The 72,089-nt window shown below is 42.6% G+C and overlaps 1 protein-coding gene and 1 long non-coding RNA gene across 2 annotated transcripts; one reads left to right on the top strand and one right to left on the bottom strand.

The window, feature by feature from the left end:
- Positions 1–20,732: 20,732 nt before the first annotated feature.
- LOC134006717 (zinc finger protein OZF-like) lies at positions 20,733–56,981 on the bottom strand. The gene is made up of 2 exons (XM_062445734.1): positions 56,676–56,981; positions 20,733–22,377 (listed from the first exon to the last, which is right to left on the bottom strand). The coding sequence occupies exons 1-2, from the start codon at positions 56,866–56,868 to the stop codon at positions 21,149–21,151; spliced, it is 1,422 nt and encodes a 473-aa protein (XP_062301718.1). The 5' UTR covers positions 56,869–56,981; the 3' UTR covers positions 20,733–21,148.
- LOC134011692 (uncharacterized) lies at positions 47,123–48,047 on the top strand. Its single transcript, XR_009928496.1, has 3 exons — positions 47,123–47,253; positions 47,628–47,747; positions 47,861–48,047. It is a non-coding gene; the product is annotated as an uncharacterized LOC134011692 (long non-coding RNA).
- Positions 56,982–72,089: the final 15,108 nt, after the last annotated feature.

Genomic DNA, 72,089 nt, shown 5'->3' with positions numbered 1-72,089 from the left:
TTGTCATTTGGCGTATCGACACCAGATGCGATGCCCCTTGATAGGATGTATATACGAGGATACAAGCCTGGGAAAGTTAATGTTAGGAAACGTGGAAGAAGAGGTGGTGTTTGGAGGCAGATTAGTCAACAACTATGGAATAATCGCATCCCATCCCCTGCCTTCTATGATACTATCTAATGTGCAGTCTTTAAGAAGTGAAATCGACAAGTTGCAAGCGAACGTCAATCATTTAGGGGAATTTGGAGAAGCCTGTATTATGGCGGTGACGGAAACTTGGCTCACACACATGGAGTCAGATTCTTCACTGGAAATTGATGGCTTTGGGACTCCTATTCGACTTGATTGTGACTGTGAGGTAACGGGGAAGACTAAAGGAGGGGGCGTTTGTTTGTATATAAACCGCAGATGGTGTAGAAACTTTACTTACTCTCTGTTTCGCTTAGGCCCGCCTACCTTCCGAGGGAATTACCCTCAATTGTTTGTTACGGTGGTCTATATACATCCTAAATATAAAGCAAACGCCGAAGCAACAGCTGAGTTAATATTCAAAGTGACACAAGAACTGCAATCTATATCTCCAGATTCCCTCAATTATATTATGGGAGACTTTAACCATTGTAAATGAAAGGGCACATGATCAGGTTTTTATCAGTATGTCTCATGCCCTACTCGTTATAGTAAAACTCTTGACTTGTGTTATGGCTCTATCAAGGGGACTTATAAATCTGTTGGTGGACCCACGCTTGGATCTTCAGATCACAATGTAGTACACCTTTTACCGACCTACAAGACTGTGCTTCAGCGTGAGCAGGTTGTGAAGCGAATGGATTTGAGGGGGGGAGGGGGGTTTGGACTGAGGAGAGTTCCCTTGCCCTTCAGGGCTGTTTCGAGTGTACTGACTGGTCAGTGTTCCTGGACACCTCTGATGACATAAATGAACTAATGAACTGAATGACATAAAGGATCCCTACCAAGGAAGTTAGAATATTCCCAATGGTGGAACAATATGATCCATGTTCTATGTCTCGGACTGCTTAAGAATAGGGGCAATAGCCTCTACTGATTTGTTGGGTTCATTCAAGAGGAGGAGAGGGAGGGAGGAGGAGAGAGAGAGTGGAGGAGAGGAGGAGAGGGAGGAGGAGTGCCATGTCCCAGTCAGAGAGGGACAGGGCAAGAGAGGAGGAGAGGGAGGAGGAGTGCCATGTCCCAGTCAGAGAGGGACAGGGCAAGAGAGGAGGAGAGGGAGGAGGAGTGCCATGTCCCAGTCAGAGAGGGACAGGGCAAGAGAGGAGGAGAGGGAGGAGGAGTGCCATGTCCCAGTCAGAGAGGGACAGGGCAAGAGAGGAGGAGAGTTCCCTTGTTGAGAGAGTTTAGCTGTTTGGTGTCTGCTGGTGAGAGCAGTATGGTGACAAGCAGGTCTTTGGTGGGCCACAGTTAGGCGTCACACCAGGGTGACCTACGTCACACCAGGGTTCCCTCTCTCCCACTGGGTGTCTGTGTGACGGTGTCTGGGTGTGGGTATGTGTGTGTGGGTCTGTGTCTGTCTTTCTGTTTCAATGTGTGTGGGTATGTGTGTGGGTGTGTGTCTAGGTGTCGGTATGTATGTGTGTGTGTCGGTGTGTGTGTATTTGTCTTGTCCTCTGTATGTTGTAAACAGAGGAGGATGGACACACTGCAGAGAGCCCTGGACACAGAGATACACAGATACAACTCAGTCTGGAGGAAGATGATGGAGGAGGAGAGGAAGAGGAGGGAGAGAGGGAAGAGGAAAAGAGAGTGAGGAAGAGAGGGAGGAGGAGAAACAGGGAAAGGAGGAGGAGGGAGAGTTTGACAAAGAGGAGTGAGAGGAAGAGAGGGAGGAGGAGGTGGAGGAGGAGCATCACATCAACTCAACACTGATCCTGTTCTAGTAGGGAGCAGTAGAGTAACTGATCCTGTTCTAGTAGGGAGCAGTAGAGTAACTGATCCTGTTCTAGTAGGGAGCAGTAGAGTAACTGATCCTGTTCTAGTAGGGAGCAGTAGAGTAACTGATCCTGTTCTAGTAGGGGGCAGTAGAGTAACTGATCCTGTTCTAGTAGGGAGCAGTAGAGTAACTGATCCTGTTCTAGTAGGGAGCAGTAGAGTAACTGATCCTGTTCTAGTAGGGAGCAGTAGAGTAACTGATCCTGTTCTAGTAGGGAGCAGTAGAGTAACTGATCCTGTTCTAGTAGGGAGCAGTAGAGTAACTGATCCTGTTCTAGTAGGGAGCAGTAGAGTCACTGATCCTGTTCTAGTAGGGAGCAGTAGAGTAACTGATCCTGTTCTAGTAGGGAGCAGTAGAGTAACTGATCCTGTTCTAGTAGGGAGCAGTAGAGTAACTGATCCTGTTCTAGTAGGGAGCAGTAGAGTAACTGATCCTGTTCTAGTAGGGAGCAGTAGAGTAACTGATCCTGTTCTAGTAGGGAGCAGTAGAGTAACTGATCCTGTTCTAGTAGGGGACAGTAGAGTAACTGATCCTGTTCTAGTAGGGAGCAGTAGAGTAACTGATCCTGTTCTAGTAGGGAGCAGTAGAGTAACTGATCCTGTTCTAGTAGGGAGCAGTAGAGTAACTGATCCTGTTCTAGTAGGGAGCAGTAGAGTAACTGATCCTGTTCTAGTAGGGAGCAGTAGAGTAACTGATCCTGTTCTAGTAGGGGACAGTAGAGTAACTGATCCTGTTCTAGTAGGGAGCAGTAGAGTAACTGATCCTGTTCTAGTAGGAAGCAGTAGAGTAACTGATCCTGTTCTAGTAGGGAGCAGTAGAGTAACTGATCCTGTTCTAGTAGGGGGCAGTAGAGTAACTGATCCTGTTCTAGTAGGGAGCAGTAGAGTAACTGATCCTGTTCTAGTAGGAAGCAGTACAGTAACTGATCCTGTTCTAGTAGGGAGCAGTAGAGTAACTGATCCTGTTCTAGTAGGGAGCAGTAGAGTAACTGATCCTGTTCTAGTAGGGGGCAGTAGAGTAACTGATCCTGTTCTAGTAGGGAGCAGTAGAGTAACTGATCCTGTTCTAGTAGGGAGCAGTAGAGTAACTGATCCTGTTCTAGTAGGGAGCAGTAGAGTAACTGATCCTGTTCTAGTAGGGAGCAGTAGAGTAACTGATCCTGTTCTAGTAGGGAGCAGTAGAGTCACTGATCCTGTTCTAGTAGGGAGCAGTAGAGTAACTGATCCTGTTCTAGTAGGGAGCAGTAGAGTAACTGATCCTGTTCTAGTAGGGAGCAGTAGAGTAACTGATCCTGTTCTAGTAGGGAGCAGTAGAGTAACTGATCCTGTTCTAGTAGGGAGCAGTAGAGTAACTGATCCTGTTCTAGTAGGGAGCAGTAGAGTAACTGATCCTGTTCTAGTAGGGAGCAGTAGAGTAACTGATCCTGTTCTAGTAGGGAGCAGTAGAGTAACTGATCCTGTTCTAGTAGGGAGCAGTAGAGTAACTGATCCTGTTCTAGTAGGGAGCAGTAGAGTAACTGATCCTGTTCTAGTAGGGAGCAGTAGAGTAACTGATCCTGTTCTAGTAGGGAGCAGTAGAGTAACTGATCCTGTTCTAGTAGGGAGCAGTAGAGTAACTGATCCTGTTCTAGTAGGGAGCAGTAGAGTAACTGATCCTGTTCTAGTAGGGAGCAGTAGAGTAACTGATCCTGTTCTAGTAGGGGACAGTAGAGTAACTGATCCTGTTCTAGTAGGGAGCAGTAGAGTAACTGATCCTGTTCTAGTAGGGAGCAGTAGAGTAACTGATCCTGTTCTAGTAGGGAGCAGTAGAGTAACTGATCCTGTTCTAGTAGGCAGCAGTAGAGTAACTGATCCTGTTCTAGTAGGGAGCAGTAGAGTAACTGATCCTGTTCTAGTAGGGAGCAGTAGAGTAACTGATCCTGTTCTAGTAGGGGACAGTAGAGTAACTGATCCTGTTCTAGTAGGGAGCAGTAGAGTCACTGATCCTGTTCTAGTAGGGAGCAGTAGAGTCACTGATCCTGTTCTAGTAGGGAGCAGTAGAGTCACTGATCCTGTTCTAGTAGGGAGCAGTAGAGTAACTGATCCTGTTCTAGTAGGGAGCAGTAGAGTAACTGATCCTGTTCTAGTAGAGTAACTGATCCTGTTCTAGTAGGGAGCAGTAGAGTCACTGATCCTGTTCTAGTAGGGAGCAGTAGAGTAACTGATCCTGTTCTAGTAGGGAGCAGTAGAGTAACTGATCCTGTTCTAGTAGGGAGCAGTAGAGTAACTGATCCTGTTCTAGTAGGGAGCAGTAGAGTAACTGATCCTGTTCTAGTAGAGTAACTGATCCTGTTCTAGTAGGGAGCAGTAGAGTAACTGATCCTGTTCTAGTAGAGTAACTGATCCTGTTCTAGTAGGGAGCAGTAGAGTCACTGATCCTGTTCTAGTAGGGAGCAGTAGAGTAACTGATCCTGTTCTAGTAGGGAGCAGTAGAGTAACTGATCCTGTTCTAGTAGGGAGCAGTAGAGTAACTGATCCTGTTCTAGTAGGGAGCAGTAGAGTAACTGATCCTGTTCTAGTAGGGAGCAGTAGAGTAACTGATCCTGTTCTAGTAGGGAGCAGTAGAGTAACTGATCCTGTTCTAGTAGGGAGCAGTAGAGTAACTGATCCTGTTCTAGTAGGGAGCAGTAGAGTAACTGATCCTGTTCTAGTAGGGAGCAGTAGAGTAACTGATCCTGTTCTAGTAGGGAGCAGTAGAGTAACTGATCCTGTTCTAGTAGGGAGCAGTAGAGTAACTGATCCTGTTCTAGTAGGGAGCAGTAGAGTCACTGATCCTGTTCTAGTAGGGAGCAGTAGAGTAACTGATCCTGTTCTAGTAGGGAGCAGTAGAGTAACTGATCCTGTTCTAGTAGGGAGCAGTAGAGTAACTGATCCTGTTCTAGTAGGGAGCAGTAGAGTAACTGATCCTGTTCTAGTAGGGGGCAGTAGAGTCACTGATCCTGTTCTAGTAGGGAGCAGTAGAGTAACTGATCCTGTTCTAGTAGGGAGCAGTAGAGTAAATGATCCTGTTCTAGTAGGGAGCAGTAGAGTAACTGATCCTGTTCTAGTAGGGAGCAGTAGAGTAACTGATCCTGTTCTAGTAGGGAGCAGTAGAGTAACTGATCCTGTTCTAGTAGGGAGCAGTAGAGTAACTGATCCTGTTCTAGTAGGGAGCAGTAGAGTAACTGATCCTGTTCTAGTAGGGAGCAGTAGAGTAACTGATCCTGTTCTAGTAGGGAGCAGTAGAGTAACTGATCCTGTTCTAGTAGGGGGCAGTAGAGTAACTGATCCTGTTCTAGTAGGGGGCAGTAGAGTAACTGATCCTGTTCTAGTAGGCAGCAGTAGAGTAACTGATCCTGTTCTAGTAGGGAGCAGTAGAGTAACTGATCCTGTTCTAGTAGGGAGCAGTAGAGTCACTGATCCTGTTCTAGTAGGCGGCAGTAGAGTAACTGATCCTGTTCTAGTAGGGGGCAGTAGAGTAACTGATCCTGTTCTAGTAGGCGGCAGTAGAGTAACTGATCCTGTTCTAGTAGGGGGCAGTAGAGTAACTGATCCGGTTCTAGTAGGCAGCAGTAGAGTAACTGATCCTGTTCTAGTAGGGAGCAGTAGAGTAACTGATCCTGTTCTAGTAGGGAGCAGTAGAGTAACTGATCCTGTTCTAGTAGGGAGCAGTAGAGTAACTGATCCTGTTCTAGTAGGGAGCAGTAGAGTAACTGATCCTGTTCTAGTAGGGAGCAGTAGAGTCACTGATCCTGTTCTAGTAGGGAGCAGTAGAGTAACTGATCCTGTTCTAGTAGGGAGCAGTAGAGTAACTGATCCTGTTCTAGTAGGGAGCAGTAGAGTAACTGATCCTGTTCTAGTAGGGAGCAGTAGAGTAACTGATCCTGTTCTAGTAGGGAGCAGTAGAGTAACTGATCCTGTTCTAGTAGGGAGCAGTAGAGTAACTGATCCTGTTCTAGTAGGGAGCAGTAGAGTAACTGATCCTGTTCTAGTATGGAGCAGTAGAGTAACTGATCCTGTTCTAGTAGGGAGCAGTAGAGTAACTGATCCTGTTCTAGTAGGGAGCAGTAGAGTAACTGATCCTGTTCTAGTAGGGAGCAGTAGAGTAACTGATCCTGTTCTAGTAGGGAGCAGTAGAGTAACTGATCCTGTTCTAGTAGGGAGCAGTAGAGTAACTGATCCTGTTCTAGTAGGGAGCAGTAGAGTAACTGATCCTGTTCTAGTAGGGAGCAGTAGAGTAACTGATCCTGTTCTAGTAGGGAGCAGTAGAGTAACTGATCCTGTTCTAGTAGGGAGCAGTAGAGTAACTGATCCTGTTCTAGTAGGGAGCAGTAGAGTAACTGATCCTGTTCTAGTAGGGAGCAGTAGAGTAACTGATCCTGTTCTAGTAGGGAGCAGTAGAGTCACTGATCCTGTTCTAGTAGGGAGCAGTAGAGTAACTGATCCTGTTCTAGTAGGGAGCAGTAGAGTAACTGACCCTGTTCTAGTAGGGAGCAGTAGAGTAACTGATCCTGTTCTAGTAGGGGACAGTAGAGTAACTGATCCTGTTCTAGTAGGGAGCAGTAGAGTCACTGATCCTGTTCTAGTAGGGAGCAGTAGAGTCACTGATCCTGTTCTAGTAGGGAGCAGTAGAGTAACTGATCCTGTTCTAGTAGGGAGCAGTAGAGTAACTGATCCTGTTCTAGTAGAGTAACTGATCCTGTTCTAGTAGGGAGCAGTAGAGTAACTGATCCTGTTCTAGTAGGGAGCAGTAGAGTAACTGATCCTGTTCTAGTAGGGAGCAGTAGAGTAACTGATCCTGTTCTAGTAGGGAGCAGTAGAGTAACTGATCCTGTTCTAGTAGGGAGCAGTAGAGTAACTGATCCTGTTCTAGTAGAGTAACTGATCCTGTTCTAGTAGGGAGCAGTAGAGTAACTGATCCTGTTCTAGTAGGGAGCAGTAGAGTAACTGATCCTGTTCTAGTAGAGTAACTGATCCTGTTCTAGTAGGGAGCAGTAGAGTAACTGATCCTGTTCTAGTAGAGTAACTGATCCTGTTCTAGTAGGGAGCAGTAGAGTCACTGATCCTGTTCTAGTAGGGAGCAGTAGAGTAACTGATCCTGTTCTAGTAGGGAGCAGTAGAGTAACTGATCCTGTTCTAGTAGGGAGCAGTAGAGTAACTGATCCTGTTCTAGTAGGGAGCAGTAGAGTAACTGATCCTGTTCTAGTAGGGAGCAGTAGAGTAACTGATCCTGTTCTAGTAGGGAGCAGTAGAGTAACTGATCCTGTTCTAGTAGGGAGCAGTAGAGTAACTGATCCTGTTCTAGTAGGGAGCAGTAGAGTAACTGATCCTGTTCTAGTAGGGAGCAGTAGAGTAACTGATCCTGTTCTAGTAGGGAGCAGTAGAGTAACTGATCCTGTTCTAGTAGGGAGCAGTAGAGTAACTGATCCTGTTCTAGTAGGGAGCAGTAGAGTCACTGATCCTGTTCTAGTAGGGAGCAGTAGAGTAACTGATCCTGTTCTAGTAGGGAGCAGTAGAGTAACTGATCCTGTTCTAGTAGGAAGCAGTAGAGTAACTGATCCTGTTCTAGTAGGGGGCAGTAGAGTCACTGATCCTGTTCTAGTAGGGAGCAGTAGAGTAACTGATCCTGTTCTAGTAGGGAGCAGTAGAGTAAATGATCCTGTTCTAGTAGGGAGCAGTAGAGTAACTGATCCTGTTCTAGTAGGGAGCAGTAGAGTAACTGATCCTGTTCTAGTAGGGAGCAGTAGAGTAACTGATCCTGTTCTAGTAGGGAGCAGTAGAGTAACTGATCCTGTTCTAGTAGGGAGCAGTAGAGTAACTGATCCTGTTCTAGTAGGGAGCAGTAGAGTAACTGATCCTGTTCTAGTAGGGGGCAGTAGAGTAACTGATCCTGTTCTAGTAGGGGGCAGTAGAGTAACTGATCCTGTTCTAGTAGGCAGCAGTAGAGTAACTGATCCTGTTCTAGTAGGGAGCAGTAGAGTAACTGATCCTGTTCTAGTAGGGAGCAGTAGAGTCACTGATCCTGTTCTAGTAGGCGGCAGTAGAGTAACTGATCCTGTTCTAGTAGGGGGCAGTAGAGTAACTGATCCGGTTCTAGTAGGCAGCAGTAGAGTAACTGATCCTGTTCTAGTAGGGAGCAGTAGAGTAACTGATCCTGTTCTAGTAGGGAGCAGTAGAGTAACTGATCCTGTTCTAGTAGGGAGCAGTAGAGTAACTGATCCTGTTCTAGTAGGGAGCAGTAGAGTAACTGATCCTGTTCTAGTAGGGAGCAGTAGAGTAACTGATCCTGTTCTAGTAGGGAGCAGTAGAGTAACTGATCCTGTTCTAGTAGGGAGCAGTAGAGTAACTGATCCTGTTCTAGTAGGGAGCAGTAGAGTAACTGATCCTGTTCTAGTAGGGAGCAGTAGAGTAACTGATCCTGTTCTAGTAGGGAGCAGTAGAGTAACTGATCCTGTTCTAGTAGGGAGCAGTAGAGTAACTGATCCTGTTCTAGTAGGGAGCAGTAGAGTAACTGATCCTGTTCTAGTAGGGAGCAGTAGAGTCACTGATCCTGTTCTAGTAGGGAGCAGTAGAGTAACTGATCCTGTTCTAGTAGGGAGCAGTAGAGTAACTGATCCTGTTCTAGTAGGGAGCAGTAGAGTAACTGATCCTGTTCTAGTAGGGAGCAGTAGAGTAACTGATCCTGTTCTAGTAGGGAGCAGTAGAGTAACTGATCCTGTTCTAGTAGGGAGCAGTAGAGTAACTGATCCTGTTCTAGTAGGGAGCAGTAGAGTAACTGACCCTGTTCTAGTAGGGAGCAGTAGAGTAACTGATCCTGTTCTAGTAGGGGACAGTAGAGTAACTGATCCTGTTCTAGTAGGCAGCAGTAGAGTAACTGATCCTGTTCTAGTAGGGAGCAGTAGAGTAACTGATCCTGTTCTAGTAGGGAGCAGTAGAGTAACTGATCCTGTTCTAGTAGGGAGCAGTAGAGTAACTGATCCTGTTCTAGTAGGGAGCAGTAGAGTAACTGATCCTGTTCTAGTAGGGAGCAGTAGAGTCACTGATCCTGTTCTAGTAGGCAGCAGTAGAGTAACTGATCCTGTTCTAGTAGGGAGCAGTAGAGTAACTGATCCTGTTCTAGTAGGGATCAGTAGAGTAACTGATCCTGTTCTAGTAGGGAGCAGTAGAGTAACTGATCCTGTTCTAGTAGGAAGCAGTAGAGTAACTGATCCTGTTCTAGTAGGGGGCAGTAGAGTCACTGATCCTGTTCTAGTAGGGAGCAGTAGAGTAACTTATCCTGTTCTAGTAGGGGGCAGTAGAGTCACTGATCCTGTTCTAGTAGGGAGCAGTAGAGTAACTGATCCTGTTCTAGTAGGGAGCAGTAGAGTAACTGATCCTGTTCTAGTAGGGAGCAGTAGAGTAACTGATCCTGTTCTAGTAGGGAGCAGTAGAGTAACTGATCCTGTTCTAGTAGGGAGCAGTAGAGTAACTGATCCTGTTCTAGTAGGGAGCAGTAGAGTCACTGATCCTGTTCTAGTAGGGAGCAGTAGAGTCACTGATCCTGTTCTAGTAGGGAGCAGTAGAGTCACTGATCCTGTTCTAGTAGGGAGCAGTAGAGTAACTGATCCTGTTCTAGTAGGGAGCAGTAGAGTAACTGATCCTGTTCTAGTAGGGAGCAGTAGAGTAACTGATCCTGTTCTAGTAGGGGGCAGTAGAGTAACTGATCCTGTTCTAGTAGGGAGCAGTAGAGTGACTGATCCTGTTCTAGTAGGGAGCAGTAGAGTAACTGATCCTGTTCTAGTAGGGAGCAGTAGAGTGACTGATCCTGTTCTAGTAGGGAGCAGTAGAGTAACTGATCCTGTTCTAGTAGGGAGCAGTAGAGTGACTGATCCTGTTCTAGTAGGGAGCAGTAGAGTGACTGATCCTGTTCTAGTAGGGAGCAGTAGAGTAACTGATCCTGTTCTAGTAGGGAGCAGTAGAGTAACTGATCCTGTTCTAGTAGGGAGCAGTAGAGTAACTGATCCTGTTCTAGTAGGGAGCAGTAGAGTAACTGATCCTGTTCTAGTAGGGAGCAGTAGAGTAACTGATCCTGTTCTAGTAGGGAGCAGTAGAGTAACTGATCCTGTTCTAGTAGGGAGCAGTAGAGTAACTGATCCTGTTCTAGTAGGGAGCAGTAGAGTAACTGATCCTGTTCTAGTAGGGAGCAGTAGAGTAACTGATCCTGTTCTAGTAGGCAGCAGTAGAGTAACTGATCCTGTTCTAGTAGGGAGCAGTAGAGTAACTGATCCTGTTCTAGTAGGGAGCAGTAGAGTAACTGATCCTGTTCTAGTAGGGAGCAGTAGAGTCACTGATCCTGTTCTAGTAGGGAGCAGTAGAGTAACTGATCCTGTTCTAGTAGGGGGCAGTAGAGTAACTGATCCTGTTCTAGTAGGGAGCAGTAGAGTAACTGATCCTGTTCTAGTAGGGAGCAGTAGAGTAACTGATCCTGTTCTAGTAGGGAGCAGTAGAGTAACTGATCCTGTTCTAGTAGGGAGCAGTAGAGTAACTGATCCTGTTCTAGTAGGGAGCAGTAGAGTAACTGATCCTGTTCTAGTAGGGAGCAGTAGAGTAACTGATCCTGTTCTAGTAGGGAGCAGTAGAGTAACTGATCCTGTTCTAGTAGGAAGCAGTAGAGTAACTGATCCTGTTCTAGTAGGGAGCAGTAGAGTAACTGATCCTGTTCTAGTAGGGAGCAGTAGAGTCACTGATCCTGTTCTAGTAGGGAGCAGTAGAGTAACTGATCCTGTTCTAGTAGGGGGCAGTAGAGTAACTGATCCTGTTCTAGTAGGGAGCAGTAGAGTAACTGATCCTGTTCTAGTAGGGAGCAGTAGAGTAACTGATCCTGTTCTAGTAGGGAGCAGTAGAGTAACTGATCCTGTTCTAGTAGGGAGCAGTAGAGTAACTGATCCTGTTCTAGTAGGGAGCAGTAGAGTAACTGATCCTGTTCTAGTAGGGAGCAGTAGAGTAACTGATCCTGTTCTAGTAGGGAGCAGTAGAGTAACTGATCCTGTTCTAGTAGGCAGCAGTAGAGTAACTGATCCTGTTCTAGTAGGGAGCAGTAGAGTAACTGATCCTGTTCTAGTAGGGAGCAGTAGAGTAACTGATCCTGTTCTAGTAGGGAGCAGTAGAGTAACTGATCCTGTTCTAGTAGGGAGCAGTAGAGTCACTGATCCTGTTCTAGTAGGGAGCAGTAGAGTAACTGATCCTGTTCTAGTAGGGGGCAGTAGAGTAACTGATCCTGTTCTAGTAGGGAGCAGTAGAGTAACTGATCCTGTTCTAGTAGGGAGCAGTAGAGTAACTGATCCTGTTCTAATGGGAGCAGTAGAGTAACTGATCCTGTTCTAGTAGGCAGCAGTAGAGTAACTGATCCTGTTCTAGTAGGGAGCAGTAGAGTAACTGATCCTGTTCTAGTAGGAAGCAGTAGAGTCACTGATCCTGTTCTAGTAGGGAGCAGTAGAGTAACTGATCCTGTTCTAGTAGGCAGCAGTAGAGTAACTGATCCTGTTCTAGTAGGGAGCAGTAGAGTAACTGATCCTGTTCTAGTAGGGAGCAGTAGAGTAACTGATCCTGTTCTAGTAGGGAGCAGTAGAGTAACTGATCCTGTTCTAGTAGGGAGCAGTAGAGTAACTGATCCTGTTCTAGTAGGGAGCAGTAGAGTAACTGATCCTGTTCTAGTAGGGAGCAGTAGAGTAACTGATCCTGTTCTAGTAGGGAGCAGTAGAGTAACTGATCCTGTTCTAGTAGGGAGCAGTAGAGTCACTGATCCTGTTCTAGTAGGCAGCAGTAGAGTAACTGATCCTGTTCTAGTAGGGAGCAGTAGAGTAACTGATCCTGTTCTAGTAGGGGACAGTAGAGTCACTGATCCTGTTCTAGTAGGGAGCAGTAGAGTAACTGATCCTGTTCTAGTAGGGAGCAGTAGAGTAACTGATCCTGTTCTAGTAGGGAGCAGTAGAGTAACTGATCCTGTTCTAGTAGGGGGCAGTAGAGTAACTGATCCTGTTCTAGTAGGGAGCAGTAGAGTAACTGATCCTGTTCTAGTAGGGAGCAGTAGAGTAACTGATCCTGTTCTAGTAGGGGGCAGTAGAGTCACTGATCCTGTTCTAGTAGGGAGCAGTAGAGTAACTGATCCTGTTCTAGTAGGGAGCAGTAGAGTAACTGATCCTGTTCTAGTAGGGAGCAGTAGAGTAACTGATCCTGTTCTAGTAGGGAGCAGTAGAGTAACTGATCCTGTTCTAGTAGGGAGCAGTAGAGTAACTGATCCTGTTCTAGTAGGGAGCAGTAGAGTAACTGATCCTGTTCTAGTAGGGAGCAGTAGAGTAACTGAGTGGAAATAGGATCCTAACTTGACATGGCCATGTCATTGAAAGAAAGTGTGAACTGTGGAACTCCAGTGGTTAGAAATTATGGCATTGATGTCAACAGTTAATGTGAAAGACTAATGCAACCCCGGTTCTTCCCTGGTCACACTGGTAGAATGATTCTAGTACTTTCTAACCCTATCCCTGTATGATACTACTTTTATTGGGCTGCTGTCTGATGGCAGGTCTCTTCCTGCTGTAGAGACCAGGGCTGTTGTCTGATGGCAGGTCTCTTCCTGCTGTAGAGACCAGGGCTGATGTCTGATGGCAGGTCTCTTCCTGCTGTAGAGACCAGGGCTGCTGTCTGATGGCAGGTCTCTTCCTGCTGTAGAGACCAGGGGCCTCATGTATAAACGTTGCACAAAAAGCTTGCGTACGCTGGTTTTCACGCACACTTTGTGATGTATAAAGATTTACTTGACGTGAGAATGTGCGGACCGTCACGGAAAGTTTTAAGCAGACGTGAGAATGTGCGGACCGTCCGCAAAGTCTTGTCTGGCTCTGTAACGTGGCAAATTCTAACTGAAAAGTGCCGAAACTCACCAAACATGACTAAAAAAGTTTCCACTACTACGTTTATGACGTTGACTATTCAAAAAACATAAAAATAAAAGTTTGATCATTAATGGGGATGATCACATCAAAATGCCAAAACCCAAAACGGGAAATGCTATATTCCTTCTGTTTAATCCGCCACCACTTAGTAACTTCTGTTAAACTTGAGGGTGTCAAACGAACGACAAAATCACTCAGGAAATGCATGTCACGCTAACCCTATAGCTGCCATGCTGTTACGATGCGCCACCACTCGTTTCTTCATTTAAAGTTTTACATCGGACCATTTCTTCTTAATTTCTGCCATGGTCCGGTTCTCTGAACCCACATCATTTATGGCCCTATAATAATAATAATGATTTTATTTGTAATGCACTTTACATTTAGCTAAATCTAAAAGTGCTACAGGTTAAAAACAAGAAAGGGCGCAAATAGTGACAGTTTTCCACTCCGCCGACTTTCTTTTGTCGCTAATACCTGATGACAGGCCGACAAACAGGACACATTTTCTCGCCTCCACCTCTGTTGTCAGAACCTCGAGCTCACAGTCACCGTATTTCTTTGAATAAACGCTGTGGCGTTTATTAAATAACGTTCATTCTTGGTGCGCCGTTTATTCGAGGGGTGGCGTTTATTCAAAGAAATACGGTAATTCAGACAAAGAAATGACCTCAGGAGCGCATTTATAGTCCATCTGCATATTCATTTATGGGAGGAGTCAAGGCGGGGTCAGTGGCTCGTTCACATGCGGTCAATCTCACGTTGATTGTGATTTATAAAAGCGTACGACCGGTTTGATACATGTGAATATTTCTGTGCGTAGGTACTTTTCGAGTTTTGGCCGTACGCCATCTTCTGGTATGAAAGCTGCGCAATCCTTTATACATGAGGCCCCAGATGTGTCCCTAGCTAGCTAGCTATCGTGAAATGAATTACTGTTTCTGAAAGTAAATGTATTAATATCAGCGTACATCGTAGGCCTACTGTACATTAGACTACATTGTTTTTTTTATCAGAATGTTAAATGAGCAAAAAATTCAGTTTAGCATTTGTTGACGCTTGGAACTCTCTGTTGTAATTATATTGAGAGCAGAGTACGACACTTGCTGTGTCCCTGGCTAGCTATCCGAGTTACATCCACCAGAATAGCAGACCCCATAACCTCTTTGAGACAAGCGAACGAACGTCCAGTACAGTAGAGCTAAAAGCAAAATTCAAAAGAAAAGATCTACAATGTTCACTCCCCGCAAGAATTGAATGGTGAATTTGTTATATATTTTTATATTTATTAAATTATATAATATATTTGAATATAATTTACATGATTGATATATTACAAAGTGTTAATCTATCAGTATTTAAGGTTATAATTAAACTTCTAACTAGTAGACCTCCTATGCACACATGCATAGGCTGCAGTCAAGTTTAATTAAGTCTATTAACCAAAAGTTGAATAAACCAAAAATACATTCATTTATCCAAAGTAAATTGTGCATACAGAAAGTAGGAATCATTAGCCTGGGTGCCAGCCAAACTTAGCCCCACCCACAATTTTTGTTGGGTCTGGAAGCTGGGGTCACTCGGTTGGGGAAAAACTATGTCCGAACAAGAGCTGTTCGGACCAATCAAATTGTCATGGCGGGCTTTATAGATGATGGACAGATGATCAACAGTAACGTAATCAACCATGTCACCAAAGAGCGCTTGGGTTGAATTTGTTTTCAACAAACATGGCTGCCGCTGGAGAGCTGAGATGTGTAGATTCTGCCATCAAGTCTGTTTTAGAAGACATCGACAGCACATTAATTTTGAAAGAGGAACAGAGAAACGCGATCAAGGCATTTGTCGATGGAAAATATGTTTTTGCCGTCCTTCCTACGGGATTCGGTCAAAGTTAACAGACTACGTTGCTCTGATTGGTTGTAGGTCTATCCAATTGAGCGAAGAGGCATTTTTTTTCCGGGTTCGGTTGAAACACGCCCCATACTCACAGCCCAACGGAGCGGTATCAGACTCATATTCTGACTAGAATTATGAGTATGACAACGTCACGCTATAGCATCACAGTTTCTGACATGAAAATATACTCCATCCATCCATCATCTTCCGCTTGTCCGGTGGTCGGGTCACGGGGGCAGCAACCTAAGCAGGGAAGCCCAGACTTTCCTCTCCCCGGCCACTTCCACCAGCTCTTCCTGGGGGACCCCGAGGCGTTCCCAGGCCAGCCGAGAGACATAGTCCCTCCAGCGTGTCCTGGGTCTTCCCCGGGGCCTCTTCCCAGTGGGACGTGCCCAGAACACCTCACCAGGGAGGCGTCCAGGAGGCATCCTTATCAGATGCCCGAGCCACCTCAACTGGCCCCTCTCGACGCGGAGGAGCAGCAGTTCTACTCTGAGCCCCTCCTGGATGACCGAGCTTCTCACCCTATCTCTAAGGGAGAGCCCGGACACCCTGCGGAGAAAACTCATTTCGGCCGCTTGTATTCGCGATCTCGTTCTTTCGGTCACTACCCACAGTTCGTGACCATAGGTGAGGGTAGGAACGTAGATCGACTGGTAAATAGAGAGCTTCGCCTTTCGACTCAGCTCCTTCTTCACCACGACGGACCGATGCAGAGCCCGCATCACTGCGGACGCCGCACCGATCCGCCTGTCGATCTCGCGCTCCATCCTTACCTCACTCGTGAACAAGACCCCGAGATACTTGAACTCCTCCGCTTGGGACAAGATCTCCTCCCCGACCCGGAGATTGCACTCCACCTTTTTCCGGTCGATAACCATGGCCTCAGATTTGGAGGTGCTGATTCCCATCCCAGCCGCTTCGCATTCGGTTGCGAACCGCTCCAGTGAGAGCTGGAGGTCACGGCCCGATGAAGCCAACAGGACCACATCATCCGCAAAAAGCAGCGACCCGATCCTGAGGTCACCAAACCGGACCCCCTCAACGCCCTGGCTGCGCCTAGAAATTCTGTCCATATAAGTTATGAACAGAATCGGTGACAAAGGGCAGCCCTGGCGGAGTCCAACCCTCACCGGGAACAAGTTCGACTTACTACCGGCAATGCGGACCAAACTCTGGCACCGGTCGTACAGGGACCGAACAGCCCCGATCAGGGAGTCCGGTACCCCGTACTCCCGGAGCACCCCCCACATGAGCCCCCGAGGGACACGGTCGAACGCCTTTTCCAAATCCACAAAACATGTGTAGACTGGTTGGGCGAACTCCCATGCACCCTCCAAAACCCTGCCGAGGGTATAGAGCTGGTCCACAGTTCCACGGCCAGGACGAAAACCACATTGCTCCTCCTGAATCCGAGGTTCGACAATCCGACGGACCCTCCTCTCCAGCACCCCTGAATAGACTTTCCCAGGGAGGCTGAGGAGTGTGATCCCCCTAAAGTTGGAGCACACCCTCCGGTCCCCCTTTTTAAAAAGGGGTACCACCACCCCGGTCTGCCAGTCCAGAGGCACTGTCCCCGATGTCCACGCAATGTTGCAGAGTCATGCCAACCAAGACAGCCCTACAACATCCAGAGCCTTAAGGAACTCTGGGCGGACCTCATCCACCCCAGGGGCCTTGCCACCGCGGAGCTTTTCAACCACCTCGGCGACCTCAGCCCCAGAGATAGAAGGGCCCCCCCCAATGTCCCCAGACTCTGCCTCCACATCGGAACGCGTGTTGGTGGGATTAAAGAGGTCTTCAAAGTATTCCTTCCACCGATCCAGGACGTCCCCCATCGAGGTCAGCAGCGCACCATCCCCACCATATACAGCGTTGACAGTGCACTGCTTCCCCCTCCTGAGTCGCCGGATGGTGGTCCAGAACCTTTTCGAAGCCGTTCGGAAGTCATTCTCCATGGCCTTGCCGAACTCCTCCCACGACCGGGTTTTTGCCTCCGCGACCGCCAAAGCCGCATTCCGCTTGGCCTGCCGGTACACATCAGCTGCCTCTGGAGTCCTACCAGCCAACAAAGTCCGATAGGCCTCCTTCTTCAGCTTGACGGCTTCCCTCACCTCCGGCGTCCACCACCGAGTCCGAGGGTTACCGCCGCGACATGCACCGACCGCCTTGCGTCCGCAGCTCCGGTCAGCCGCCTCAACAATGGAGGCCCGGAACATGGCCCATTCGGACTCAATGTCCCCGGCCTCCCCCGAGACATGGTCGAAGCTCTCCCGGAGGTGGGAGTTGAAGCTCCTTCTGACAGGGGATTCTGCCGGCCGTTCCCAGCAGACCCTCACATTACGTTTGGGCCTGCCAGGCCTGACCGGCGTCTTCCCCCACCATCATAGCCAACTCACCACCAGGTGGTGATCAGTTGACAGCTCCGCCCCTCTCCTCACCCGAGTGTCCAAGACATTCGGCCCCAGATCCGACGACACGACTACAAAGTCTATCATCGAACTGAGACCTCAGGTGTCCTGGTGCCAAGTGCACATATGGACACCCTTATGCTTGAACACCCTTATGCTTGAACATAACGTTCGTTATGGACAAGCCGTGTCTAGCACAGAAGTCCAACAACAAAACACCGCTCGGGTTCAGATTGGGGGGGCTGTTCCTCCCAATCACGCCCCTCCAGGTCTCACTGTCATTGCCCACATGAGCATTGAAGTCCCCCAGGAGGACGAGGGAATCTCCGGGAGCAGCGCTTTCCAGCACCCCTCCCAGAGACTCCAAAAAGGGGGTGGGTACTCTGCACTGCCATTTGGTGCATAAGCACAAACAACAGTGAGGACCCGTCCCCCCACCCGAAGGCGGAGGGAGGCTACCCTCTCGTCCACCGGGGTGAACCCCAACGTACAGGCGCCGGACCGAGGGGAAACAAGTATTCCCACCCCAGCTCGACGCCTCTCACCGAGGGCAACTCCAGAGTGGAAGAGAGTCCAGCCCCTCTCAAGGAGACTGGTTCCGGAGCCGATGCTGTGCGTCGAGGCGAGGCCGACTATATCTAGCCGGAACCTCTCTACCTCGCGCACCAGCTCCGGCTCCTTTCCCGCCAGCAAGGTGACGTTCCACGTCCCTAGAGCTAGCTTCTGCAGTCGAGGATCAGACCGCCAAGGCCCCCGCCTTCGGCCGCCGCCCGTCTCGCACTGCACCCGACCCCCATGACCCCTCCTGCGGATGGTGAGCCCACTGGAAGGGTCCCACGTTGTCTCTTCGGGCTGTGCCCGACTGGGCCCCATGGGAAAAGGCCCGGCCACCAGGCGCTCGCCATCGAGCCCCACCCCCGGGCCTGGCTCCGGGGGGGGCCCCGGTGACCCGCTTCCGGGCAGGGGCAACTGAGAACCATTGTTAGTTTTCTTCATGGTAGTTTTTTGAGCCACGCTTTGTCTGATCCTTCGCCTGGAACCTGTTTGCCTTGGGTGACCCTACCAGGGGCATAAAGCCCCCGACAACATAGCTTCCAGGATCACTAGGACACGCAAAAAAATATGAAAATATACAGTTTTACTTAAATAATCAATGGCACAAATTACCCCAATGTATTCTCTCTAAAGGCACAACTTACCCCGCACCGGGGGCAAGTTGTGCCACGAGACCACTTTTTTTCAGAAAGCTATATTTCTTAAATACTATATTTCAGATCCAAAGTGATTGTTCCCAGGGTTGCACCACATCCTGAAATATATGTATATATTTTAGTTGGAAGCATTACTGTCATGGCCCCGCTTTAAAGTCACTTTAAGTAAAAACTGACACAACTCACCCCACTCTCCCCTATATGATTGAAATTACAATAAAAAACACGACTTGACTATGGTATAGAGCGAGGCAGTGGGGTGCCTGTCTCTCAGATGGAGAGAGGGATGGAGAGAGAGACAGTGGGAGTGGGGTGCCTGTCTCTCAGATGGAGAGAGGGATGGAGAGATGACTTTAAGGGAGGGCTGGACACAGAGCTGGCCACAGCCAGACTGGTAGTCAATACCAACAGACTCAACACTACCATCTCCATGGAGACAGTCCTGGGGCCTGTACTACGAATCAAGATTTGGCGTTAGCGAGGTAACTTCAGGTTCAACACAGGGTTTTCTGTACTACGACGGTGGATAAAGAATATATTGTGCTTAGTAAAGTTATGCATTGTGCTTATTAAAGTTCTGTCTTATGAACTTAGAAGTGTGCTCAGGCTTAAATGTGGTGTCTCACACAGGGTGTGGGAAGCATGCTGTTCTTTGTGTCTTAATCTCTCCATTTCAGAAAAAACCTTGAAACCGGGTGGAGATGGCACCCGAGCAGGTGGGACGCGTAGGCAAGAACAACTCCCTGATGCACAAGAGAACAAGCTCAACCCTTTTTTCATCTTTGTGTTTTAATTGCACTGTATAATATATGCTGGGGCAGGGACAGATAGCCAGTTGGACTTCGTGAACCATCCCAAACTCTGTTGCGGGTAGGGAAACGTAGACAGCCCCAGAGCTCTGGACGTGTTGATTTCTAACTGCTGCATTAAAGCTGATATTATGGGACCTCTGCGACTCCAGACCACTCTTTCTAGAACACAGATTTGTGTCATTGAATACCATCATTACATATTGGAATAGACACAAAAGAATTTCAGTCCTTCATGGATCACTTGTTACCGGGGTAGATCGCCATGGTAACACATGTTGAACGCCTTACCCAGTGTGCGAATTATACAATGACAATACTGCCAGTGACAACGTAAGAATCAGCTTGTTTCCAAGGTTAATGAAATGCAATATGAGTAAATGCTTAAAACTATCACAAGGAAAAAACTTGAGGGGAAGTTTAAGTCATAACATAGGTTAGGACAATCTTTACACATAATTGCCCAATTTCTTTGTTTTGATGCAACCGTTTAAACTACAGTATTTTTCAAAATTAAGGCGCATTTTCCATAAGCCGCACCCCACCACAATGGGAGCTTTGTATTTGTACATCGGAGTACAGGCCGCACTGGAATATAGGCTGCACTTTAAACGGGAACAACGATACCGTAGCGCCGGCTAGCGTTGAGCGAAACAATGCTCACAACTGTATATTTAGCCAGTAACACTTTCCCATTGGACAGCTTGGATAGCCATCTAACCAGACAACATTCCCAATCAGGGTGAACACTCAAATTATCTGAACTACAGACCATAGCATTACACATATAAAAACAGAACGAACACAACAATAGAACTCCAAACAATGCTTATCTAACTAAGCTAATGCCCTTAACTTTGTAGCTTTTCAGCTTGCCGTGGGGCATTCTGGGTACCAAGAGCATTGTCGCTACAATACCAAGCAATGCACGAGTATAGACGATCTTGCAGCATTGTGTAACACACTTCGATTGTTGATAGTATGTCCGAAAATAATGCCAAGTCACTCATTTAGTGGCAAAATCCGTTATGTCTACAAAATTAATTTATATAGTATAAATTTAGCTAGCTTGCAAATCCTGATGATAGCCTACTGTAGCAGACCTTTCTATGTTGTAAGCATTACGTGAAGTCAGTGAGGACTGTTTGAATGGCGATGTCAAGATCTAAATCTATGCAATTTTCATACATAATAAGTATGGATACTTAAAATATACAGAAATATCACTATTTATCAAATATCAGCACACCTCACAATTTCCTCCGAAAATGTACCGTCTTGTTTGTTTTACTGTTCGCAGACCCATCATGGTTACTGTCATGCATAGTCATCCCTCAAAGGCCCATTCTGAGCCAGTGAAGTCAGGTAACCTAAAGATATCCCAGGTATTTTGTACTTGCTTCATATAGGCCTCAGCCTTAGGCTGTGTGTCCACTACAGCGGAGCGGGTTTCCACATTTGGCAAGCACAATTCGACGACACTGTTGGTCGATGTCGGATAACTTAAAACCAAATCATTTCCAAACGACAGAAGAGGCCCCCTTTTTTACCAATTCTTATTCGTCCGGCAAATCAACCCCACTGGCGTTAATATTTTCAGACATCATTAAGGCTTGCTTACACTTGCCAACAAAAGCAGTTTACTCCAATGAATGTTTGGCTGGCACAATTGCGTGCAGCGTGCTTAAATGTTTTTTATTAGTAAAAGATACAAATTTGGACTGGTCCACTAGGCTGTATCACTTGACTTATATGTTATACCAAACAGAAGTATGTTATACTTAATACATTTATCAATATTTCGTGATTTCGCAAAATCCATATGATGGCACAACGTCATACCGGTATTCGCATTCATACCAGTATACCGCCCACCCCTACTGAGCCACCCAGAAAAAGATCTGTTACATTGTTGTTACTGATGCAGTTTCTCTCCTGTGTGTCGTCTTGTGTTTATGCAGAGAACGACTTCGAGCAAAGAGTTTGCTGCACTCCTGACATTGATAAGGTTTCTCTCCTGTGTGTGACCTCATGTGCATAACCAAATATGACTTCAAAGTGAACATTTTGTTACATTCTTGACATTGATAAGGTTTCTCTCCTGTGTGTGTTCTTATGTGCGAAACCAGATTACAATTCTTACTAAACCGTTTGCTGCACTCCTTACATTGATAAGGTTTCTCTCCTGTGTGTGTCCTCATGTGCACAACCAAACGTGACTTCAAAGTGAACATTTTGTTACATTCCTGACATTGATATGGTTTCTCTCCTGTGTGTCTCCTCATGTGCACAACCAAATGTGCCTTCAAAGTGAACATTTTGTTACATTCTTGACATTTATACGGTTTCTCTTTGTGTGCCTGCATGTGTGCCACCAGAGTATATTTTCGAGCATATTGTTTGTTACATTCCTGACATTGAAAAGGTTTCTCTCCTGTGTGTGTCCTCATGTGTTGTACCAGATATTCCCTTTGACCAAAGCGTTTGCTGCACTCCTGACATGGATAAGGTTTCTCTCCTGTGTGTGTTCTCATGTGCACAGCCAGAATATTACTCTGACTAAACCGTTTGTTACATTGTTGACACTGATATGGTTTCTCTCCTGTGTGTGTCCTTACATGATAAACCAAAGCCCTTTTTTCACTAAAAGTTTTGTAACATATTAGACACTGATGTAGTGTTTGTCTTGTGTAACGTATCTGTGGCATATGTTGCCTTGGCAGAGCCTCATTGTTTTGTGTTCTGTTTCGAAGAAGCAGCTCTCGTTCATGTTCTTCCTCCTCCAAACTCTGAGCTGTAGGACAGTCTGGAGCTTCAACAGAGAGGGGCTGAGAGTCACTGCCTGGTTCTGATGCTGTATAGTCTTCTCCATCAGGCTCTGCTTTGATTTGCTCCTCAGTTGTGTTGCTGGGTAGAGAGTCTCCTTCTCTGTTCTCCACTTTAACAGTTTGGTCAAGATGTGAACATTCAGAAAAACCTTCCTGATCCCAGTCGTGTTTCACACTGGTAGAAGTGAACACGGAGTGTGTAGTTTCAGACTGCAGTCCTTGGAGCTGCTCTTCCTCCTGACTGGTCCATAGCTCCTGTTCCTCTTTAATCTGTGGGGGTTCCGGGAGAGAGAGCTGCTGCACATCTGGGGGAAAGAAGAGTATGTTTGTGATCAACTTAGTTATTATGCAATCCAACATGTCTGACAGCTAAAACCAGACCAATTTTTGTGATCTTAGCATATTATGTTACACATCAGTTCCTAACTGTTACGTTCTTACTGCTAAATATTACTTTGCAGTTACATAGCATTTAAAGTATAATTTATCTTAACCGTTACCAATTGGACCTTGACTGACTGTTTAGCTCAAGGAGATGAGGTGATAAGATAGGCAGGGTTTTTCCTGCATAGAGAACATTTTGGCGCGCGCCAAAGCCATTTTCCCGAGCGCCTATGACAAATCCCGAGCGCCAAAGGCAAAAAAAAGTCATCGATAAAAAATAAATACAAAAAGCCTGTGTTCATCACGCGTGCAATGCATGTCAGCGAATATGTTCTCAATAGTATGTTTCAAGTAGGCCACAGCCGAACCCTCGTTCTGTTTTGATCAATAGTAATCGAGTTGATAAGCGTGTCTTCTTGTCTGATCAATACGCAACTGTGAGGTGCGCGAATGGACAGAGCGGCCAGTAAACTGTCGTTCCGCTGCAAGGGCCAGCCCGACGTGCACAAATACACCTGTACAAATGCAAATGAAATTTGCACTCAAAATGCTGACAAAAGTTTTATTTACAATTTCCAACGCAGCCTCCATTGGTATTCTTAACCTGGAATGATAATACATAGTGCAGTGTTTCCTCTATGGCTACATTTCTGCCACCACGGTATCAGAAATCAGGCTGTACAAAGTTTTAGGCCGTCTTTCAGCAGTGATTGTTAGAGTGCATGTCGGAGAATTGCACGGACACGCGCTTCACACCGCAGTTGAGATTGCGTGTGTGCGTCCTTGAGAACTGCAAGTCGTATAACTTATGTTGTCAGTTCATTTAAGCCTGTTATTGTACAAGTCAATAGTTCTTGCAAATTTGAATCAAGTTAACTGGTGATTTTTGTTGTTTGTATTCTTCCACTGCTAGCTAAATTGCACATGTCTGTTGATTCGATAGCAATTGCTGCCCTTGCTCAGGTTTGTATTTTAGGTGCATTATTATACTGAAGTAGTTTTCATTAATAAAAAGTGGGTTTGTTATTATTTGCTACAGAATGCTTAGCCTATCAAGATCAAATGAAGCAGGCAGTGTACATGCTTCAGAGTGGCCTACCTTAATCGATAGGCTAGGCTACTGACCATTCACAATAAGTTGTTACGTCAATTATTAATTGGCATCATTTATGCCATTTAGAACATACTTTATGAGTGTAAGGTGTCTTTAAGTAGCCTAACTTTATTGCTTTAGGGGAAATATTAGACTATTACAATAACCCAATAGCCGGGGGGGGGGGGGGGGGAGGGAGATGCAAACCACCTGGGAATAAATACATTGATTAGAAAAAAAAGAATATATATACAGCACCGAAGACCCATTTTGACCCAGGAAAAACCCTGCAAGATTATCCCTAACTAGAGAGGGTACAATTTCTGGGTAAATTGTAGGGTGTGCTTGCTTGCGTCGGTTGCACAGGCGTCCGTTTTTAATGACATTTTTACAACTGATATTTCTGCATATTTTATATAAAAATGCATACATATTATTTATAAAGATTGCATAGATTTAAAAGCATCTTTTTTTGCTGCTCATTTACAACTCAATACGAGTGAAGTGTAGAATGAAATAGATGTCTTCTCATTTTCCCTGCAAGAGGCAGCCTCATAGCTGAATCAAAACGAATACATTTGGCAGACCGGTGTAAAAATTGATCTAATCTCTATGACTTGAACGTCCTTTTAAGTTTTTCCCTTCTCGTGATATTTTCAGGCATTTAGCCTACTCATATTGCATTCATTCATTAATAAAGAACCCCCTTTGAAGATTATTCTAGATGGAATCGCGATTAAAACAGTACCATCTGCTAACTGAAAATATTCCCCCAAAAACGTAAATAAGCTTGACATTTATTTAGTGGAAAATCGCTCATTCATAAAAAGCTCACTGGTAGCGATCATTGTCAGTAACAACGCAAAATGCGATATAGCCCTGTGTGGAGAAGCTGCCCCGGTAAATTGTACTACTACCGTACAGTACTACACTACTGCTGTGTTCGTCTTGGTAGCGATTGCGTTGGTTGACTTTGATTTAACGTTCTGTTGTACGGTTTAGGCTGAAATTAATTATTTTCATGAACAGATTGACAAAGTTTAGGCTGTGGCAATGAAGTTCAGGTTAGTAGTCAGATAGTTTCACCTATTGAAAGACTTTTGATTTAAGTAAGGGTAGTGCCGAACATGTTCCGTCGCCGTTTGACTTAAACAGCTGTGGAGATGTTTTTGTTAGCTACTAGACTGTGTCTCGCGTAGGCTACAGCGTTGCAGTGAGCTACACTGGTTTGAAACCACAGCACAGGTAATGATAATTTCACCCACAAATCGTTTACTTGTAATCTAATGTCATAATAAATCCTACAACGAAAATGTATTTGTCAGGAATGTTTATTTTAACGATTGAAAACAGATGCATCATAGATCTGTAGTATGTGTTGCCCGGGCAACAGAGGCTAATGTCATGATGCTAATGCTTCAGTGAAATAGTAGACTACTGTTTCCGAAAGTATATGTACTTCCTTAATAATATCAGCTTATATACATTACACATCACAATTGTGTGTCATATCACAAAGTAAAATGAGCAAATAGTTATCACCCAGGCCTCTTTGCTTGTGGCGTTTCTGCAGCTGCCTTGCAGTAAAGCAGTTAGCTTAGCTATCTCCCAGAAGTTAACGAGCTGCTAAACTAATGTTCTGCTAGAGGTAGTCACGCGAGTTTTCGTGACGTTAGTGACGTAAGTAGCGTCATTGACTGTGGCTAGCAAGTTAGCCACCGTTAGCTTCACTTTTCGCCACAAAAACTTAATTTCTACTTAAACCATGCAACGGAACGGAAATACAAATACAAGCAACTCAATCTCTACCAAGACAAAACTTTTGACATCGACGTTGTCTATGTAGTCCAAATATTGACGAAGACTTAGGGGTGTGAAGAGAAACAATAATAACTAGAAAGGTACATTTCCTGAAGAAAATGTGTGTGTTTGCTGAAAGCAGTTGAAACGATTGTTTTGATGGCTTGAATAGTGAAGAAGGTTTTACAAAAATTTTAAAAGAGGTATGTGCTTTAAAAACAAAATGGTGAGAAAAAGTGTTAAAAGTATATCTGTCATTGTTATGCATTGCGATATTTTCTTACTATTGAAAATGGAGCAAAAACAGTGATGAAAAGAGTATCTTATTGACTTTCATACATTTTTAATCGTTAAAAGTAGTGGTGGGCATAGATTTTTTTTTATCTAGATTAAACTCACTGTAATCTTGACGTTAATCTAGATTAAAATGGTTCATTTGAATTCCACCGAAGGCCTTCAGAATATGTGTGCTACCCAAATAATGACTAAAAGTAAGTCTTTGAGAACGGGTTTCTCAAGCCAGGTGGCGCATTAGACCAGGGGCTCATCTCCTGTTTCCAAAATGCATCACAAACTGCTTGAGAAAGCTGTTCTATATAATTGGTGATGAAAATAAATTATGTTCAATAAGATGTACTTGTGTTTATTAACTGTTTATTAGATTAGTTAGCTTGGCTGATAGAGCTGTGCTGACGGGCTTGCCTCGGTTGCACTCAAACAGTAGTTTGACGACGACTCTTCCCCTGCGCTACATCAGTGCTTGGCCCGGCATCTTCCGCATTAGCTAAGGGAAGCTTTGCGTTTAGGTGGTATTTGAGACTGGAAGAACTTCTACAGTAAACTAATTCCGCATAGCACAAGGTGCAAACAACCTTAGTCTTGTCGAGGTTTCCATTGGGAAGCTTCTTAAAAATAAATTTTCCCTGAAGCAAACCAGGCGGCTTCATAGCTGCATCCATGTTAGCACGTTACGTTTGATGTGATAATTTCATACACAAGGCATACACACAGGTTCAAAGACTCGTTCTCGCCCTCTACAGTGCAATTCGGCAAGGTATACATCCGCGCTAAAATATCAAGGTGAAAGTCATTATAGCTTGCGTAGTACAGACCCATCTTCCAACCCAATTTTGAGAATAGATTAACAGCGATATTTTTTTATCGCCCGATAAGAGTCTCAGGTTAACGCAGCGTGTTAACGCCGATAACGGCCCACCACTAGTTAAAAGTATTAAAGAATGAAAGATTGAGAAACAGAAAAAAGTTTGAAGTTAGAAAAATGAGCTAATATAGTGATGAAGAGTATATTGCATAACAGTTATCAATATCATAGCAGACAAAAGTATGTCAGCAGTATGAAGGTGAAAAAAAGTGTTGCTTTGAAACCAAAATGGTGAGACAGTGTTAACAGTATATCTGTCATTGTTATGCATTGCAATATTTTCTCACGGTTGAAAAAGGAGAAAAAAGAGTGATGAAAAGGGTATCTTATTTAATTTCATAAATGTTAAAGCGTTATGTTAGAGCCATTTTATTTCATTCTAAACCTTTTACATTTTTAAACCTTAGTATTAGTTAGACTTGTACACTTCTTATTTAAGATTCTTATATGTTTAATGTGTGCACCTTCCTGCCACAGTAAATTCCTTGTCTGTGTGATGTTTCTTGGCGAATAAAACCCATTCTGAAAAGTATTAATAATTGAAAGATGTAGAAACAGAAAAAAGTTTGAACAGTGGAACAGTGAAGAGCGTTGGCCAATCGGATTGGTTCCTTGTTTCTTGTAACGTAGCAACTGTTGGTCATTGTCAACATTTCTAACCTAGAATCTAGGTTTTAGGTTCAAGATGAAGGAGAAACTAATCATGCGTGCCTGCACAACCAGTCCTGTTCAGACACTTAATTTAAAGATGACATCAAAATAATAATCCATAGTGCAGGGTTGCCGATGTTGTCGTTGTCCCTGGTGAGTTTTTTAAATTCAATCTCGTCACATTATGTGACTTTGTTGTGCAACTGGAAAAGCTAGCTACTCTAACTCAGAATGCTGCTGCAAAAAAAGCTGAACTATTGTGGGTGGTAAATAAGATCATGCTACATCTAGCCAGCGGATCATTTCTCGCAAGTGTGTCAAAGTGGTATTTTTACAGACTGTATTAACACCGTAGGCGTGAATAATGCATGCATCGTCATTGTCGTCCATCTTTAGCCGAAGAAGCTAGAGAGGATGCAATGGGAGATTTCCTACAGTAAGGTAGATACTGCTTCAAATTGAAAACGGAGACGATCTTTTGATTAAAGACAAGTTCCTTAACCTCTTTGTCAATATCGCCGATAAAAAGTAAATTCTGTTACGAAGCATTTGTTTGTAGGTAACGAACGATAGACGTAGCTAGTTTCGCCATTCTATGGCAGCTAGTACTGTACAGTACTGTATGATGACAGTCGTAGCTAGAGTTGTAAGCACTCGTCACTAGAATGACCAGAACTTTAAAACAAAAGATCATATTTGAAATCTGTCTGCTGTTCTACATTGCCCACACAATTATGTATATATATATCAACTCTAACATGGCCTGTATCTTGTATTGAAAGTGTTCGGAAATTAGCTTGTCTAATGTATGGTGGACTGAGAAAACATATTTGTCAAAGCAGAGCGAGCGGATGTCGTGGGAGAATTCCTAATGTGTTAGATTTACTGCTTCAAATTGAAAACGGAGAAGATATTTAGAGTAAAGACAAGTTTCTTAACGTCTGTGTTCAATATCGTCAACTAAAAGTAAAAACCTTTCAGTCGGCTATGACAGTGTTGAGCCTCAATTTTTGCAGATTTCTGTGAAAGTTTCTTAAAGAAAAATAATCTAGCTAGATTATGTACACTTTAAGATCAATGTACATACCTTGTTTGGCCAATTTGGTCGATTGTGGAAAAAAGTAGAACCGTTTTTAGTTATGGAGAGCCATCGCGCTAGCTTGGAATTGCGTTATCCCACTCATCACTTCAGTGGTCATAACTTTTAAACAAAATAGTCTATCTTAAATCTGTCTGCTGTTCTGAATTCACGACAAATGTACGCACATTTCATACGATCTAACATATCCTCTAACTTGTAGTGAAAGTGGTTAAAAATGAGGTTTTCTAAAAAAGTAATGCAGACAGAGAAGATTTTTGTCAGAATGGCTCCGTGAAATCGTCTTGATAAAGGATGATTTGCCTAACATGATCATATAAATATTTACATCATTAGAAAGCCCTAAATATTGTCTTCAAAATGGTATAAACAGTTCAGGTATATTATTTGAAAAAGTATGCATATTCAGGCAGGAAAGTGTTAAACAGTGTCAAAAATTGACGCGGTGAGAAACAGTTCTGTCAGTGCATGACGTCACAATTGAATTTGACTTGAACATTCTGAACCATTGAAACCCATTCATTTTTTTGGCACTTTAAACTTTAATACCTTAACTTTTATTAATGTATTAATTATTAGTTATCAATGAGAAAAGTAATAGCACACTAGAGCAGTTCAGACTTTATCAAATGAAGTTTGAACGGTGTTTCTAGCTTAAACGGTGTGAAAGGAGTAGGCGACGGAAAAAAGTGGGAGAAAAAAAAAAAAAAAAGTATGCAGAATAACAATAGTGTTTTTGCTTGCAGAAAACACACTAATAACTAGAGAGGGGGAATTTCTGGGGAAATTGTATTGTAGGGTGTGCTTGCTTGCGTCGGTTGCACAGGGGTCCGTTTTTGAATGACATTTTTACAACTGATAATTCTGTATACTTTATATAAAAATGCATACTTATTATTTATAAAGATTACATAGATTTAAAAGCATTTTTTTTTGCTGCTCATTTACAACTGAAAATACGAGTGAAGTGTAGAATGAAATAGATGTCTTATTTCACCTGCAAGAGGCAGCCTCATCGTTGAATCAAAACAAATAAATTTGTCAGACCGGTGTAAAAATTGACCTAATCTCTATGACTTAAACGTCCTTTTAAGTTTTTCCCTTCTCGTGATATTTTAAGGAATTTAGCCTACTCATATTGGATTCATTCATGAATAAAGAACCCCCTTTGAAGATTATTCTACGACGTTACCGGCAGTATAAGATGGAATCGCGATTCAAACAGTACCATCTGCTAACTGAAAATATGCCCCCAAAAACATAAATAAGCTTGACATTTATTTAGTGGAAAATCGCTTTCATAAAAAGCTCACTGGTAACGATCATTGTCAGTAACAACGCAAAATGCGATATAGCCCTGTGTGGAGAAGCTGCCCCGGTAAATTGTACTACGGTACAGTACTAGACTACTGCTGTGTTCGTCTTGGTAGCGATTGCGTTGGTTGAATTGGATTTAACGTTCCGTTGTACGGTTTAGGCTGAAGTGAATTATTTTCATGAACAGATTGACAAAGTTTAGGCTGTGGCAATGCAGTTAAGGTTAGTAGTTAGATAGATTTTTGATTTAAGTAAGGGGAGTGCCGAACATGTTCTGTTGCCGTTTGACTTCCTACAGCTGTGTAGATGTTTTTGTAGTGTCTAGCGTAGGCTACAGCGTTTCAGTGAGCAACACTGGTTTAAAACCACAGGTAATTATAATTTCACACACAAATCGTTTACTTGTAATGTAATGTCATAATAAATCCTAAAACGAAAATGTATTTGTGAGGAATGTTTATTTTAACGATTGAAAACAGATGCATCATAGACCACTGTAGTATGTGTTGCCCGGGCAACAGAGGCTAATGTCATGATGCTAATACTTCCTAAAGTAGATGTACTTCCTTAATAAAAATCAGCTTATATTGTACATTACACGTCACAATTGTGTGTCATGTCACAAAGTAAAATTTGTAAATAGTTATCACCCTGGCCTCTTTGCTTGTGGCGTTTCTGCAGCTGCCTTGCAGTAAAGCAGTTAGCTTAGCTATCTCCCAGAAGTTAACGAGCTGCTAAACTAATGTTCTGCTAGAGGTAGTCACGCGAATTTTCGTGACGTTAGTGACGTAAGTAGCGTCATTGACTGTGGCTAGCAAGTTAGCCACCGTTAGCTTCACTTTTCGCCACAAAAACTTAATTTCCACTTAAACCATGCAACGGAACGTAAATCCCAATAGAAGCAACTCAATCGCTACCAAGACGAAACTTTTGACACCTAGGTTGTCTATGTAGGCCAAATATTGACTGAGTTTTAGGGGGGCAAAAAGAATAATAAAAATAATAATATATATGTGAGAGAACAAAGGTTGTGCCCTTGCCGAAGGCAAAGCACACCCAATAATATATATGTGAGAGAACAAAGTGTGAACAAACTATTTACCCAATGAGTAAATAGTTATCACCCTGGCCTCTTTGCTTGTGGCGTTTCTGCAGCTGCCTTGCAGTAAAGCTATAGTTAGCCTAGCTATCCCCCAAGTTAACAGATGCGAAACGAATGTTCTGCTACAGGTAGTCGCGTGTTTTCGTCAGTCATGACGTTACTAACGTCAGTGACTGACTTTTCGCCACAAAAACGTAATTTGAACTTAAACCATCCAACGGAACGTAAATGAAAATACAACCAACGCAATTGCTACCAAGACGAACCTTTTGACACCGCCGTTGTGTATGTAGTCCAAATATTGACTGATCCTTAGGGGTGAAAATAAACAATAAACTAGAGAGGGTACAATTTCTGGGGAAATTGTAGGGTGTGCTCCCTTGCGTCGGTTGCAGGTGGGTCCGTCCCCTTAAGTTTTTCCCATCTAGTGATATTTTCAAGCATTTAGCCTACTCAAGAACCCCCTTTGAAACAAGCTACTGTAACAACGTTGTCACCGGCAGTATTTCAGATGGAATCGCGATTCAAAAAGTACTGTCTGCTAACTGAAAATATGCCCCCAAAACGTAAACAAGTTTGACATTAATTTAGGGGGAAATGGCTCATTCAAAAGAAGTTTGCTACGAGCAAGCTAGCTGCTGTTGCTAGCCAAACATCACTGAGGGGATTGTTTGAAAGGGCCAGAAATGAGAATGTTTCTTTGGACATAAAGTTTAGGCTGTGGCATTGAAGACAGCAACGCACCACACAAGCTTGAGTTTAAATACATTATTTAATTACTGTACATGCAAGTCTTGATTTGCTTGAATGTACATGTGCTGCTAGTACACCACAGCACGATACTCGCTGTGCAACTGCACATCAATCTATGCGTCGTTGCTAACGTGTGCTGACGTAGTGACGTAGCTAGCACTGATTACCCTTCGTTGACTAAAGGCACTTTTTGCCACAAAAACTTTGTAACCTCCTTAACCATGCAACGGAATGTAAATACAAATACAAGCAACGCAATCGAGACCAAGACGAACATTTTGACACAGGCGTTGTCTATGTAGTCCAAATATTGACTGATCCTTAGGGGGGCGAAAATAAACAATAAAAATAAATAATAAATATATATGTGAGAGAACAATGGTTGTGCTCGCCGAAGGCGTGAGCACACCCAATAATATATATGTGAGAGAACAAAGGTTGCGCCCTTGCCAAAGGCAAAGCACACCCAATTCAATATTTTCCCTGACGTTGTAAACACATTTCCGATTAGATGTCCCATGTTTTGATGGTACTAGCAGAGACCATATTAGACATTCTCTGGTACTAGCCTAGTGTTTATTTCTAATCGATTTCAATGGTCTCTAAGCTGGCTTTGGTCTGTCGTCTCCCCAACGTGACGTCATGCAATGCATTGTGGGGGAAAGAATCATTGCAAAAAGTAGCTACTTTTTCGTATTATATTCCGTTTTGTGACACCCAACCACATCAAATACAATGGATAACAGTTAAAATGTTTATTTCCAACAAGCAAATAGCGCAAATTCGTTGGAAAAATAAACCTGCCATATGGCCTTTAAATAATGTATTTAAATTCAAACTGATGTGGTGCGTCGCTGTATATCAGTTGTAAAAATGTCTGTAAAAAAACTGACTCATCTGCAACCGACGCAAGCACACCCCACAATTTCCCCAGAAATTGTACCAGGGGCGATTCTAGGATCAGACCTTTAGGGGTGCTCAGACCCCAATGAGAATGTGACATGAATACAGTGCCTTGCAAAAGTGCTAAACCCCTTTGCTAATATAAATCCCTAATTTCACTGGATAACAATTCATACATTTATGTATTATTATTAGTGGTGGTCATAGATAATTTTTTTTAATCTAGATTAATCTCACTGTAATCTTGGCGTTAATCTAGATTAAAATGGCTCATTTGAATTCCGCCGAAGGCAGTCAGAATATGTGTGCTACCCAAATAATGACTAAAAGTAAGTCTTTGAGAACGGGTTTCTCAAGCCAGGTGGCGCATTAGACCAGGAGCTCATCTCCTGTTTCCAAAATGCATCACAAACTGCTTGAGAAAGCTGTTCTACTATGATAATTGGTGATGAAAATAAATTATGTTCAATAAGATGTACTTGTGTTTATTAACTGTTTATTAGATTAGTTAGCTTGGCTGATAGAGCTGTGCTGACGGGCTTGCCTCGGTTGCACTCAAACAGTAGTTTGATGACGACTCTTCCCCTGCGCTACATCAGTGCTTGGCCCGGCATCTTCCGCATTAGCTAAGGGATGCTTTGCGTTTAGGTGGTATTTGAGACTGGAAGAACTCCTACGGTAAACAAACTATACAAAATACATTTTCCCTGAAGCAAACCAGGCGGCTTCATAGCTGCATCCATGTTAGCACGTCACGTTTGATGTGATAATTTCATACACAAGGCATACACACAGGTTCGAAGACTTGTTCTCGCCCCCTACACTGCAATTCTATGGAGTTAGATTAGTTTCATAATTCAAACAAACAAACGTAACATGATTCACAAATGTATTTCATGATTCACAAATAAATGTAACGCGATTCACAAATGTATTTCGTGATTCACAAATGTAACGAGATTCACAAATAAATGACCCCATTACATTTGTTTGCAACCTGACAAACATGAGTTACAAATCGGAGAACACAAGTTACAAATCGGAGAACACAAGTTACAAATCCCTACATTTGTGTGTGTGGATTTTTGGAAATTTCCTGACGCGCTTAGATTCACTAATGCATTTTTTCTAAAAGATATTCTCTGCAGCCTATCAGATGTCTCTTCCAATTTTAGCCAATCACAGCTAGCTTGCTAAACGTTAGCCTAGGAAACACTTAAAATTACTAAACATGGATCCTGCCATTCTCAAGAATATTCAATCACGTATTAATAACCGGTTTAATAAGATTAACAAGCAATATTTCACCTACATGCTACCAGACGACATTGCTCGTGATCTGAAGGAGACATTTTGTCCGTTATTATGGCAGGTTGTTGAAGTCAACATACACACGTTAATGTGATTGGCTAAAATTTGAAGAGACGATCTGATAGGCTGCAGAGAATATCTTTTTGAAAAAAATGCATTTGTGAATCTAAGCGCGTGAATTATGAAACTAATCTAACTCCATACAATTCGGCTAGGTATACATCCGTGCTAAAATATCAAGGTGAAAGTCATCATAGCTTGCGTAGTATAGACCCAGCTCCAAACCCAACTTTGAGAATAGATTAACGGCGATATATTTTTTTTAATCGCCCGATAAGAGTCTCACGTTATCGCAGCGCGTTAACGCGGATAACGGCCCACCACTAATTATTATGCAAAATATTGAATGAATGAAAAAACTAAGGATGTCCCTTTCTTCATGAACTACCAGCATCAAATGATAATAAACAATATCCATCCATCCATCATCTTCCGCTTGTCCGGTGGTCGGGTCACGGGGGCAGCAACCTAAGCAGGGAAGCCCAGACTTTCCTCTCCCCGGCCACTTCCACCAGCTCTTCCTGGGGGACCCCGAGGCGTTCCCAGGCCAGCCGAGAGACATAGTCCCTCCAGCGTGTCCTGGGTCTTCCCCGGGGCCTCTTCCCAGTGGGACGTGCCCAGAACACCTCACCAGGGAGGCGTCCAGGAGGCATCCTTATCAGATGCCCGAGCCACCTCAACTGGCCCCTCTCGACGCGGAGGAGCAGCAGTTCTACTCTGAGCCCCTCCCGGATGACCGAGCTTTCTCTATCTCTAAGGGAGAGCCCGGACACCCTGCGGAGAAAACTCATTTCGGCCGCTTGTATTCGCGATCTCGTTCTTTCGGTCACTACCCACAGTTCGTGACCATAGGTGAGGGTAGGAACGTAGATCGACTGGTAAATAGAGAGCTTCGCCTTTCGAGTCAGCTCCTTCTTCACCACGACGGACCGATGCAGAGCCCGCATCACTGCGGACGCCGCACCGATCCGCCTGTCGATCTCGCGCTCCATCCTTACCCCACTCGTGAACAAGACCCTGAGATACTTGAACTCCTCCACTTGGGACAAGATCTCCTCCCCGACCCGGAGATTGCACTCCACCCTTTTCCGGTCGATAACCATGGCCTCAGATTTGGAGGTGCTGATTCCCATCCCAGCCGCTTCGCATTCGGTTGCGAACCGCTCCAGTGAGAGCTGAAGGTCACGGCCCGATGAAGCCAACAGGACCACATCATCTGCAAAAAGCAGCGACCCGATCCTGAGGTCACCAAACCGGACCCCCTCAACGCCCTGGCTGCGCCTAGAAATTATGTCCATATAAGTTATGAACAGAATCGGTGACAAAGGGCAGCCCTGGCGGAGTCCAACCCTCTAGTTAGTCTGGAGCCCTGGGTTAAGGGGCAGTTCTATGGGTGTATGTGAAGCCCTCTGTGACTATGGAACGCCGAGTTAGTCAAAATTAAATAAATAAATAAATAGGTAAATAAATAAATATGGCTATGAAATAAATTCTGAAATTAAAAAAAGATGGCAATAAATACATAAATATAGCATTATATAATTATATAGCTGAATCCATTTACCGACATCAATAAATAAATAGATGTAATTATTTAAAAATGACGTAAAGACAACATTTATTTATTTAATGGGACTTTTATTTCCTAATGCCACATTTATTTATTTTTTGAGACTTTTACACACCACATTTATTTCCACATATATTTCCACACCACCTTTGTTCTCTCACATATATATTATTATTATTCTTTCTTTTCCCACCCCTAAGCCTCAGTCAATATTTGGACTACATAGACAACGTAGGTGTCAAAAGTTTCGTCTTGGTAGCGGTTGAGTTGCTTGTATTTTTATTTACGTTCCGTTGCATGGTTTAAGTTTAAATTACGTTTTTGTGACAAAAAAGTGCCTTATGTCAACGAAGGGTACTCAGTGCTAGCCTACGTCACAACGTTGGCACACGTTAGCAACAACGCATTAGATACAACGTGCATAGAGACTGTTGCACAGCAAGTATCGTATCGTGCCGTGGTGTACTAGCAGCATTATACATTTAAGCAATTCAAGACTTGCATGTACAGTAAGTAATGTCACATTAAAGAATGTATTTAAACTCAAGCTTGTGTGGTGCGTCGCTGTCTTCAATGCCACAGCCTAAACTTTATGTCAAAAGAAAGTTTTAATTTAAGTTAATTTCCGTCGCATTCAAACAATCCCCTCAGTGTAGTTTGGCTAGCAACAGCAGCTAGGCTAGCTTGCTCGTAGCACAATTCAGCAGGGCTCTAGACTGAGACCAAAAAGTCGCTTTTGGCTTTGTTACTGACAATGATCGCTTCCAGCAAACTTTTTTTGAATTAGCCATTCCCCCTAAATAAATATCAAGTTTATTTACGTGTTTGGGGGCATATTTTCAGTCAGCAGATGGTACTAGTACTGTTTGAATCGCGATTCCATCTGAAAAATACTGCCGGTGACAACGTGGTTAGAATTGCTTGTTTCAAAGGGGGTTCAGGTTGTTTATTAAATGGACCCATCTGCAACCGACGCAAGCAAGCACACCCTACAATTTCCCCAGAAACTGTATCCTCTCTAGTTCTTTTTGTTTTGTTTTTACTGTTTAACATGGCAAAGAAATATGTAACTTTTTTGCGCGCATTGATTATCCCAGCCCAGCCTCTTCTTCCCTGATAACTGATACAGTCAAGTTAAATATAATAATACACAGTTAAATACATTCGACAAATATACCAATATGAGTCCATGTAATGTTTATATTACCAAAAACTATTTTGTGCTCAAATTAATGCTTTTTTTGTTGCTTAAGTGCTGGCATTACTTGTTGAGGTCTCTATTTATACTCACATCAAAGCGATACTAGGACCTAGGTTTGGGCTATGCCCCTAATGTTTACAACATCTGGCTCCGCCCCTGCCTACAACCACAAATAAAATCTAATTCTGTGGGAAACACTGTTGTGAAAATGTTTGTGATAATTGGGTGTGCTCACGCCTTCGGCGAGCACAACCATTGTTCTCTCACATATATATTATTAGTCTTCTTTTCCCACCCCTAAGGATCCCTCAATATTTGCGCTACCTAGACAACGCCAGCGTCAAAAGGTTCGTGTTGTTTGCTATTGCGTTGCTCGTATTTTTATTAGTGCTGTCAAACGATTAAAAAAAGGCTCAAGACGCACTTGTTCCGGGAGTACAACGGTACTTAGGAATGGTTCGCTTGACCCGATGTTAGTTTCCTCAAGGATCACAATGACTCTTGCTTAGAGACTTGTTGCTCTTGTGGTTAGTGGTAACTGATTTACATTTTTGTACTCGCTGTGATATATTGTTTTTATTATTGTTGCTTGTTTTTTCCACAGGTACACTTGCACTTATAGCGGTTCATGTTGTTTAATTGTAACTTGTTTAACTACATGCTCTTATGGTTCTTCCCTTTGGCACTTACTTTGGTTGCTCACAATGTGTGCTTCATGTTTTGGCTACTCGCAATGTTATTGTGGCTATCTTGTTGTTATGATCAGTGACCTATGCACTTTGTAAAGCTCTCTCTTGGAAGTCGCTTTGGATAAAAGCGTCTGCTAAATGAATAAATGTAAATGTTAAATATTTAATCGCGATTAATCGCACATTTTTATCTATTCTAAATGTCCCTTGATTTCTTTTTGGCCCATAATTTTTTTCTCATTTTAATGCTCTTACCAACATGGAAAAGTGAATCGGATTGCTTAGTCTTAGTGCAAATGTTTTTTTTAAACAACATTGCAATCGCCTGGCTTTGACGAGGGGGCGGAGAATTAGCATCAGCTGTGTGCTTGGCCATCAAGTGGTATTTCAGACTGGACGTGCTGCGATGATAGCTCAGTTCACAACGACAAAACACACAGATCACTTTGGTATTGTCAATGGAACCATTTGGCAACTTTTTAAAAGTAAACTTTCCATTCAGAATCTTATTGGCATCCATTTCGGCGTCTCGCGCTCGCCATCCACTCAAAACGTTAGCCTACTACTCTTTAGCCGGCTCGCAAGCCCAAACAAGTGTGTGCAGTGTGCCTGTTTTGTTTCCGGTCTAGCTAGATTCGGTGTGATGTTGTAGTTTTTCTAACGTCGTAGTTGTTGCAACAGCATGTGAAAAAAACTACAAAGTTTGCTAGGCCAAAAATAACGTTAATCTTGCGATAAAAAAATGTACGCCGTTAAAATGGGTTTGCGTTAACGCCGTTAATAACGCGAAAGTATACACTTATACTTTCCTATTCGCTGCAGCAAATATGAGATGCGACTTCAAAATCGCCACTAATATGTTTGTGAATTTGTGACGAATCTGGTGATAGAGGCAGACGGAAGCTGCTGCTGTTAGGTGAACGCACAGCTGGGAAACCACTTGGGCAATAACACCGGTACTGTATTTGCGCTCAAATTATTGCGAAACAATTTGGCTCGCGCACTCGCTTAAACTTGACTGTTTTTTGGGGGTATTTCACACTGTTCCTTAAGGTTCTAAATGACTAAATGTCTCAGAATAGGGTATGTAACATTGGTTGGGCTGAAAACAGCCCGGATGCTGTTCTATGCGCCCTAATGCACCCTGTGAAATAGCCGTAGGATGAAACGAGAGGTTTTCTGCCTTTTATGGTATGCTCATGAATATATAGATGAGCTGCGCACTGATTGGTTGGTTTACAACGAGCGAAGATGCAGAGCAAAGACGCAACATAGCCAAACATGCATTGTGAATTGTAGATTTATTTATTTCAGGGACAATGCACACTGATCAACAGCAAAACTGTAAGTGCGCCAGAGTTAGATTTAATTTTCATCTGCTGTCCCCAGCCAGATGTTTAAAGGCAGCCTAAAATTACAAAATATTAAACATACTAAGGCTAAAATAAGTCAATAAACATACAGTAACGGAGACACACCCAGTTCACATATAAGCAACAGAAAAGTGTACCTGCAGTACAAGCACATATATAGCACTGAGGCACATAACATACATCAACATGACAAACACACATAAGCAGACAGTACATTAATGCTTGCATACCTGATTGGCAACAAGCCATTCCTTAAGGCTATGTTTGTGTCTTTTGTGCATATGTGTGATGGCAGAGCATTCCAAGTGTGTGCTGAATTTACAGAAAATGCAGATTTGCTAAAAGAGCTAGACCTATGTGAAATAATACAATCACCTCTTGAAGCAGATCTAGTGTGTCTGCCACTCTGAGTGCGCTGTTTAATAAAATCACTAAACGGAGGTGGAGCCATACCATTTAAAATTTTAAAAACCAAACACACATCAGCGAATTTAACAAGGTTCTCCCAACTCAAGATATTATGTTTGATGAGGATATTGCAGTGATGGTGACTTTTTGTTTTTTTATCAAGTGTTTTTAAAGCTTGTTTATGGAGAATATGGATAGATTTTAATTTTAATAGATTTACATAACAAAGGTTATTTATTCGAATGAAACACAGTCAGGAAAATGAAATACCGTATTTCTTAGATTTAACGCTGCAGCTTTTATTACACAATGTTCATTTTTGGTGCGGCATTTAATCTAAGAAATACAGTATTCTAGGCTAGCTGTGCTAGCATGCTAACGTGTCTTTAGACTAGCTTGCTACATTTAATGTTCTTAGCTAGTTTGAACAGTACGGTCTTCTAAATCACCCGATCTGTGTTGCACAGACTTATGTCGTTGTTGTAATTGTGCCAACACGAAAGAAACTGAGAAACTGGAAGATAACTGTCCTGACAGTGAGGACTGAGTGTCCTTAACCCTTTGACGCGTACGAACACACCGGTGTGTTGAGTCCTGGCTGGTCCCTGGAGCGTACCAACACACCGGTGTGTTGGAACGCGTCCTTTAGAATGTCCAGTTTGGCTTATTACGTAACAATAAACTCTTCAGCATTAGCCTACGCGTATGTTATAAACATGAATCTCAATTTACTGTATATTTTGAGAAAGTTTACCTTTATTATCCATAAGAAAACGTTCAAACAATTTAGTTTAGCTAATGTTAGCTAACAGCTAACCAAAAATAACTCACGCTTTACTCACGCCACCTAGTAAACCATAATATTATCCGTTTTCCTTGACTTGGCTATCGCTTTCAACAGATTTTACTATTGTACAACCAACCAGAGATCGAAATAATAGATATACGTTCACAAATATGCATCTAAAACATCTGACATTCGTCTGTCTTTCGTCTCGTTTTGAGCTACTAGAAGCCATCTTTGATTTTTTTGTCTTCCGGCAACAAATATGACCCTTGATGATGTACCCCTTGACCCCGTACACCTCAGTATTTTCTCGTGAGAAGATTAGGTCATCTCGTTGACCATTTGACACCCACAATGCAGAGTACTGATCAAAACAAAAAACATGGCAGCCTACATTATCGTCATTAGCCAAGTTAGCTTCTCGAAAGCTACACTACGATAATATATCATATCAATTCACTGTGGATTCACCTGTGTGAATATTTAAAAATCGGAACAGTAATGACAGTACTAAGTTATTTTAATAAATATTTTAATAAGTTATAAAGCCCACACCAACACGTTTCTTAATTTTTAACACGTATCCTTTTACTCATTTCAGGTAGCTAATTACATGTCCAGGAAAGGGTACAATCTCGTCATTGTCACGTTACATATCAATGAATATCATTAGCACACAGCTATAAAAAATATCACATCAAAATTATTTAAAACCTTACTGTGTAGGGGTAGGCAAAGCTTCCGTCAACATATCGGCAAAAAGGTACAGCATGTTTGAGTTGTGTGATGTACTGGCTATGTTTAGGACATGATCCTTTACACAGGATCCACTATGGACATCCAGGATCATGAAGGGCTTGGGATTTCTGGATCTGTTGTCATGACAAGTCAACTGGTATTTATTGTCATCATATACTTACAGTACACAATGAAACAAAACAACGTTCTTCCAGGACCTAGACATAACCTAGACAACTACAACAACTGTGTGGAATTAGGTCAATAAAATTGGTCCAATAAGACAAGATGAAATTTGTGACAAATGCCTCAAAACACCAAGAAGTGGGGATACTGTGAATGTAAACAAGTAAGCTAGTGCAAGGGAAACTGAATGTAAACATAACATACTAATACCATAATACATGGACATCAGTTATTGAGGTAGCAGCAATATGCAAAAATATTGAGTTTGATGATGTACAGGAGCGTGTGGGGTGCATGGGTTTGTCCACAATGCGTGTGGGTTTGGGGATGCAGCATTTGGTATAGATGTTTGTGAGGGAGGGCAGAGAGATCCTGACTATCTTCTCAGCTGTCCTCACTGTCCTCTGCAGGCCGTGATGCAACTCCTTGGGATGCTCTCTACAGTCCCTCTATGCAATGTGGTGATGGTGTGGGATGGGAGATGGGCTTTCAGCCTTTGCAAAAAAATAAACATGCTGCTGGTACATCAAGGAATTAGGTGTTTGACGGTCTCGTTGATGTTCAGCAAGGAATGGTCACTTTGTGCTGACCGTACTTGCTCGACACCTGAGAGAAGGCCATGTACTATACATGGACAATTTGTACAGCAGTGCTGTCATGTTCTGTTTCTTGGAACGGGGCCTGTGCAGGCCAACATTCACCTGTAAAATTATAGGGAGATGTTCAAGATATAGAAAACGGTCAACAGCAGGCAATCAAGTGGTATGACAAGTGGTGCGTTTCATTACCCTATGAAACATTACAGTCATACATTGCCGTCTTGTCATTTCAATAGGTTGTTAGATTGAATAAGCATAAAGTCTGGTTTATTCTACATGTCGTCCATCAACTAGCCCTAGCCCAGATTTTCCAAACAAATTACACTTGCCTCTCATTTTTGCTTGAACTGTGGCCTGACAATAAATGAGGAATACATTTTCTATCAACACGGAAATTAATGACAGTAGATGGTAGCAAGAGATCACAAAACATAGCCATCAATATAGAATGGATGTCTGAATTATTGTGTTTGCTTTAATTTGACTAAACATGGCAAGTTAGTAATCGCTAGTTACCTGAATAATACCCTTTACTACGAGCTAGCTAGTAAAAACATCAGATAGTGGAAAACAACCACAGGTCATGCTTTCGTCTCAATATCATGCCACAGGTATGTGTATATTTTGTGGGTATAAATAATCTACTCACCAGAAAAGTTTCCCAGATAAAGATGCCAACCAAAAAGGTTTGAAGGTATCCAAGCAGCATGAGCTTGCTTGATCGCCTTTCGCCGAGGTGTGTGGGAGTCATGTTCCAGTCTCGCCTATAGCTCAATTTGGTTGACGATCAACAGTTGCTGCTAATTTACTTGGCTATGTTACGTAGTTTGTGTAGTAGGATTATAACAAAGTAATGCAAGTGCATCTAGTCAGTCTAGCGTATTACTAGGATTGTAATGTATCGTTTTGTTTTCGTTTAGCTGGCTCCCATCCAGTAACTTATTTTGTGAACACTGGCTGCGTTGCCAACTCAGAAGGTTTACGAGATGGAAGCCAGCTAGAGAAAACAAAACGATGAATATAAATCAAATTAGACTGACTGGATGTATCCAAATTATTTTGTATTCGTTATAATCCGACCACACAAACAACGTAACATAGCCTAGTAAATTAGCAACAGCTAACTTGTTGATTGACTCTTTACTACACTACGAGCTAGCTAGTTTGGCAAAAACATCACCTCGTGAAATACAACAGTTCATGCTTTCATCTCAGTATCGTGCAAACTATATGGGTGGTATAATTTGAGTTATACAAATACTTCAGTCACCAGAATAATAGCCAAAATATCTACTTTGAAGGTTTCCGCCAGTCCCCTGAAGCGGAAGAAATACGTAACGAGAAGGTGGATAAACAAAACAACCAATGAATGGAGTATTCGTCACTAATACGGGGTGCAAACTAGGTCAATGGAAAATGCGAACCGAGAAATACTTAGCAATTCGATTTTAATGCGTCATAATCAATTTCTGGAACGTTGAGATTGATCCAAACTCACGCGCATAAAAAACTCACTCTGGGGGACCAGTCAAGGAATTTAGAACCTACGTGTGAAAGGGTTAATCTGTTATTCCTTATTCTGTTTTGTACTATTTTATTATCATATTTCATATTTTTCATAAAGATTGTTTTTATGGTTGATCAGTGTTGTTTTCATTTGTGGATGAATGAATGAATGGAATGTTACAACAATGACAAATCTGTGCAACACAGTCCTGCAGAAAAACAGGAACATCTGCCTGTCTCACAGGCACTTTTGCAGCCACAGTGCATCACATGCAAAACACTGTCAGGGGCCGGATTTCTGGTCATCCAGGTGACGTGCAAGGTCCCATCCTCTATTTGCCAACCATATCCATCCATCTTGCCACTCTGTTGACAAAAAGCAGCTACCTTATTGGTGTAGAACGATCACGTGTCGAACCGTGCCACCACTCGTGACCAAAATCCTATTACGCTCTGAAGAAACTAGTTCTGCATAAAACAGACGCATCGACAATCGACTGGAATTTCAGCGACAAACTTTTTTTTTTTTTGGTAGCTTAGCACGACTAGTTCTTTTTTATGAGCTAAAGATTGTGTATATGTCAGACTGTGGAGCGTGATGAAACGATAACAGGGTTCACCTTACGGCCTAAGCCTGGAACACTGCATTTACAACCGTGGTCCATTTTCAATATCCTTGTAAAAACTTCCAAACCTTCTTCTTTGTAATTCCCGTGGAAGTATAGTGTCTGAGATCTAAATTTTGGGGCGTGACAAAGGTACAGACCAGAGCCAAAAATGTGGAGCCACATTTGTGACGTCACAAATGTTGCTTTTTTGAAACCGACCGTTTTACAACTACATTTTTTAATTGTGAGATTTTTATAGGAGAGAGGTGTCAATGGGACTTGAGGTTCACTGTATGTCCATTTTACCCACCAAACTGTTGTTATTCAACTATGACAAGGTAAACTCAGTTTTGCAGTCAATGACTCCTTTAAACTATTGATGTCCATGCTAAAACTAATCTCAAACGTTAATTCCTTGGATTGGATTAAGCAAGGGGAAGTTTGTATTGTGCATTGTGTTGAACACTTCTTGTATGCATCGAGTTTAGAAGAAAAGAAAGAGATATGAGTAATGAATATATTATTGTTGCTTGCTTTTCTACAGGTACACTCTTGCACTTTTGAGGTTCATGTTGTTTAAATGTAAATTGTTTAACTACATGCTCTTATGGTTCTTGCCTTTGGCACTTATTTGGTTTTTCACAATGTATGCTTCATGTTTTGGCTACCCGCAGATGCAATGATTAATGCATCCATGGCCAGGATATAATTATAAAATATGACATGATTTTAAAAGTGACCTTGAACATCAACTATGCAATACACTTAAATGTATTTAGTGCTAATACAATTATTAAGCCTATTTGGAGAGAGATGTTTATAATGTGACAATATGTCAGTCATCGTGTGATAACGAAAATATGACTAGGCCTAGACTACTTGTTCTGAGCAGGTGTTGTCAGTGAACAGGCTGTAAAACTGTTGGCTAAGTTACAGACACATGAAAAACTGATGCTAATTATCTGTGAAACATTTTCTAACAGCAGTCAAATTGGCGTTGTTTGTGTCAAACAAGTTGTGAATTTGTTGTAACATTAAAACAGGAGATCATGACTTAGCCTACTCTGTGTTCAAAGTGATGCTCGAGCTCCAGTGGTTTCCTCTGTGGGTGAACGAAACTTTCGGAAGAAGTTGTAGCAGAATCAACCGTGGTAAAGTTGGTTGGAAGTTCGATATTCAACAGATATTCAGACGCCCAGAATTGTGTTAATTTAGCCGGAGTTTAGCGACGCTACGACCGGCCGCTTAGCTTTTGGCTGCCTAAACAACGCGTATATTTAGGGACCATCAACAAATTACACATTTAAAATTTCAAAAAGAAAGTGGAAAAAAAAGTTGAAAAGTCAATAGCTTTTCAACAACATGAACTAGGAACATAAAGAATTATGTTTAACTGTTCAAAATGTATGCATACACATTGCACAGCCTTTATTCTGTTTATTTTCATTTCAGGTTGTAACAAAATGTTTTTTAATTCAAAATAAATCTTCAAACTTCAATAGCTTTTTGGTCATGTGACGTATCATCCTCAAATTAGTTTCAGAGTGTTCTTTGACTATGTATACATGTTGCACAGCATTTAGTTTTTTCATTTTCACCTCAAACTATTTTCAGTGAATTGTTTAGTATTTCAAACTTCAATAGCTTTTTGGTCATGTGACGTATCATCCTCAAATTAGTTTCAGTGTTCATTGACTATGTATACATGTTGCACAGCCTTTAGTTTTTTCATTTTCAACTCAAACTATTTTCAGTGAATTGTTTAGTATTTCAAACTTCAATAGCCTAGTGGTCATGTGACGTATCATCCTCAAATTAGTTTCAGAGTGTTCTTTGACTATGTATACATGTTGCACAGACTTTATTTTGTTCATTTTGTACGGCTGTACTCAGAGTGACTAAAACACAAATTCCTGCTAACGACACTGCTTCTGTCTGGAGGGCTTAGGCAGATCACCAACTACAAGCCCAGAGCCCCCCACACCGTTAACGACTCCCAAATAGCCAACGACCTGAAAGAGTTCCACTGCAGATTTGAAAGACAATTGGACTGTCCTGAACTGCACCTCCCCACCCAAGAGGCCTCCCCCCCACCACAGTGACGACTCTCTCCATTCAGGAGAGAGAAGTTAACAGACTTTTAAAGAGGCAGAACCCTCGCAAAGCAGCTGGGCCGGACTCTGTGTCTCCAGCCACCCTCAAGCACTGCGCTGACCAGTTGTCTCTGGTGTTCACCACCATCTTCAACACCTCCCTGGAGACATGCCATGTGCCAGTCCGTCTCAAGTCCTCCACCATCATCCCTGTGCCCAAAAAGCCAAGGCCAACAGGACATGACTACAGACCCATCGCACTGACCTCTGTGGTAATGAAGTCTTCAAAGACTCCTCAAAGCCATCACGGACCCTCTCCTGGACCCCCTGCAGTTTGCCTACAGAGCCAACAGGTCTGTGGACGACACAGTTAACATGGCCCTCCACTTCACCCTACATCACCTGGACTCCCCAGCATCCTACGCCAGGATCCTGTTTGTGGACTTTAACTCTGCCTTCAACACCATCATCCCCGCCCTGCTCCAGGACCAGCTCTCCCAGGTGAACGTGCCCGACTCCATCTGCAGGTGGATTACAGACTTCCTGTCTGACAGGAAGCAGTGTGTTAAGCTGGGAACACAAGTCTCTGACTCCCGGTCCATCAGCACTGGATCTCCTCAGGGCGGCATCCTTTCCCCTCTGCTCTTCTCCCTATATAGCAACAGCTGCACCTCCAGTCATCCATCCGTCAAACTTGAAGTTTGCGAATGACACCACCCTCATTGGGCTCATCTCTGACAGGGACGAGTCTGATTACAACTGGGAAGCTGACAACCTGGTCACCTGGTGCAGCCAGAACAACTTAGAGCTAAATGATCTTAAGACAGTGGATATGGTTGTGGACTTCAGGAAGAATACAGCCCCACTCACCCCCATCACCCTGTGCGAATCCCCAGTCAACACTGTGGAGTCCTTCCGCTTCCTGGGCACTATCCTCTCCCAGGACCTCAAGTAGGAACTGAACATCAGCTCCCTCACCAAGAAAGCACAACAGAGGATGTACTTCTTACAGCAGCTGAAGAAATTCAACCTGCCAAAGACAATGATGGTGCACTTCTACACAGCCATTATTGAGTCATCCTCACCTCCTCCATCACCGTCTGGTATGCTGCTGCCACTGCCAAGGACAAGAGCAGACTGCAGTGTATCTTCCACGCTTCTGAGAAGGTAATTGGCTGCAATATGCCTACCCTCGAGGACCTGCACACCTCGAGGACCCTGAGGCGAGTGAGGAAAATCTGATTCTGATTTTCTTCTCATACTATTGTAGATGAATTTCTGAATGTTTGAAACGTCAAAAGGTTTTCGGTCATGTGACCTGTATATTTCAAAGGCCTGTTTAACTGCTAACAAAGTACATTTGCACATGTCCATTTAGAGGCTGAGACTTTCTCTCATCTAATCACAATTTGTGTTAATGACAGAGACATATCCAAACCCTTCGACTCCTAGGAAGTGGAGTAAGGGGTAAAACCAAAAGGCCAACTGTAAAGTCAAATAGGCCTGGACTGGTAATTTGTCATACCGGGCAAATGCCCGGCTGGCTTAGGCACCTTTTGGGCCGGTGTAAAATAAAAACGTGATAAGAAGAAGCCCTTATTCCAGATGGCAACAGACATTCTGGAGTACAGGTATGGAGAGTTAAATTGGAGATTACGTCTGATTGAATTCAATATTAACTTTTGGCTTGAAATATACTTTCATTTGGCTCCAGTCTTTGATGAAAACAATGACTGTTCACTGTGCGGAACAGACAAGCCCCCTGGATGTGGACCAAATACAATATGGGTCAGCTATTTCATTGTAACACTAGTGTGAATGTAATTATGACAATACTACTTAATTAAAGACATGCATTCATGTCAATATGATAAATTAACTCCAGAAATGATATGGTTTACATGTATGTAAATCTTACAATCTGTGTGGAGGAAACAAAATGTGTATGCCTGGTTTAAACTAACCAAGAATTACCATTGCTCACACACAAATAACTATTTTGCAGCTTTATTTGCTACAATCCAACAAAAACCCAGCAGTAAGACACAAGGTCATTATTAGAAATATAGATAATCTGAGGGCATTTCTTATGCTAGTGTGTTACAGGTTGTCATTCATGGACTTTAATACTTTAAAACAATATTATTGTAATTACTTTTTAGATCCAGTGTGACTCTTGTCAAAGATGGTTCCATCAGGTATGCCTTGGCATGACTACACCTGTCCTGAACAAAGTAAAGAGAAGAAGATGGAAGTGTTGTCTTTGTCACTGACCGTCTTCTGTAAGTCAAATTGGGAATTCAAAATCTTCAATATTTTCATTTGAACTGTCAGACTGATTACACAATAAAATAAAAAATATATCTTATTAATACTTCTTACATGTGTTTTTCAGGAAACCCCAGGATTTTGACACCAATGTTGATGAGGTGGCTGCTATGTCTGCTGCTGTTATTTTTCTTGCATCCAAATAATTTATTTTATTCATTTGCTTATTTCTTTAGTCTCAATCCCTTTTTGCACAACCTTTTCTTTGTATTGCTTAGAACATTTATTTAAGTATTATGGGGGAAATAACAATTATGTGGCTTGTGTTCTGTATTTAACTGTTTTGAATGTGTTTAGTTGTATTGTTATTAAAGAGCTATTATACTTTATCCTCTACAATCTTTTGGTGTGACCATGCACCTGGTCTTGTGTAATAAAGCTATCAGATGAATAGCACTCCAGTTATTTGATCATATGTCATGCCATGTGCGATGGCATAGATATTGCAGTTTGATACTGTTTAGTGGTTGCATGTTCTGGGTGTGTTGGAAGGAGATGGCGGTGGAATATCAGAACTGCTTCTCCTCCTAAATAGCCCGTTCAGCAATTTATACGTATATATGTAATTTATTTACTAAACCAAAAGGAAAGAAAAGTGAATGGACACTGAAATGGATTTGAGGATGATAGGTCACATGACCAAAAGGCTATTGAAGTTTGAAATACTAAACAATTCATTGAAAAAAGTGTGAGGTAAAAATGAAAAAACTAAAGGCTGTGCAACATGTATACATAGTCAATGCAGTGTTTCCTCTAGGCCTTTAAGAGAGAAAGCGATTCCCCATTGACCTGTCACATCAGAATTTTGATTTTGGGCACGAAAGTCTTGAAATTTGAGTGAGAATGTCGCCCGGTAGACAGCATAGGCTAGTATTAGGCAGCAGCCATGTTTTCACTTCATGTCACAAAGTTCATAATTTTACAGTTTTACAGTCAAATCTACACACAAAAAAGTCGAGCAGGGAAGCTTTCAAGATATATGGGAAATCTGCTTTTTGCACCTAAAATAGAAACGTGAGCAAAGGCAGCAATCGCTATCGAATCAACAGACGTGCAATTTACTGTAGCTAGCAGGGGAAGAATACAAACAACGAAAATCACCAGTTAACTTAATTTAAATTATCAAGAACTATAGACTAATACAATAACAGGCTTAAATGAACTGACAACATAAGTTATACAACTTACGCTACAGTTCTCAAGGACGCACACTCGCAATCACAACTGCGGTGTGAAGCGCGTGTCAGTGCTATTCTCCGACATGCACTCTAACAATCACTGCTGATAGACGGCCTAAAATTTTATATTATTAGTATTATTAGTATTTCTGATACCGTGGCGGCAGAAATGTAGCCGTGGCGGGCCGCCATGCCAAAATCAACATAGAGGAAACACTGCAATGAACACTCTGAAATAGATTTGAGGATGACAGGTCACATGCCCAAAAAGCTATTGAAGTTTGAAATATTCAAAAATCCATCTTCAATAATGTGAGATGAAAATGAACAAAATAAAGGCTGTGCAACATGTATGCATAGTCATTGAACTCTCTTAAATGGATTTGAGGTTTATACGTCACATGACCAAAAAGCTATTGAAGTTTGAAATACTGAAAAATTCACAGAAAATAGTTTGAGTTGAGCTATTGAAGTTTCAAACTTTCAGAAATTCACTGAAAATAGTTTGAGGTGAAAATGAAAAAACTAAAGGCTGTGCAACATGTATGCATAGTCAATGAACACTCTGAAACTAATTTGAGGATGATGCGTCACATGACCAAAAAGCTATTGAAGTTTGAAAAATTCACTGAAAATAGTTTGAATAGTTTGTTTCTTTAAGCGGTAAAAAGTAAGATCCTTTGTTATAGACAGACGAATGTAAGAAACTGAGGCTCTGTGGTGTAGTTTACTCTGTAGAATGGACACTCAGATTGTCTTAACTTTCCACGCTCTCAACGAAGGCAGTCGCATTTTCTTTCCCTCTCCTCCCCCTGACCTTCCCTGCTTGCTTCCCTGCTTGGCTTCTATCGTATTGTCTAGTTATTCACGGAGAAATGCTCTGAAGTTTCAATCATTTGGATAGTTTTTGAAGATATTACTCAAAATCAAATACTACAAAAAGGAACAACCTGAGAGGACTGAAGCCCAAGGAGAACAGAAGTATTTTGGGCTGCCCTCCAAGACTGACCACAAGCAAGCAAACTAAAGCTTGTTCCCTGTAGAACTATGGCTTGTAATGACTGCAAACAACTTACTCAGAGGATAGTCGAACTGGAGCTAAGAGTCAGAACCCTCTTAGATATCAGAGAGACCGAAGACTTCATAGATTCCATGCTACCTAGCCCGGAGGCTAAGCTACCTGCCAATGAGCCACCCATGGAACCAGCTTTCTCTCCACCGGCCGTTGGACCGGATGAGTCATGGCCTGCTCTCGGCGCTAAATCAAAGAAGCCTAGCGCCGCTTCTACCTTCAGAGATGGGACTGTCACCAAGGATAAACAGCAAAAAAAGCGAGGCAGAAACTCTTCCCGCATCACCTCTCCTCCTGTCACACTCAGAAACAGTTTCGAACCACTGGGAACTTTCTCTCCCTTGTGTGTGGAATCCAAGGCGAAGAGGCACAGGAGTGCTAGCCACGCAGCTAACAAACATGAAGGGCCCAGATCGCCGACACACCATGATGGTAGCTACTACACACATGCAAATCCAACACATCATCGTCTGCTGCGACCGGGAGTCCCCCATTTCACTCCAAGCCCCTCTCGGACCACTCGGGGCGCTGTTCGACCCCCTATCAAGCCTAATCAGACAACAATATCAAAGGATTATCAAGATCCAAGGTATGCTAAGACTACCCACAGCCCATCAACACTTAGAGGAGCTAACACTGCTAGCACTATAGTCTGTCTGACACACAAACTGAGATTTATCGATAACTTCAATGTGTTCTGGAACTGTGCAGACCGTTTTCAAGCTGACGGACTCCACCCAAACCGTAGAGGATCTTGACTACTAACAGCAAACATCAATCACGTGCTCCTGACCACAAATCAAGCTTCTCTCCCTATCCCTGTTGTGTCTAAGCTGACTGACGCATCCCAAAAAACCTCCCATGGAACAGAACAGAACATTCAAACAGCCTCCTGCAAGGACATGGGCCCTGCACAGATCTGCACCCCCCGGATGAATTCCCTTGTGATGGAACAGCTCAGTGACAGAGACTTTCCCAAAGAAAAGATACGCTAGGACAGCCACCATGCTATTTCATTGGACATACCGGTCATCATCACAAACAGAAAATGGCATGGTAAAATGCATGGTTACAAACCTGAAACTAGTGTTAGAAGTCACAGAACTATCCATATTCTTCCAACAGATTTATCTACCCCTGTTTTATCTGTTAATACCCCACAGATGAAACTGGCCCTTCTAAATGTTAGATCACTAAATAACAAAACATTTCTAGTTAATGATCTGGTCAAAGAAAACAACTTAGACTGCATCTGTCTAACAGAAACCTGGCTAAACAATGACACGGCAACAGCAACTTTGATAGAAGCGTGTCCGCCTGATTACAGCTTTCACCAAGTTTCAAGGACATCAAAAAAAGGTGGAGGAGTCGCAGCTATTTTCTCCTCTAAACTGTTGTTCAAAATCACTGAGCTAGGTGAATTCATATCATATGAATATCTTGCTATAGAGCTCAAAACCGAATCAATACTTTTTGTTATTATATATCGGCCACCCAAGCACTCGCCAATATTCATACAAGAATTCTCTGAACTATTATCACTATGTGTCACTAGATATGACAAAGTAGTTTTAAACGGAGACTTAAATATCCAAGTAAATAAAAAAGCTGACCCAAGAAATATTGAGCTCTTAAATCTCCTTGACAGTTTCAATCTAACTCAACACATAACAGACCCAACACACCGGCACGGAAACACACTAGATCTAGTGATAACAACTGGACTAAATATCAATAATATTTCAATAACTGATCTACCCCTCTCAGACCATCATTATATACTTTTTAATGTGGAAATTATCCTAACAAAAAATAATTCTTAGTCCATAGAAGATATTTAGACGATACAGCTATGATGACATTTTCTGAACAATTTGCTCTATATGAGCCGACTAACCATGATTGCTCTCTGAATGAAATGGTAGAGAACCTCAATGATGCACTATTATCTGTGTTAGACTCTGTTGCACCACTGAAAACCAAAAAGAAGTGCACAAGCAGAACCTCCCCATGGCTGAGAAATAAAAATGTTAGTGAAACGAAAAGAAAATGCCGTGCAGCAGAGAGAAAATGGAGGAAAACAAAGATCACTATCCACTACAATATCTACAAAGATACACTAACCACCTATAACAAAACCATCCGTCTAGCAAGGAGAGAATATTTATCCAACATTATTACAGAAAATGCCAGAAATTCCAGAGTTCTTTTCTCCACCATTGACCAGCTGCTAAACACTGTCCCTGCCCCACCTCCATCCTCAGCAGTTAAATGTGAAGAGCTTGCTTTGTTCTTCAAGAACAAAATAACTTTGATCAGAGCGAGTATTATTAATAGTGGGGTCGAAACTGACATCAGTAGATTCTGCAACATAACCATGAGCACATTTACCTGTATCACACTTAGTGAACTTTCCAAAATTGTCAGCGAATCTAACTCCACAACCTCAGATATTGATCCTATACCCACAACATTCTTTAAGCGAGCGTTTGATAGTGTCTCAGGTCCGGTGCTAGAGATTATAAACACATCCCTTAGAACTGGCGTCTTCCCAGATGCCTTCAAAACAGCTGTTGTAAAGCCCCTATTAAAGAAACCCAAATTGGTTATTGGTTACCCAAACAGTCTACTTGCAAATTACAGACCAATATCAAACCTTCCATTTATTAGTAAAGTACTGGAAAAGATAGTTTTAGTCCAATTAAATTATTTTCTTGAAGAAAATAACATCCTGGAAGTCTCGCAGTCAGGTTTCAGGAAATATCACAGTACTGAAACTGCTCTCACCAAAATAATTAGCGACCTCAGACTAAACTCTGATGCAAATAAAGTCTCTATCCTTATCCTGTTAGATCTCAGTGCAGCATTTGATACAATTGATCACGACATCCTAATCAATAGACTGGAAAAGCTTATTGGGTTCACGGATAGTGTATTGAACTGGATGAAATCATATATCACAGGAAGGAAGTTTTATGTTAGTTTAGGTGACCATAGGTCCAAGAAACATGAGAACTGCTATGGGGTTGCTCAAGGAAGCTGCTTAGGTCCATTACTTTTTTCTCTTTATATGTTACCACTCGGCAACATAATCAGAGAACATAACATAGATTTCCTTAGCTATGCGGATGACACACAACTATATATATCCACTGAACCCAACGATGCAACGGCCATCAATTCCATTACCAACTGCCTGTTGGCAATAAACAAATGGATGAATGATAACTTTCTTAAATTAAATGAAGACAAAACCGAAGTCCTACTATGTGGCCCCAAATCCAAAAGAGAGATGCTTATTAAGAATCTTGGAGGCTTAACCCCCTGTCTTAAACCAGAGGTGACGAGTCTCGGTGTAATCCTGGACTTAGATTTGAATTTCAACTCTCACATTAATAAAGTGACCAAAACAGCTTTCTTTCACCTGAGGAATATAGCAAAGGTACGACCATTCATAAACCAAAATGATGCAGAGTAGTTAATTCATGCTTTTATATCCAGCCGGCTGGACTACTGTAACGCACTTTTCACTGGTCTTCCCAAGAAAACCACTGAAAGACTACAGCTCATTCAAAATTCTGCAGCTAGATTATTAACCAAAACTAAAAGGAGAACACATTAGTCCTGTCCTAGCTACTTTACACTGGCTCCCTGTTACCTTCAGAATTGACTTTAAGGTCCTTTTCCTCACATACAAAGCTCTACACGGACAAGGACCTAGCTACATTGCTAACTCCTTTATAAACTACACACCAGCTAGAACACTGCGATCATCAAATGCAGGCCTATTAGAGGTCACCAGAAGCAGTCATAAGAAGATTGGTGATTCGGCCTTTGTCAATTACGCCCCAAAACTATGGAACAAATTACCCATAAATATTAGGGAAGCAAACACTCTAGACATTTTTAAAAGACAGCTTAAAACCTACCTTTTTACCGAAGCATTTAAGTAATTTTATCTCAAAAGGGTTTTCCTAATTTTTAAAGTTGTTTTCTCTCTTGAACAGAGATCTTATTGGGATTTTTATTTTTGTTTGAATTGCTTGTATTATCACTTGTATTATTGTTTTTATTGATTTTATGTAAAGCACCTTGAGCTACAATTCTTGTATGAAATGTGCTATATAAATAAAGTCTTACTTACTTACTTAAGGTATTTATGATACCTAACTAAGAGCCAGAGGGTCTTAGTTAGGTCTGGGGGTTGGGGGAGATTGTTATCTCAGTTGAGCGAGCTGACCTAACCTTTTGGCCAAGGAGATTGTGTCCTGTGTCCTGTTTGTGTATCATTAACCATCTCCTCATTTAGAGAGGGAGCTGGGACATCAAAGAACTGTGGGACACTTGATGTGGAGTCAAACTGTCATGAGCAGTGCTGACCAATCACAGAGACCGCTATATTGATGGATTGACCATCAGAAGAACCATTTGTTCTAAGTTTATATAAGGCAGGGTTTTAGGGTTGTTCTTCACCACTCTCTCGGACGACCTGTAGGTTACATCTGCATGTCTTTTGCTATGACCGGTCCAGAGTACTCTGTTAATTCTTAAATTGTACAAACTAAATAAATTATATTGAAACCGCCATCTTGACTATTCATATCTACACAGTGCCACTTGAATTTCCGCCACATCAAAGTGAAAATGAAAAAACTTAAGGCTGTGCAACATGTATGCATAGTCAATGAACACTGAAATGGATTTGAGGATGATAGGTCACATGACCAAAAAGCTATTGAAGTTTGAAATACTGAAAAATTCACTGAAAATAGTTTGAAGTGAAAATGAAAAAACTAAAGGCTGTGCAACATGTATGCATAGTCAGTGAACACTCTGAAACTAATTTGAGGATGATACGTCACATGACCAAAAAGCTATTGAAGTTTCGAACTTTCAGAAATTCACTGAAAATAGTGTGAGGTGAAAATGAAAAAACTAAAGGCTGTGCAACATGTATGCATAGTTAATGAACACTCTGAAACTAATTTGAGGATGATACGTCCAGGGTTCTAAATTAACTTTTTGGATCACCAGCCAATGTGGCAATCAGAATTTCCACTAGCCAAATTCTTTCCGGTGAAAATATGAACAATTATGAGTTTCACTGAATGCATTGGATCATTTTATTAACCTTGTTGTCATGAAAAACACAGAAAATGAAGTAAAATGAAGCACAGAAGTATGATGCAAGGGTATGTGAAATCACCAACACGTGACTAAGTAAGGACACGATTTATTGTAAATGGATAAAACGTCCATTCGCGTCATGAGATTTACTCCTGCCCTTGCATTTACAGTAACGTTTTGTCCTAAGCAGGCATTAATTAAACTGACCTAATATACCCTTTATTAAGAACAGTGTATTTACATTACAGAAGACTGTGTCAGTAAGCAACATAATTTTTCTTATGCGTAGACTACATGCGGCAATCCTTACAAAACATGACAACATTTTCATTGTCAAACACAAGCCATTCCCGACCCGTCAGCCATTTGGCATTAACGTTACATTTTCTTTTCTTCGTTTCTCTAGTGCTATCAATATCCTCATCCCCTGCCTCGTTCCTCTTCTCGCCCCCAGAAGTTTGTCCTAACCACCGCCGCATTAAGTTAACTTTTTACTTTACTACTCTAGCTAGCTCTTATTACCTCCTATGATCCGCTATGCTTCGTCTTACTTCTTCCTTGTGTTTTCTGGTGGACGCTCCGTTCGTTTCCACCGTTTCTCGCGCCGGTTTCATTTCAACTGCGCGCAGCCAATGCACGTATAAAACGTTATCACGTAGCATTACGGCACAGTGTTCATGGGAAACTTAGGAAGTACTGCCAGGGGGATAAATGACCGAGAACCATGCCGAGAACAGAGCCTTATGTATCATTCATGTTAATTTAGAACCCTGGATACGTCACATGACCAAAAAGCTATTGAAGTTTGAAGATTTATTTTGAATTAAAAAACATTTTGTTACAACCTGAAATTAAAATAAAATAAATAAAGGCTGTGCAATGTGTATGCATACATTTTGAACAGTTAAACATAATTTTTATGTTCCTAGTTCATGTTGTTGAAAAGCTATTGACTTTTGAAATTTTAAATGTGTAATTTGTTGATGGTCCCTAAACATACGCGTTGTTTAGGCAGCCAAAAGCATAGGCTAAGCGGCCGGTTGTAGCGTCGCTAAACCCCGGCTAAATTAACACAATACTGGGCGTCTGAATATCTGTTGAATATCGAACTTCCAACCAACTTTACCACGGTGCAGAATCACGTGAACAATTCCAGGATATGCTTTTTTTCATTGGTTGTTGCGTTAAATCTTACCCAGATACAAAAGTGCTATTTTCTGATTGGCTATTGTGTAGCCCCTTTCTGTTTTTTGATCGGTTAAGCGCTGCGGCATATTAAATATATTATAAATAGTTTTTCCGCGTGAGAAATACAATGTGTGGCGGGAGTGCGTGACAAAAGACCAAAATGAGTTACTGTCACGCTCAATGCGTGACACTTGAGAGCCCTGGGGACCCCTTACGCTAAGGTGTATATCCTCATTTTCTGACCGTGCTACATCAAATAAGATGTAATGCATATAAACACAGGAGATTATAATCAACTGCAGTTATTAATATCGAACCTGTTCGGTGAAGCTTGATTTCAGGTTGAGTAACAATGTCCAACAACCGTTGCAGTCGCGCACTCTCCGCCTTTGAATGATAAATCTCCTCTTCGAACTCGGCAAACGATTTTTCAGCGGCCGCGAATATCTCCAAAGCTGCCGTTGTTAATCGTTGACTGATCAAATCCCTGAACACATCTAGTTTAGACATTCTGGTGGTGAAAAAATCGGAACGTTTACGAAACTGTAACTCGAGGAAGTTAGCTTTCTCCTTGAGGCTCGTTCTTTTTAGCCGGATGTAAACAACTCTTCCTGTTCCAGTGATCAGTTCACTGGCTTCTTCGAACCTATCCTGGCGCCATCTGGTGTGGTGGAGTTGGATCATTCGTGGCTTAACTGCATATACCGTAAACTGTAAACATTTCAAAGCCATTCAGAGATAGCGTCCCGTTGGTTTCTGTTGAAGGTGTTCAGTGACAAAACATGTAGCCTAAATAACATAAGGAACGTTTTCTAACCCTAACCCTAACCCATGGATGACGAGCTCTCCCTCACAGCCCACATTGCTGCGGTCTCCCGGTCGTGTAGATTCACCCTCTACAACATCCGGAAGATCAGGAGAAACCTGTCTGAGCATTCCACCCAGCTGCTAGTCCAAGCACTTGTCCTCTCAAAGTTGGACTACTGCAACTCGCTGCTCGCCGGTCTTCCAGCATGCGCAACCCGCCCTCTCCAGAGGATTCAGAACGCGGCAGCCCGTCTGGTCTTCTATCTACCCAGACGCTCAAAACTCTGGTACTGACCTTCCGAGCGGTGAACGGGACTGCACCCGACTACATCAAGTCTCTCCTCCAGCCTTACACCCCCCCACCACCACCTACGGTCTTCTTCTGACAACCGTCTGGTGGTCCCACCTCTCAAGAGCGCCCGGTCCCAACACAAGCTCTTCTCCTGTCTGGCCCCCCAATGGTGGAATCATCTCCCCACCTCCATCAGAGACACTGACTGTCTCCCCACCTTCAAGAAAAGGCTTAAGACACACTTGTTCCAGGAGTACAACGGTACTTAGGAATGATTTGCTGGACCTGATGTTAGCTTCCTTCAGGAACACAATGACTCTTACAGAGGGACTTGTTGCTCTTGTTGGTTAGTTGTAACTGATTTAACTTCTTGTACTCGCTGTGAATTATATGATATTATTGTTGCTTGCTTTTTTCTACAGGTACACTCTTGCACTTTTAAGGTTCATGTTGTTTAATTTGTAACTTGTTTAATTACATCCTCTTATGATTCTCCCCATTGGCACTTATATGCTTTTCACAATGTATGCTTCATGTTTGGCTACTCGCAATGTTTTGGGGCTATCTCGTTGTTATGATCAGTGACCTATGCTCTTTTGTAAAGCTCTCTCTTGGAAGTCGCTTTGGATAAAAGCGTCTGCTAAATGAATAAATGTAAATAACACTTTCTTCCTCCAAGCAATCAAACTTCTGAACTCTTGATCGCTCACGATACATACCTATATACTGTATATCTGCACCGTATTTATCAGCCTCAGGCTGAGTTCACATTCTATACTGCTCTAATAACATAGTGGCAAATGACTATAAACCGACAGCTACATGTCACCACGCCACTTTTGTTTATCTCCTGTATTTTGTACATTGTGTTGTGTAACAGATGTGTAACTTGCGTTAAGTGTAAATGATAATCTAAGGTAATTGTTATACTGCTATGTTGCCTGGAACGGCAGTATATGGTTGAGTGACAATAAAAGGATTTGATTTTGATGAAGATGGCCATCATTCTCACATGAACCCATATTTCAGGTTTGCTCTTCATTAGTTTGTGATTAGCATGCATCATTAGTTCATATATAAGTGAGTATTAATGCAAGTTTTAATGCATGTAATGTTACTGTAAAGTGTTACCCGAAAAGGAGCACATTGTAAACACAACGGATTTCTTAGCAACCTATTGTGATGTCATACTGTAGAATTAGAACACAGTCAGGAAAGTCTGGTCAAATGAGTCAATCGTATCAGTCACCTGCGATACACACCAGCGATATACTCCTGCATATTTACTACTGTTTGTATAGCTCTCGTCGTCCTGTTGCATTCTTGCACACTCCTATTGATTTCATATCAATATTCTACTTCAAAGATCCTTCCAAGGTATGCACTTTAATTGTATTTAAATATTTGTAAAGAGTCGATTCTACTCATTGAAGAAGTTGATGATTTTATAAATGTGATTGGAGAGTGGTGAACACATCTCTGTTGAGCTGTTTTGCTTGGTAAAGGTCAGCAGTATCCAAGTAACCTCCATATCCTCCTGGTTCTAATCCATTTCCTGTGGTATCCATGTTCCCTCAGAGTGATCATGGACTCCATGTCCAACCACACTCTCCTCTGGGTGCAGTCCTACCTTGATGAGCAGGTAGGCCCAACACTCACCACACCATACAACTGGCCTGCACCTACAGTAGCCAATCAGATGAGGTGTGTGTCTCAGCTCAGAGGTTTCACCGCTAATAATTGGTCTGTCTCCAGCGCCAGCTCATCGGGGAGTTCCTGAGTCTTCAGGAGCAGGGGGATTTCCCCTCTGACATCAGTATCCACCTCATGAGGGGATGGATCCTGTCTAATGCCAGGACCGCCTTCCTGAACAGGTGGGTAGTCACACTGATCACCTTCACCACTTGGTAGAATGATTGACTATTACACTCACAAACAAACTCTGACACACACACACTGACACACAGTCATTCACACTCTCTCTCTCTCTCTTTCGTACATCTTAACGTTCTGATAATAAATTCAGTGTGTTGTTTAGATTTCAGGAAATGGTGGAAGGGAACCCTCTCCACTTCATGGAGTTGGTGAGGAACAGATTACCTTTCATTAACTAACTGACTAACTAACCAACTGACAAGCTAACTAACTAACTACAGATATGAAGACACATTCAAAATAGTCATTTTCTCTTTTGAAAATGAGCAATTCATGAGCAAAGTCGAAGCTGTATTGCTCATGCTGAAGCCAGCCTGCTCTTGTCCACACAGATGTGGAAGGTGAAGGCCTACCACAGGCTCAGAGAGCTTGAGCAGGGAGTTCTACGAGAGCTTCATACGCAGGCATGCGAGTCCTCTCCGTTCTCCAGCCAGGTAGAGTCACGTGCTTTAATCTCTGATACACTCTACTGCCATCACAGTGGTCTGTGGGCTTGTTTAGGTCTCAGTATGTAAGCTGAGGCTTCATGTTTCTCCAGCTGCCAGCCTGCACCACTCTGATGAGTGGTGACACAGGGCACCTCACCCACACCACCCTCCAGAGGGCCCTCTCTGACATGGGCTCCAGGGTGAGGAGAGCAGAGACCCAGACCAGGAGGATGCCCAGGCAGGTTGTGGTGCACAGCCAGACCATCAAGCACATCATCTCCCAGGTGCTTCTCCAGGTCAACCACCAGGCCTTCCAGCAAGGGCTCTGTCCGCAGACAAGCTCTCTCGTCCTCGACACCCAGGAACGCCTCTGGTGCTTCCCCTGGGTCCAGGTGACCGAGGAGAAGCAGATGGCCAACACTCTCCTGCAGTCCTCTGCTGCCTACCAGGTGGCCAAGGTGGTCGTGGAGAGGCTGGAGCAGGTGTTAGCCCCAAGGCCTGTGCTGGCAAGAGCACTGGCTAGCGGCTCCAACATCTTGTCTCGCTACCTGGTTCATCTGGTGGCTCTGAGCATCGCCCAGCTGGTCCCCGATCAGCTGTCGGCCAACCAGGAGGAGAGACTGATCAGCCAGAGAGCGGCTGCCTCCCATCCTCTCCCTCCCAAGTTCCTCATCAGCAGAGAGCTGGTGGAGGACTTCCTGGTCAGCTTCCTCCTGAAGCTCCACCCTCTTAATGGCCGTGGTGTGAAGCAGCTGAGCCAGCAGGAACTGCTCGCCATGACCATCAGGATGACTGCTGTCACCCTGGCAACCCTGGAGAGAGTCCCCGGTGTCTCCGTGGACCAGAAGCTTCCTGCCCCCCTCTGCAACATGAGGCGCACCGTGCTTCAACTGCAGAGCGTCATGGTGGAGAAGTTTGGCACCGCCATCAAGGTCAAGAAACTGGTAGGTTTGAAAGACCCTGCCGTTCTGACCGCCGTCCCTCAGTGTGTCATGGAGGGAGTGCTGAGGCTGTACCAGTCCCTTGATGAGGCCGGCCCTGCTGGTGTCCCCGTCCCCTGTGGAGAGACAGCCAAGGCTGTGGAGGAAGCCATGAAGGACAAGCTCTTCTGTCAGCATCTTCCTGAGGCACTGAAGAAGACCCTGTTCCAGCAGTACGGAACGTGGATTCGTCACACGGCGACGTTCCAGCAGGCCTTTCCCAAGATGACCGACCAGGATGTCATGGACTACCGGTGCAAGGTTCTGAAGCCACGCCTCTCCAACAGAGATGTGGTGTGGGTGGAACACAGGTACCTTGTTTGTGATGAGAAGGAGGAGGAGGAGGAGGAGGAGAGGAAGGTGCGTCCAGCCAGCACTCTGATGGAGAACCACCTAGCCCTGGACTGCAGCCTTGCTGCCTTTCATAGGCAGTTCCCCCTGGCTGACTTCTTTGAAGATGTCACACCTGACCAAGGTGACGTCTCCAAGGTTGACCGAGGTGTGGAGAAGCCTTCAGCGAAGGTAAGATAAGATCAACTTTTGTAGCCTTTGCTATTGAGAATATGGTCTATTCATGTAGATAAACCTCTTGTTCTATTGTTTCAGTGTATACATCAGATTGTCTTAGACGTTGCACCGATACCTCAACAGGTTCGAGACCAGAAGTTGGCCATCAGAGCGGCCCGTCGCTTTGGGCCCCTCATACCTCCAGCCCAACCATGGGCAGGGGATTGTCCTGAGGTTCTGCAAACCACACCAGAGAACCAATGGCTGAAGACCACACCCCTGGACCACAAAGAGAAGCCTATCATAGCCCTTGGCCAGAAGGCCGAGCCTCTGGTCCAGGTGTCAATAGTCAGAAAGGTTTGAACTGGTCTTTTGTACTCTGTACAGGATATCGTTTAATAAACTGCAAGTGCACAAGGAGGCAAAATAAGGTAAACATACCTTAAAGATTCCTTCCCCTTGCAGGTACTGACTGGTGTGTTTGAGCACCACTGTTGGCCCTGGCCCACAGCCGAACGCAAGGAGCAGCAGGACTTTCATGAAGAGCTGGTGGAGCACACTCACCTCCTGCTGCAGAGGGAGGCAGAGAGGTACAGACACAACCGTGTCTTCTTAAACACCCTGCGGCGTTTCACCCACCCAGAGGAGGAGACCACATTTTGCCGGGCAATAGCCTGGTCCATGAGAGAGGAAGCCTCCAGCTTCTTACCCACCATGAAGCTGAACAGAGCCAACCTGCTAAAGATTCCACAGCTAGCTGTAATCTTCTGCAGCATGGTCGCTGCCAAGCTGATGGCCAACTTGAAGCCCTCTGTCCACTTCGCTAGTGGCACCAAGAAGGGAGACGACACTCCCTACTGCATCAACCTCCCTGTCAAGAGAGAGGCCAGCTCAGACAGGCCCCAAACCAGGCTGGAGATACGTGTGGAGAAGCACAGGAGAGACACCCTGGAGGAACTCCGCACCCCTGTTGTGAAGGTAAGCTGACTGAGCAACACACACACACACTCAGACACATAGACACGCACCCATACACACCTTGGGCTCGTTGTGTCTCTGGACAGGACCGTAAGTACTGGGGGAAGCGCCTCCACGACCTCTACACCGAGAACATGGCCCTGCCCACGGAGCTCCAGGAGCTGGGGAAGACGTTCGGCTACTCTCCTAAAGACCCCCGAAGGAAGAGGAAGAGCTGCACAGCCTGGCTATGCTGCTTGTTCAGGCGGAATTAAAGGACATGATCTCCTATATCGTAGAAGAGTATCTACACTTGTAGTAGATCATTCTATACACCATTGACATACACTGAAGATGCATTTACTATGGCACAACATATGCAGTTTTTGTAGAGAATCTAATATTGAAGTGAATCTTCTACTTCCTAATGTTCTTTACATCTGAAAATCATCTCCTAATGAAGGAGATTGTCTCCTATTGGAGGAAAGTGTCTACAATTGTTGTAGATAAGATACTATAGAATCTCCAATGCACAATTGTTTTTCAATCTCTCTTTTCATATTCTATTTGATTCAATAAAATATTATAATGTATTAGTGTAGCGTGACATTTTGGGTTGCTTCATGTGGAAATGGTGGTACATATTTATCTATAATTCACCCATACCAGTGAAATAATATACACTGACCTATAGTGTGCGAGTATAGTGAGGCTACGCTGTCCTCTAGTACAGAACACTGACCTATAGTATGCTAGTACAATAGGGCTAAGGTGGGAGGTCTGTTATTATAGCTTAACAGAGTTGCTCCGCGCAGAGGTCAGACATGTAGTAAATTCCTCCCCTTGACCTGGAAAACAGGTTGTGAATCTTCCACTGACTCTGTATTTTCACAATTCATAGATTAAAAATGTGTCTTCACATAACGGTTGGTCTTCAAAGTAAAACAAGATTTATTCATGAAGAAGGTCTAGGCAACAAAAGACCGAAGCAACCTCATCATGTAGGATATGAAGAGGAAACAGATTGTGAATTCTAATTTGGTCAAACAGTATTTTACAGGAACACAAAGTAGAGTTATAAAATGATGATGGTGTCCAACTTGTTATGGCTTTGTGGAGTCCAGGGTGTACATCGCAGCAGGACCCTGGAGAGCTGGATATAGAGACTCCATACAATATCACAGGTTCACGTGACAATAGAAGCATTTGTGGACCCCAATGCTTTTTTTTTTACAATTTCACATAGAGACCCGAAAGAAAAGTTGAGCCTCCCACTCAAACCCTGGCTACATATGGCAAAACATACTTGTTGTAAATGAGAAAATGTAATTGACGTGTAGTAAATTAAAGAATCCTAAAAATGAATTCAAATTGAAGCAAAGTACAATAGAATAAAACAGCACCTAAAAACACAATAACACTCCTATTGCACTTATTAACTTATTCCTCATCTCATTATCATCTGCCGTGAATAGTACACATGGTGACACATAGTATGACAGAACAATATAGTAAAACATGAATTAAGACATAAAAAAGAGATCTAGTCAAGGGTCATGGGTTCAGGTGTTTTAAGGCACTTTGGATACAAATTATGACACTGTGGATGACAGCTACTATAGAGAACTGAGTTGGAACTCTGAATATCTGTGTTTCAAGATCTATTTGCACACGTTTTTCATAACTCTTGATCTATGACTATGTTTAGGCTGTGGTCTGCACCTCTCGGTCACCAACCGTCTCTGGAGGAGGGGATCCCTCACCGAATTGCTCCTCCCAAGGGTTTCTTCCAGTTTTTCTTTTTTTGTCTTCCTTGAGCAACATATGACTAGCAATGCTACAGTACGTTACACAATGAACCAGGGACAAACACAAGCGTCTCCGGCCTTACATCATTGGATGTCAGGTGGCTGAGCGGTTAGGGAATCGGGCTCGTAATCTGAAGGTTGCCAGTTCGATTCCCGGCCGTGCAAAATGACGTTGTGTCCTGTGGCAAGGCACTTCACCCTACTTGCCTCGGGGGAATGTCCCTGTACTTACTGTAAGTCGCTCTGGATAAGAGCGTCTGCTAAGTGACTAACTTCCCTCCCCTCAGGACATCTATACCAGGCGGTGTGTGGAAAAAGTTTGGAGGATCATAAGAGACTCCAGCCACCCGAGCCATGGGCTTCTGTCACTGCAGAAATAGTATAGCATCAGGTTGGCGGTATCGCAGCATCAGGACCCGCACCAGCCGATTACATGACCGGTCTCCCAGCATGCGCAACAGGCCCTCTCCAGAGGATTCAGAACGCAGCGGCCCGCCTGGTCTTCAATCTACCCAGACGCTCCCATGTTACCCCGCTCCTCATCTCCCTCCACTGGCTTCCCATCGTGGCCCGTATCAGATTCAAGACCCTGGTACTGATCTTCCAAGCAGTGAACGGGACTGCTCCCGACTACATCAAGTCTCTCCTCCAGCCTTACACCCCCACCCGCCACCTACGGTCGTCTTCTGACAACTGTCTGGTGGTCCCACCTCTCAAGAGCGCCCGCTCCCAACCCAAGCTCTTCTCCTGTCTGGCCCCCCAATGGTGGAATCACCTCCATCAGAGACACTGACTGTCTCCCCACCTTCAAGAAAAGGCTTAAGACACACTTGTTCCGGGAGTACAACGGTACTTAGGAATGATTTGCTGGACCTGATGTTAGCTTCCTTCAGGAACACAATGACTCGTACAGAGGGACTTGTTGCTCTTGTTGGTTAGTTGTAACTGATTTAACTTCTTGTACTCGCTGTGAATTATATGATATTATTGTTGCTTGCTTTTTTCTACAGGTACACTCTTGCACTTTTAAGGTTCATGTTGTTTAATTTGTAACTTGTTTAATTACATCCTCTTAAGGTTCTCCCCATTGGCACTTATTTGCTTTTCACAATGCATGCTTCATGTTTGGCTACTCGCAATGTTTTGGGGCTTTCTCGTTGTTATGATCAGTGACCTATGCTCTTTTGTAAAGCTCTCTCTTGGAAGTCGCTTTGGATAAAAGTGTCTGCTAAATGAATAAATGTAAATTACACTTTCTTCCTCCAAGCAATCAAACTTCTGAACTCTTAATCGCTCAAGATACATACCTATATACTGTATATCTGCACCGTATTTATCAGCCTCAGGCTGAGTTCACATTCTATACTGCTCTAATAACATAGTGGCAAATGACTATAAACCGACAGCTACATGTCACCACGCCACTTTTGTTTATCTCCTGTATTTTGTACATTGTGTTGTGTAACAGATGTGTAACTTGCGTTAAGTGTAAATGATAATCTAAGGTAATTGTTATACTGCTATGTTGCCTGGAACAGCAGTATATGGTTGAGTGACAATAAAAGGATTTGATTTTGATGAAGATGGCCATAATTCTCACATGAACCCATAGTTAAGGTTTGTTCTTCATTAGTTTGTGATTAGCATGCATCATTAGTTCATATATAAGTGAGTATTAACCTGTGGACCCGGTGCCATGTAAACTCCGACCAAAATGAGTGACGCAAATTCTCGTGGCGAGTAAAAAGGTTTACAGTTTATAAAATACCACAAGGATGTCATACTACTTCCTAACCCTAGTGACAATGTGGTTGTGAAGCAAAGTAGTAAGCAGAGACTTGCGAAGGGGCACATTTTGAATGCTTTTGAACTTGTCAAAGCTTGGGACAGTGAAACGGTGAAAAGAGAGAATAAGGCAGGCATTCAAAGGAAAGATTCCATCTGATGTCAGGTAATATCACTCTATTTTACTCCCGTCTTTTTTGACGGGGCTCTGTACATTTAACACCAGAAGCACCAAGCCGTTTTCTCTACCTATACAACATCTGCTGATAGAAAAGTAAATCTCAGCCTTGAAAGACAGGAAAAAAAAACAAGAGTCTGAATGTGCAGCTGGTTGCAATTTTAAAGGAATATGAGCAAACTAGCTTTAATCTATAATGAACATTTTAAAATACTGGGTGATAAAACACAGATCTAGAAAAAGTAAAGAAAGCCGGGTTTTGGAATTTGATCGAGTATGAAGATTTTTTTGATTTCGCTTTTCTGTGGCCAAATGACCGACGCTCGGTGCTTCTAGAGTTAAACAAGAAAACTTTTTTTAAACAAAAAGTATTTGATTAGAGTTGTTTTGTTGATGTATATGGAAAGATTAAAAAAATGTGAAACTCAACTGTCTCATACACTGTTTCAACGCAGCATGCAATTTCTTATGGCTTGTGGCAATAAACTGGTTGTCCCAACACTAACTGAAGGACAGGAGCTCAACGGGAGTATGATACAAAAAGTGTACAGATTGAAGGCTCTGTACATCAGACCATCAAGACCTATTGAAGTAAGACAATATTAATATATTTAAGTTAACATAATATAAAACATATATACAAATAATATGTATCATATTTATTTTTTTGTTGCTTCTTTTAATAGCTTGAAGATTCAGATGTGGATTGCATTGCAGTTGATGACATGAGTGAAGAAGAAAATGTCAATAACATGCAACAACCTGATATTGATGCCGTATCACCAGTGATGGACAATCAAGAGCCTTCTACTTCACATGCAGATACTTTGGTCTCAAGACAAGTCACTGCATCACCTAGGCCATCAGCAAGTCATGAAGCGGTCTCAGATGATACAGACTACAACACATACTTGGGAGTTATGACAGCGATGACAGAAATGTCTGAGGACTCGGATGAGGAATTCAATCAAGCCATACAAGCCAGTCTTGAAGATCAAATGTGAGTTGAAATCAGTGTAATATTTTAGATATAGCAGCACTGTAGGATTTGAAGTACAGATTTTCGTTGGACTTTAAACTCACTAACACATATGTGCACTTACCTCATTTTGTATCCAGTTTAGTTTACAAAACTATAGATTTGTCCATTTTGTGTTAATTTTATGATACAATTGCGGTGATGTATCTAAGTATCAAGAATGGAGACATTGTTAACCATTCATTGACATTTTTGCTACATTTACTTTGTGCAGTGGAGCTGGATGCACAGAGAATGTGCCAGTGACTAAACTACTGAATGACTTGGCAGCACAAATAAATGTGAATGGCTGACGAGGAATCAGGTGGCTGAGCGGTGAGGGAATAGGGCTAGTAATCCGAAGGTTGCCAGTTCGATTGCCGGTCATGCCAACTGACGTTGTGTCCTTGGGCAAGGCACTTCACCCTACTTGCCTCGGGGGAATGTCCCTGTACTTAATGTAAGTCGCTCTGGATAAGAGCGTCTGCTAAAATGACTAAATGTAAATGAATGCAACCAGCAAGTTTAACATCAATCGATCTGCTGTGCTGGATGGCACCATAAGAGGCTTTAAAAGATCATCTTACAACCCTCGTCACAGAAAATGTTCAGATGATTCTGGAAATACTGAAGAGGCAATAAATTTGGAAGGCCCAAGGAGGGAGTTCCTCAGACTACTAATGCAAGCTCTCAAACAATCAATGTTTGAAGGTGCTGAAAAGAGTCAGAATTTGGCACTTGATTCACAAGGTAAATACAATTAACTAGGTCATAGTCACAATTGACAGGACATTAAAACATGTTCTTAACAGTTTTGTTAGTCAGAATTAGATATTAGCATAACTTTGGTATTTATATAAAAAAAAATGTTTTTCAGCACTAAGGGAAGACTACAGTGGCCCTGAAGTGCAAATCACAACCACTAACATGAGTGCATCCCCCAAATGAAAACACTCCCCCCAAATACGAGTCAACTCCCCCCAAATAGGATGACATGCTCACCTCCCCCCAATACAAAGACACGCTCCCCCAAATGGGAAACAACATTACATTAACTCAAAAACACATTACATTAACTCAAAACGGAAAGGGTTGGTACTACACTTCGTCGCTGAATGGATGCAGTAACTAACAAGAAATAAGAAATTGATCAACAGAAGTACAAAATTCAATAGCCTGACAGAGTTATGTGCACCAGGACATTTGTTTGGCTATCGAAGCATGTAGCAAATAATAGGCTACTTATGCAATTGCGTGTTAAACGTAAAAATCGATAGCGTAACAACCATCCTGGTCCACGTAACTCTGTCATTATCATGAAGTTGATTGTTTTGGTTGGAAAAAAAGAAGAAACATTTGTGTGAATTTGTATGAATGAGCAGCCAGCAGAGTGGCTCAATCATAAAAATCAAGAAGGAGCAAAATTTTTCATGTATTTGAAACTGTCATAATTCAAAATTGGATGAATATTTGAAAAAGCTGAATCATTTCGGAATAGATGAATGTCTTGTGAACATTTTCAAGGTTGAATGGTGTCTCTAGCTGAAAGTAGTTAAGTTTGAAAGAGGAGGAAGCTTTTTTAATGATTTGAAAGGATTTACCATTACTTTTAAAGGGAGAATAATTTGCACAAAAACCTTAATATATTAAAAACTATAAAAGTGAGAAATGAGAAAAGTCATAGCACACATCTCCTGAAGAAGCTGAACGTTTTGATTCCAAAATTGTAGGAATCGGTGAAAGTATGCAGGACTAGTTAAAGGACACGGAAGAACTAAGAAGTTGGAATAATAACTAGAAATGGCTGTTCCTGCGAAACAGCAGTGAGAATGCTGAAAACCTGAATGGGGATAGCTGACCATGCTAAAAAAGCTGAAAATAGTGTATAATAATAAAAACATTTTTTTTTAGAAAGTTATACGCTGAAGCTTCAAAGCCCCCGAAAGGTATTTTTGAAAGGGGCTGGAGCTGGACGAAGGCATAAAACTACAGAAAAGAGAAGAAAAATGCAAAAAGAGAAATAATTCTGAAGAATTTGAAAATTTAGTAGAAAGTCATTTGCTCAGGTTTCAAAAGGCCTGAAATGTATGTTAGAAAGGACCTGCAGCGAGATGAAGGCAGAAAAGTACAGAAAAGAGAAGAAAAATGAAAAACGAAAATGAAAAAAAAACAGAAAGAAGAGAAACAGTGCATACAAATTTGAAAATTTAGCAGAAAATCATTTGCTGGAGTTTCAAAAGGCCTGAAATGTATGTTAGTAAGGACCTGCAGCAAGATTAAGGCAGAAAAGTACAGAAAAGAGAAGAAGAGAAGAAGAAAAATGCAAAACAAAAAGAGGAAAAATTCAGAAATATGAGCTGCAGGACAATGTGAAAATTTAGCAGAAAACCAGTTGATGAAGTCTGGGTTGAACGAATTTGAAGGTAAAAGGACAACACTGGAATGACTTGAACTTGCTGGAAAAAAGGCAGAAATGGCTGAAAAAAAGTTATAAGTCCTAGCAGAAAAAGTTGCAGGTTTAACCCGTTAAGGAGTAGCGTCACACATATGTGATCGTTCGAAAGCGGGCCCCACAGAGTACCGTCACACATGTGTGATTCTGAACATTCCAACCGACTATTTTCCGATAGACAAAAACTATATGAAAAACGCTATAGTATGGCTTCAAAATTTACAATTAGGAGGCTAACAAGTAACACTAGCAGGTAGTAGCATTGCTACGAGTATTATGCTAGGTTGCTAGGTAACGGAAGCTAACTAAAACTAGCTAGCTTCCGTTTTGGAAAAATAACTCACTCTGGTGGAAGCGTCGGTAATATTTAGAACTCACTCCTTAAAAGGTTAAAGAAGGAGATGGGAGATGAATTCTGTTCATATTTTGAATTCTTTTTCAATCCTTATAAAATGAAGTCACCTAAAGATGCTAAATAAGTTGAGAAAAGGGAAAAATTAGCATAAATGTAGTTGCTGGAACTCTTTTCAGAGCTGGAAAGTACTTGTGGAAGGACAGTGGAACAGTGAAGAGCGTTGGCCAATCGGATTGGTTCCTTGTTTCTTGTAACGTAGCAACCGTTGATCATTGGCAACATTTCTAAACTAGAATCTAGGTTTCAGGTTCAAGGTGGAGGAGAAACTAATCATGTGTGCCTGCACACCCAGGCCTGTTCAGACACTGAATTTAAAGATGACATAAAAATAATAATCCATGGTGCAAGGTTGCCGATGTTGCCGTTTTCCCTGGTGAGTTTGTTATACTTTTAAATTCAATCTTGTCACATTACGTGACTTTGTTGTGCAACTGCAAAAGCTACTCAAACTCAGATTAAAATACTGCTACAAAAAAAGCTGAACTACAGTATTGTGGATATTAAATAAGATCATGCTACATCTAACCAGCGGATCATTTCTTGCAAGTGTGTCAAAGTGGTATTTGTACAGACTGTATTAACACCGTAGGCGTGAATAATGCATGCATCGTCATCGTCGTCCATCTGACTTTAGGCGAAGCTAGAGAGGATGCAATGGGAGATTTCCTACAGTAAGCTTGATACTACTTCAAATTGAAAACGGAGACGATCTTTTGATTTAAAGACAAGTTACTTAACATCTGTGTTCAATATCGTCGATTAAAAGTAAAAACTTTCCAGTGACGAAGTGTTTGTTTTTTAGGAATAACGCCAGCTGCAGCAAACACTTACCCCAGCCCCGGTTTGGCTGTTCGTGACGGTCAGCTATGACAGTCTTGAGCCTCGATTTTTGCAGATTTCTGTGAAACTTGCTAAAATAAAAACAATCTAGCTAGATGATGTACACTTTAAGCTCAAAGTAGATACCTTGTTTGGCCAATTTGGTCGATTGTGGAAAAGAAGTCGAACCGTTTTTAGTTATGGAGAGCCATCGCGCTAGCTCGATTATAAGAGAGAACTAGAGAGGGTACAATTTCTGGGGAAATTGTAGGGTGTGCTTGCTTGCGTCGGTTGCACAGGGGTCCGTTTTTTAATGACATTTTTACAACTGATATTTCTGTATATTTTATCTAAAAATGCATAGGGCCTACTTATTATTTATAAAGATTACATAGATTTAAAAGCATCTTTTTTTGCTGCTCATTTACAACTCAAAATACGAGTTAAGTGTAGAATGAAATATGATGTCTTCTCATTTCCCCTGCAAGAGGCAGCCTCATAGCTGAATCAACGAATACATTTGGCAGACCGGTGTAAAAATTGACCTAATCTCTATGACTTAAACGTCCTTTTAAGTTTTCCCTTCTCATGATATTTTCAGGCATTTAGCCTACTCATATTGCATTCATTCATGAATAAAGAACCCCCTTTGAAGATTATTCTACGACGTTACCGGCAGTAGAAGATGGAATCGCGATTCAAACATTACCATCTGCTAACTGAAAAAATGCCCTCAAAAACGTAAATAAGCTTGACATTTATTTAGTGGAAAATCGCTCATTCATAAAAAGCTCACTGGTAGCGATCATTGTCAGTAACAACGCAAAATGCGATATAGCCCTGTGTGGAGAAGCTGCCCCGGTAAATTCTACTACAGTACTAGACTACTGTGTTCGTCTTGGTAGCGATTGCGTTGGTTGAATTCGATTTAACGTTCCGTTGTAAGGTTTAGGCTGAAATTAATTATTTTCATGAACAGATTGACAAAGTTTAGGCTGTGGCAATGAAGTTCAGGTTAGTGGTCAGAGACTTTTGATTTAAGTAAGGGGAGTGCCGAACATGTTCTATCGCCGTTTGATTTCCTAAACAGCTGTGTACTGTAGATGTTTTTGTAGTGTGTCTCGCGTAGGCTACAGCGTTGCAGTGAGCAACACTGGTTTGAAACCACAGGTAATGGTAATTTCACCAACAAATCGTTTACTAATGTCAGAATAAATCCTACAACGAAAATATATATGTGAGGAATGTTTATTTTAACGATTGAAAACAGATAACGCTACATCATAGACTACTGTAGTATGTGTTGCCCGGGCAACACAGGCTAATGTCATGATGCTAATACGTCAGTGA

The sequence above is a fragment of the Osmerus eperlanus genome, chromosome 1 (genome assembly GCF_963692335.1).
Source record: "Osmerus eperlanus chromosome 1, fOsmEpe2.1, whole genome shotgun sequence".
Lineage (NCBI taxonomy): Eukaryota > Metazoa > Chordata > Actinopteri > Osmeriformes > Osmeridae > Osmerus > Osmerus eperlanus.
This window is presented reverse-complemented; position numbering and strand designations above follow the sequence as displayed.

Excerpts from the sequence above, each read along its gene's own strand:
- LOC134006717 (XM_062445734.1), bottom strand. The coding sequence starts at position 56,868 with ATGTCTAAACTAGATGTGTTCAGGGATTTGATCAGTCAACGATTAACA. Across the intron at positions 22,378-56,675 it reads AATCAAGCTTCACCGAACAG|ATGTGCAGCAGCTCTCTCTC; the intron begins GTTCGATATTAA and ends TCTTTCCCCCAG.